Genomic DNA, 62,692 nt, shown 5'->3' on the forward strand with positions numbered 1-62,692 from the left:
CACTAATGCACGCATGAACACAGAGATTTGGAAATTACCTGAGAACTGATTTCTAGATGATTAACATGCTAAGAACAAGTTTTCAGCGTGATGTTTCCTGTAAAAACATTTATCACATATTAATACCATGGGTTGTCAACAGGTTGGGCTTGTGCCGGGTCCAGGACTTGAATCTGACTTCAAGGTGCTGGTACTAGGTCCTGTTTTATATTTTTAATAATTTAATGTGAAAAAATCAAATCTTTGAATGGATCTTGCTTCTGATTCGGGTCTACTTTATAAACTTACAATATGCCCAGCTCCAACCACTACTCAAATCTTGTGGATCTGACCTGATTAGCTAATGGGACCCACTTTAGTAGGTCCAGACCCTGATTCTGACAAGAATTAGGTTAATTCTGACAAGAATTAGGTATGATCAGGCAAGACCCGATCCATTGACGTCTTGTTTGTGTAAAATCATGCATTATCACCATTGTCTTTCAAAAAGCACTTACTGTTACTGCAAAATTTCTTCATCAAATGTGCAAACATTTAATGATTATTAACAAAAATCTAAGAATCTTGCTTCTCTTTCTTTCCCCTCGGTAGGACAGTGTACCTTCAGTTTTTAATAATAGTGAGTTTAGAAGTCATGAACTTAACACCTAACTACAGGTCTACAACTCAAAAAACACAGGGGAGCATCCTTTACTGCAAGGTCGAAGCTGGGTGTACTCTCGTGGATAGAGGAGGCCTCAAGAGCTTTACCAACCAGAGGTCTGCCAATGTGCAGCCGATGATGGTGCCCTTGTCCTAACTGAAAAAACACCCAACAGCCAGTGATGATTTCCTTGGACAAGATGGGAAAAAGCAAACAGCTGATAGATGAGGCCACCTACCAAAAGTTTTGCCTTTCACATGGCGTGATGACATTGAGTATACACATGCCACACATTTTGAAAACATTCGGAATAATGATATGTGAAGGTTGTACTATATTCGTGAAGGTCGTATGTCAGGAGTGTTTTGTTAAAGGAGGTTCACGCATTTTGAAAACATTTGCATAATGATATGCAAAAGTCGTACTATATTCGTGAAGGTCGTATGTTGAGAGTACTTAGTTAAAGGAGGTTTGTGCATTTTAAGAACATTTGCATAATATGCGAACGTCGTACCATATTCACAAAGGTCGTAAGACATGAGTCTTTAGTTAAAAGAGGTTCGTGCATTTTAAAAAAAATTGCAATAATAATATGTGAAGATCGTATCATATTTACAAATGTAACGACCTCAACTCATACCTGTGAAAAAGTGACAAATTTTGTTTTTTAAACAAGTGCAAAAATATTCTATTTATTAACCACCACCACAATAGGTCTTATACTCATCTTTCAAACCAAACCAAACTTTATTTATTAAAGTGCATAGAGTCTGAGACATAAGCAAATAAAATATAAATAAAACAAAAAAAAGAGTCACGCTATCCAAAAAAATCTGCTAAACAGTCGTGTGGTCTCCTCGTAGCCCTTTCAAAAGCAAGTCGCCTCACTAGGCTTTTGAGGCTGCAAAAAATACAAAAGTAAGGGTGTCAGAATTCAATTTTCTTTTTTATGAATCTCTCTAATGAAACAAATAAGTAAAAAGAATACAAATAAGATTTATGCAATATTTTAGAGAGATGCAATTATGACAAATTTATAACCCAATTAACCATTCATACAATAGAAAATAATTATTAAGCATAAAGGAGCAATTTAGTAAACAGTAGAGACCACAAGTTAAACAATAAAAAGATTTAACACGCATTAGAGAACAAACATCATGCATTCATTAATATATAAAAATTAAGAGAATAAGTAAATATGCATGGTCTAATGCATAACAGAAATATGCATGAATCAATTATTATCTTTTATCCGAGTTTTTTTTTTCATATGCATGTCCCTATTAAATGCACATAATTTAAGTTATTTTTATTACCGTTGCCTGCAGATACTTCAAACAGGTAGAATTTTCTGAGGTCAAGTAAGGTTTTCAAGGTAACTTAGCACACAAGTTATATTTTATTGTTTGGTTTCAAACTTAGTCATTGACCGAAACAACTTTCAAAATATTAAACTTTTACATCTAATGTCGGAACACCAAGGATCTTCACACCTATAAGTCTCACTTTCTTAGTATACAAAAACAACAACTATGTCTACACACAATCTCCAAGTAAAGTGGTGAATTCTTCTTAAAATCGTGGCAAGGAGAAGAACCTCAATATCGGGTTCAAGAGTAACAATAAAGCACATAGAGTTTTAGTATCATCACGGTTCTCTAAAACCGCAACTCTAAGAGTCTCATTCTAACGATAAGATATCTCAGAATGTATATTACATTGTTCTCTTTCTTTATCTTGTTATTAATACCCATTCATAAATTACAATTTATCATACAAAATTAGTAACACAAGTTTGCATATCCAAATGCGAGGCTTATCAAGGGACCACAACCCGTAAAAAATATAAAATAATGCAATATAGTAAAACAATATCAATGTAACTTTTGTGATGCATTAAAACAAGTAAAGAATGAGCAATCCAAGCTCAAGGCTCACACAACCTACAATGATCTAGTATTTGATCATCGATGCATCATATGCAAAAATCATGAATCATGAATCACATGCCATTATGCATTCTTTTCACATGCCTTTCAATGCACAATCACGTATGTCAATATAGATATGTGCATGAAACAACAATATTCATATGCATGTGCATGAGTTCACACAACTGTGCTAAGTGCATGCTTTCACTTAGTTCACATGTTCATGTCAAATGCATGCTTTCATTCATGAATCATCTCAATTAAAATCAATTAAAATATGTGAACACTCATGCAATTATATACATGCAAAAATATATCAATTTCATGTATGCACATGCATATGAAAGCAACTTTGCATTAATACTTTGATTCAACATAGTATATCAAGTTTAAGCATGCGAACTTTTCATTCTTTTGCATGCACAAGGTTAGGTCTAATATAAACAACAAATTCTGAAAATTAACATACATAACTAATTTTGTTCCAAATTTGCATAATCACATAGAATGAGCATAAACTATGCATACAATCATAAATACAGTTTGAATGTATTTCGCACATGTACTCAAACATTCTATTTAAAAAAAAAGTCTACAGGTACATGGCCCAGCCGACTGGGTCAGTCCCTTTGCCCAGCCGATTGGTTGGGGCTGTCTCAACCAATAACCCAGAAACACATCAAAAATAAAATAAAATTTCTTTTAATAAAAATCCCCCCCCCCTTTTTTTACTGCACCCAACCGACCCAGTCGGCTGGAGCTCGGCTCCAATCCAACCAAACTCAGTCGACTGATCTGGCAACCCCTACACATGCCCAGACCAGGCCTGTGTACAAGCTGTCAGGGCCTGGCAGCTTACATGTTCTCCATGATTGCCAAAATTAGCCCACGCATTGCTTTTTCTTTGGGTGAAGACACCAAATCCTGCAAGATGCAAAGCTATTACCAGTTTTGAAATATAACTTGAGAAAATAGGATTGTTGCAACTCCTTTTTGTGTCACCCACAACTTTATCATATTTGGGAAAAAGTTGCCTTTTAAGTATCTAAGTTGAAATTTATTTGTATGATTCTTCCAAATATCCAGGTATGAATTTGTTTGAGTGTTTGTCCAATAAAATTCATACCCCCTGTATTTATGGGCTTACGAATCTAACTGTGAATAGATGGACCTAGAAATCAGCACAGTCTAAAGTTTTTCTTTCGATGCTAATTTATTTGAAAAATTACAGAAGATGGAACATGAGAAGACATATCAACACTATTATTTACTGAAACTGTTATAGGAAAGGTTTGAAAGATTGCTTTACTATGAGATGATCTTCACATGGAGAATACAAAAGCCATGTACTTCATTAAACAATTCTCCACATCTTAATTTCACACAAATCTATAGAGAATAAATAGTCATGAACATGCATCAATACATGCTATTCAAATCATGAACAATAATTGAGACAAAAATTTTGTTTCACAAGACAATAAGCATAAACAATTTTTTTTTATGTTTGACAGTGTGCCAGCCCCAACCGACCAGTCGACTGGGACTGGTCTGCTCCAGATTCAGTTTAGTCGACTGAATCGGTTGGAGCCATCATTCTGTACACCACTAGTAACATTCGTAGTAAAAGACAATAAATTGCATTCTGGAATTCCTTTGCTCATACTCCATAAAAATACTGCAAAATCCACTACAAATTTTTGCTTCCGCTTTCTACTTAAAATGTCTATATGTTTCTCGAAACAATGGTGATCATGTGGCTGTGAGTATTCTATGCTAAGACGGTTCCAGATTATGATGCTCCATTTGTTTCATTTAAGAGGTTGCTCAATTGATGGTCATTTGTCCAAGAAGCATTTCTTTACTGTCAACGTGGCAAATATTATTTATCAATTTTACTTGTGCTTTACTATAGTGCACCTCATTGTCAATATGGCAAATATTATTTGTCAATTTCACGTGTGCGTTATTATAGTGCACCTCAAGTGCAACCAAGTTAATGGCCTTCGCTATAATCACAGAGTGACAATTTTAATTTGCTTTGAGTATTCATTATTAGATTGATTCAGTCGGCTGGGACTGGTCCAACACTAATCTGGACAGCTGCCTGGGACTGGACAACAGACTGTCCTGTCCCAACCAACTGTTCAGGTTGGGACTGGACAACTGTTCATCTTATCTCAGACCAAAAATCGTTAAAAATTTAAAATGTTCACATTAACTGAATATGCATATATTTTTATTTTCATAGATCGGGTTTGGTTTTAAGAACCACAGCCCTATGTTCACCTGTCCATAAATCTATACATGTTCAGGGGACAGATCTGTCCAAAATGGAATGAATGGATAGGAGCTCAAATCTGGCCAGATCTGCCTGCTAAAGGCATGGGACAAAACTGTCCAAAGTGTCCATACAAGGCAAAATCTCTCTCTCTCTCTCTATCTATCTATCTATCTATATATATATATATATATATATATATATATATATATATATATATATATATATATTGGAGAAAACATAAAAACATGCAGAAAATCATAGAAAAACAAATACCACATGATCTAAGCCTTCCTATATCGATTCTCATGGATTAAACCATAAAAAAACAAAAGAGAATCCATGATTCCCTATAAAAACATTGCCTAAAGCTTATTTAGGCTCTTTTTCTCATCCGAGATAAAAGAAAGACCCATACCTTAATCGTAGATCGAAAAAAAATAGAAATCAACGGTGAAAAACGTCGAATGATTGAAAAAGGAGCCATCTTCTTCTTATCTTTTCTTTTATCTCTCTCTTTTCTTTTCTTTTTTTTGAGCTATAAATAGGTGAAAAGGGGGGTGACACCCCCTCTTATCCATCCAGCCCTTCTAGAGAGAGCTGGAGGTTAATCTCCTATTTGGACTCTCTCTTTTTAAGATTTTTAAAACTCTAAAGTTGACTTTTCAAAGTTTTATTTTAAGTAGACTTTCTAAAACCTTCTTAGTTCTTCCATAACTGTTTAAGGTCTCTACTAAGAGTCCTAAACAAATATCAAAATAAAATTTTGGAATTAAATAAAATTAATTACTTAATTAATTATTAAATATTAAATAATAAATAAATTTTCAAAAGATTTCAAAAGTTGACATATTGACTTGGGAGACTTCTTAACATTAATTAACTTTAATTTAAAGGTGTCCAATGAATTTAAAGGTATAATTTTGTTGGGCATGGATTTGAATCTAGATCCGGATCTAAGATCTAAATTCATCTTAAAAAATCTAATTGGGTCTTGAGCTGGACCAAATCTAGATTAATGTGGGTCTTGAATAGAATCCAGATCCATATTATTTTGAATCAAATATATTGGATCCAGTCCGATCCAAACCTAAATCCGGACCTGGCCTGTCGAGGCGACCTTTTTTTGAAAAAATATGATTTTTGGGTCAACTGTAGCCCGAATCCGAAAAAGTAAAATACCGTTATGCTCAGAATTTTGAGACGCATCCAACGATATATAACTTAAATTTTGCTTTTGAAATTCGCTAAAAAATAATCCAAATTTGGCTCAATTTTTGCTTAAATTTAAAGGTTGAAAATAAAACTATTTCTCACATTTTAAGTGGCTCGTTTAGGCTTTGACAATGAGATCTGGGTCAAGCCCAGACTCAAAAGCATCGGCCCAAAATTGATAATCTAACGATTTTTCTTCTATACTTAGCCAAATTTTCAAAAAGTCTCAAAATAACTAAGTGTGAAAAATACACGATATTACAACAAAGGTCATACGTCAATAGTTTTTAGTTAAAGAAAATTTGCATATTTTGAAGATATTCACAACAATAATATGCAAAAATCATACTATATTCGCAAAGATCGTACATCAAGAGTGTTTAGTTAAAGGAGATTCACACATTTTGAGAATGAATGTTATTTAAGCGGTTTTATTAAGTAATAAGTTAACATATCAACAACTATCTCTAACATGATTAGTTGACTCATTCAGACAAATAAGCTACCTCTATCATGAGCAATAGATTATGCAAATGAACAATTGAGTATGCACCCATAAGTGCTTCAAATATGAACAATTAATTATGAAATCAAGTGAGCCATTAGCTATAACAAGGTAAGAGTTCATTCATCATAAGATATATACAGTTTCACGACAAGTAGGTACATTAATCATAAGATGTAAGCAGTTCATAAATCTTAAGTTGTATGCAATTATACCATAAGCAGTTCTATTAATCATAAGATGTAAGTAGCTTATAAGACAAATAGTTATATTAGTCATAAGTTGTAAACAGTTCATAGATTATGAGTTGTAAACAATTGCACAACAAGCAGTTCTATTATAAAATATTTATTGTTTCGATATTAGCTGGCTTTGCGGGTACCCACAAGGCACGACACGTAGAAACAACTGAGACTAATCCGGAGGTTTATTATGCCATGTATTTTAGATACCTCGGGTAGGTAGCTGAGTCTGCTCCTAAGGGGATGACCAGTGATCGAGAGAGAATTTTCCAAAAGCATTCGTAGACAACATATGCATCATACTTTTGTAGAAGTCTATAAGATCTACCACCTAAGATAATTTTTGGTAGCCCCATCCCCTAACTCCGATGATTGGGGACATCTAGTCATTTGCCCGAAGGGTGATTGTTAATAACCTATCTATCAGAGTTTTGTACCAATTCATCCTCTCCCTTGATGAACATAATGGGTCAAATAGGTGCGTTAGGTGTTATTTAACTGAAGACCCATTATATATGCTCTGGTCTTTCAACCCACTTGAGCATCTTGCCTGTGAAGGTGAACATCATCATTATATGATTTCAACAATGTGTCATTGCATGTTTCGAGGTTACCACAGACCTCTCATCCTTCTGATTGTAGTATAACATATCGTACTTGTCTAAAAGTATGACTATGATGAGAGGGGCATGAGTTTCTAAAAAAAGAAACCTCAACTTTATTGTGTTGTGAAAGAAACGATATAATCATTTTAATTTGCATTTGACATGCTCGGGTCTTTTAAACCAACACGAGCATCTTGCCTGTGAGGGTGAAACATCATTCTATAAATGATTTTCATAATGTGCTATTCACACATTTTGAAGTTACCACACACCTCTCATCCTACTCATCGTAGTCCAAACATATCGTATAGATCTAAAAGTACGACTATGAAGAGATGAGTATAAATTTCTCTAAAAGAAACCCAACAACAATAATTCACAAAAGAAATGATGCAACAAGATCCTGACTTTTAACTACTTGAACAACATTGCAGGATACGAGATCTCCATGGATCTTTCATCCCAAAGATAACGCAGCATCAACATGATGCGCATGTCTTGCGATACCAGTAATGGTGCAAAGTTTCTCAGTAGAAACTTTGCCCAAACCCATGTCCCTAAACGGGGTTATCCGAGTTGTATCGGAATGCAACAAAAGAAGCAAAAGCACTATTCCCAAATATGTTGATGATGAAGACTTGGCTGGTATTTCAAAATCAAGACTCTAAGACTTTACTTTGCAAAACTGTTTATTAGAAAACTGGACTCACAAAAAGAAATCATTTTCTTAAGAATTTTAGTACCCATACGCAAACCCACATCTTTTGAAAAAGAGCATACTTAGAATATGCTGAACCAAAAATCTTATTTTTGAACATGATTTATCTTTCAAACTGCGAGTACAACACTATGCAACTCGTGTGAGGCGAGATCGCCACTGATCTCTCATTCATTTATCGCAGTAACTGTATGCTGCGCATACCTCATGATATGAGTCTCGACAAACGGGTTAAGGGTTGTTCAAAGGGATCACCACAGAACACAAGTTCGTGTCCCTAATCAGGTTTATCCAAGTCATATCGGATACACGAACCAAAGTTGTAAAACACCTCTCCCAAATACACTTTTTTAGGAGATCTACCCACTATCTCGCAAAAGACTTTCAAAATCTGCTTTGTAAAACTATGCATTTAGAAAATGAGTTTGCGCCTAAAAATCTCCTTTTTGGAGAACCGAAGTGCATAAGTGTGAGTCGTGTCTTTTAAAACAAATGAACAAAACAGAATACGCTTAAAGGTGCACTTAAGTGCAAGTCAGCAAAAAGCGAGCTCGTGCACAATATAGTGTGATGGTAAGGTGCCATCGATCCTCAATGTGCCAAAACTACGTAAAGAGCATAAAAATGCATAAGCAAAACTTGAGGTACGAAAATACACAAGCAAATAAATGCATAAGCAATGTAAAAGGTACAAAACAAGTAAATAAATGCGTAAACAAGTAAATGCCTAAAGCAAATAACCTGTGCACTAAAGCACGACGACAAAAGTAAAGACATGAAAAGTAAAGATAGAAAGTAAATGCGAAAAGAAAAGTTGGAGCACATAAAGCGCGGTGGCGACAGAAAGTAATAAAGGACAAGAAAGTAAAAGGACAGGAATCACGAAACGTCATCCTTGAGTTAAATGCGTATATAGATATACATATACATATATATTGTCCTTAGTCTTTTCTTTTCCTATTTTAAGTTTTAATTGCTTAATTTAAGTTTGTCTATTATCCTTTGCACAACTTTCTCCTACCTTGGGGGTTTCGGGGGTTGCACACGTCTTGAGTGTACGAGATGAAGGTCTCAGGCCACAGGGCACGTGCAGGCTCCGTCGCGCAAGCTGTGAAGGTAAAATCATGTTAGAATACAAGTCAAGGCTCAAAAAAATATAAACAGGCAAGGGGGTCTGGCCCTGCCCGCATGCATCAGGGAGGCAGGGGTGGACTTGGCTGCCAAACCAAGCCTGACTCTGCCAGAATATGCAAAAGAGGCAGTGGCAGGGGCAAAGCCCCTGCCCGACATGCTAGAATTTAACATTCTTGTTGCAACTCATATCATTTATAGGCTTAGCAGAAACATTCAATGAGTTTCTTACATTCTTGGGTACAAGAATTTGATGTTAAATATGTAATATCATGTGTTTTTCTTCATGTTAAATTTTGTGATTTCTGAAAATTTGGCTAAGTATTTTGTAAAGTTGTTAAAAACTTCAATTTTAAGTGGTGTCAGCTAAGTTTGGGTGTGGCTCATGACCCATTGACAAGACCTAAATGAGGCAAATAAGATCTGGTAAAACTTTTTATTTTGACTTTTAAAATAAAGCAAAATTCAGGTTAAATTCAAGCAAAATTCAGAGGCAAAAATTAGATAATATATTATTAGATGCGTCTCAAAATTCTGAAAATATTGATATTTTGTTTTTCTGAATTCGGCTACGATTGGCCCAAAAATCATATTTTTTAAAAAATGACCCGCCTCGATATGACCAGTTCTGGATTGTAACATATCTGATTTGTTTGATCCAAATTGATATGAATCTGAACCCAGTCCAAGACCCATATTAATTAGAACTTGGTCGAGTTTGAAATCCATATGGATATTGGATATGAATAAATATTGGATTCGAATCCAGATTCGAAATCCAAGTCCAACCAATTTAAACTTTTAAATTCAATAAAAATGGTAAATTGAGTAAACTTCATGTTAAGAAGACTCCTAGAGGGGAGAAATACTCTCTGGAACAATCTTGAAATTTATTATTTAGTAATAATAATTAAATAATTAAATATTAATAAATTTCAATTTTTTTTTGGTATAGTAGAGTTCTATATTAGTGGAACTCTACCTATTAGCTAGGGATTCTAGAGGGGGCATCACCCTATAGAAGAGCCCAAATTGGTTAGAGATAATTAGAATAATAAAATAAAATAAAATAAAATAAAAAATTGTTAGAAAAAGGAGAAGTGGTTAGAAATAGAGTTCTACACGAGTAGAACTCTATCTCCTAACTAAATGGGGGACTCCAGAAGGGCATCACCCTCTAGAGGAGTCCACCAACTATATAATAAAAAAAAATAGAAGAGAGAGAGAGAGAGAGCGTATGATCTCCTTTCATTTTGGGCATCCGACAAAGCTTTTTCGCTCTTTTTCCATCTTTGATTGAAGTTATAGGTTTCTCTCTTAATTCGAACGGAGAAAAATAGTCTAAATCAGATTTATTTGGAGATTCTAGATGAAAAAAAATAATAAATCTGTCTTTTTTTCATGTTCACTCATATGCCTTGATATAGGATGGCATGAAACTCGATTTTTATGAAAACATGGTTTGTTTCCTATGTATTCATGTTGAGATTGACGATTTCATAGCAACCACATGCTTAATATATATATATATATGGGGATTGACCATGCATTGGTTGATCTATCGTGGCCTGATTTGGGATCATATCTGATCCAAATTAGACTTGTCGTAGTTCAAAAATAATGCTTCTAATTAACTAAATGTTATGTTTTAAAACTGTCACTCAGTCATATTTACAATTACTGAAATTAGTTGGCTGTTATTAAATTTTTTTGAAGATCTAAATTTATGATGAGATGTACAACAAAATTATCTTTTTCCAACACTATCTATGCTCATGGTAAAATATTGTTTGAAGCTGTCATGACTATGTTATATCAAAACTTTTATTGGACATCATTAGACTGTCAAATCTGGTTTAATATCAGTACCTGAATTATAAAAAGAAAATTCTGCTTTTTTTTGGTAGCATCATGTTGCCGATTTTGTCATGCACCACTAGTCGTTGTCAATAGCCTGTTGCTGTAAATTTTTGCAGTAGTAGCATCATGCTGCTGACAATGTGCAAATGACCATGCTTGTTTTCTGTTCATAGCAATGCTATTTTTTTTTCCATAGCTGTTGTTAGAATTGTGCACAACCGTGTATTTCCAGTTTTTTGCATTTAGTGGCTGGTACGACTGTGCATCAGTCGTGTACATCCAGCCTACTGTTTTCTTCAATTGACTGTTGTCACAGGATTAATCGACTGTCATTCATACTATATGCTGAAATCTTTATTGGTTGTTGTAAATTGTTTTATATCAAATCCACTTGAATGCGGTTAAGTTAAACAAACCCATTTTTAGTAATGACTCTTGAACTGTCGTAAATCCTGTATTGTGTTTTCTTTTGGATTTTTTTGGACTGCATATTAATAATCGGGTCAGTCCTGATCTTTTCGCTCTCATGGGCAGATCAACAACTGATTGTGTGTGTGTGTATATATATATCAGTGTTGTGAAAAGTGTTGAGGCGTAGCGAGGCGCTCCACCAAAATCTGAGGTGAGGCGTAAGCCTCGAGGCGCAAAGCGTAAGCCTCAATTTTTTTTAAAACTTAAAAAAAACTATAAAAATTATCTAAAATTATAAATAAATAAGAAATGCTTTATTGATGAAGCATCAACCAACACAAAATAAAAAATCTCAAATAAATACGGAAAAAATATGAGATTAACATGTAAAAGTAACATTAATGCAACAACTTGATCTATGTAAGTATCTAAGAAATTAAATATGAGCATTCATTCAATGAAAAACTAACATTAACAACAAAATGCATATTAGTACTAACAACATCATGTCATAATTAGAAAATGCATGTTAACATTAACAACCAAATGTTAATGTGTTTGTCCATAACTCTTCAAAATGAGAATGTTAACATTCACAATTACAACTGGAAGACCCAAAAAACATATAAATGGCCAATAGCTCAATGATATGAATTAGGGCCTATGCTCTTCTTATGTCCCGTTATCATCAATATTTAAGTCTTCAATATCATCTGAAGAATCCATATAAATAGGTTCTTCTTCATCTTCATTCTCTGATTCTTCATCATCTACACTTTCTCCATCCACGTCATCGATTACTTCTTTGCTTTTCTTTTTCTTTCAATAAAAATCATGTATTAAATATTTATGTTATGTAATTAAAAAAATACATTTATATTCATAGCTAGGTAAAAGGAATATAACTTTACCTCGATCTCTTAAAGACATGTTTTGCCTAAAACCACTTTGTGAAACATGAGGTGAAGTAACTTTTTCAATAGGCACATGCTCGATGGCATTTATGTCGAAGTTCGGATCCAACAATGAATCCTCCAACCAATTGGGATCACTTGACAACACTGGATCTTACTTCTCCACAATCCACTCATCGTCTGAGTCTATATGATCTAGACATATAGGGTCTTTGGTAGCCCTCCTCTTCATATTTCTCTCTCTTAATTTCATGTTGTACATTACAAAAACCAATGCATTCATCTTCTCTTGTTCAAGTCTATTCATTCATTTCGTATGCACCTATAATTTCAAATCATTGATAATCAAATATAAGATAATTAAACTTATAAAAATGTATTTCAAAAATAAAATACAAAGTCACAAACCAATGAGAAAGTACTCCATTTCCTCTCACAGCCCGATGCACTGCATGTCAAACTTAGATTTCGAATTACAAAATTCATCAACTCAAGATTTTCGTGCCCAAATGAACTCCACCAATCAGCTGCACTAAAATAAAATAATAAAAAAATGATAAAAACATTCAGAATGTCATAATTAACAAACATAAAAAAATATTGACAAATACAACATAATTACAAACTTACTAGGATTTTTTAATTTTCTTGTTGTAACAACTGTTTCTCTGCCAAACAACCCCTTTGCCTTTTTAAATGTATTGATTTGTGTTGTAATTTTCAACCGAATATTTGCATCAGAAACTAATTTTCAACACAATCATAAAAGCCACCCATAACTTCTCCATCAGGGTTGAAGTTGTCAGCATAATGAAAATATGGATTTAAATAATAGGCAGCTGCATGCAAAGGCTTATGAAGTTGCAAGTCCTATCATCTATCAATGATATCCCAAATAGGTTTATATTTTCTTTCGACATTGTCAAGGTTTGAAGCAGAGTTACCGGAAGCGCCTAGGCAAAAGGGGAAGCGCGAAACGTCGCGCTTCCGAAGTGTGAGGGGAAGCGTCCCCCTTTTTTGGGAAGCGCGTCCCCCTTTTATGGGAAACGCGCTTCCCATAAATGGGAAGCGCGCTTCCCCCACGCTTCCCCCACGTTTCCCCCACGCTTCCCCCTCGCTTCCCCATTTTTCCATTTTTTTCGCTTCCCCTCGCTTCCGGTTCGCTTCCTAGGTCATTTCCGAGACGGTTCGGAATTTTCTTCTAAGTGGTCCCACGCTTCCCCGCTTCCTAAATTTTTGAAAGTGCCTCGCTTCTCGCTCCCGCTTCCCGTATCGCTTCCCGCTCCCGCTTCCTCGACTGGTAACTTTGGTTTGAAGCAATTTCCTCATTCGCTCTATCCATTGTCTCGTACAAAAATCCCATAGCAGGTTCGCCTGCATCAACTAGTCACAACACTTTCACGAGAGGTAGTGTAGCTTTAATTGCATATGATATGGCAGCCCAAAACTTATGATCATTAAGAACAATATAAGAAATGTTCTTAACATCAGATTTCTTATAGTAATTAGATGATCTAAAATTTGAAGATAAGAACATCGACTTTAACTCTTTCTTATAACATCTAATACTATGAAGTGTAAGATATGTTGTGACAAAATAAGTAACCGTTGGACGCAGAAGTTCTTTCTTCTTTGTGAATTTTCTCATTAAATTTAATACCCATGCATGACTATAAATGTATCTTGTAATTTTTTTTGCCTTTTCCACTGTATATTTAAAAATTGATATCTTTCCAATATTTTCTAACATAAGATCCAAGCAGTGTGTTGCACATGGTGTCTAAAACATGTTTTTTCTGCTGTTAACATATTCTCAGCTGCCACATAATTTGGTGCATTATCTGTAATGAATTGCACCGCATTACTTTCACCAACTTCTTTAACAACTTCTTCAAGCAACTTACACAAATTTGCACCAATTTTTTCCATGTCGTTGATGTTAACGGACTTAAAAAATATTGTCCCAGATGAGCTGTTCACAAGAAAAGTAATTAAGTTTCTTCCTTTTCCATCCGTCTAACCATCTGCCATAATACTGCAACTAACCTTTGACCATTCTTTTTTTAACTCTTTTAAAATTTCATGAGTACAATCTACCTCGTCCTTCAAAATTCACGTTCTAATCTCGTGATAAGAAGGCGGTTTGAACCCTCACCCATAATTTGCAATAGCTTCTACCATTGCACCAAAATATAAACTGTTGCAAAGATTGAACGATAAGAAATTTGCATAAAAAATCTACCAATGGCACGCCATAAATTTTTTCTTTCATCCCTTTTGAAAGCAATGTTTATTGTGGTTTGTCGTGCTCTATTGTTTACAAAAAGGTCCATAGGACCACCTGTACTTATTTTTGCATCACTACATAATCCACTAGTTTCTTTATTCACATTATCGCATGTTGATGATCCAAAATAAACACTTCTCCCGATATCCAACTTGTTTTGTTCTAACTCTTCTTTCTTTTGCTTCTGATCCTTTAGATGATTATGAAAAAAAAAATTCACATCAGGTGAAACTGTTTCGTACATGCTTACACCATGTTTTGTGCCAGCTAAGTAATGTTTTAGCTTATAGATGCCTCCTGTAGTCACTTTATGACAATAATTGCAAATTACATGCCCTACGAGTTTGAGATTTTTAGCGGGATTTGGAACTTTAACTCCATGATCCCATCCTACATTTTTTCCCATTGTTCAACTACAAAAATACATATAACAAAATATATATTAACATCATGCATTCTGTTGACCACATTACATGAAAACAAATGCAAAAAATGTATACCACATTCAAAACTTGTCATGTTTATTCATATTTTTAAAGAAATCTAAAAATCAGCATACAATAAGACACCCGATGCAAAGAACTATTAGTAGTGATGCAAACACATATTAGCAACTAAAAGTAAAGACACAAGTAGTTAACTAATCCAAAAGGAACAATGCCAACATTTAGGCAGATTTGATATGTGAATCAACGATAAATTACTAACAATGCATATAAAAGTATATTGTACAACCCAACATCTAGTGGCATGACACCTATACCAACCTAAGCTAATCAAAAGCAGGTTCATGTTCATGGACAAACATGTCGAAGGCTTAATCCTCGAGGAGAGACAAAACAACTAAAAGTTAAAAATTATACATGAATTAGAAACATCACTCTGTTTACAAAATGACAAAACAACTAAATAAAATGATAAATGAGGTGACCATCATCAACAGTTTGATTAAATACTGGAACACATCATCAAACATAATAAACTAAGACGTTCTCCAATACATAATATTCCACTAGCATGAAAATCAACACATGCAAAAACAGGAAATAAGAAAATCTATAAAGAATCATATCAATGAAATAACACTTAACATAAATAACCAAATATGTATTAGAAGAAAAAGAATCTAAAAAAACAGTAACAGAGAGAGATATATAAGAGAGCAAACCCTGCAAATAGTCGCAGTTATCAGCTTCCTTCCTCGCTACTTGTCGACAAGGCAAATGGTAGGGGGGGGGGGGGGGGGGGTAGAGCCCCCTACCGGCAAAGCAAGGAGGACAGGGGGAGCAGAGCCCCCCTGTCAACAAGGCAAATGGCAAGGGGGTTGGAGCCCCCTGCTGGCAAAGCAAGAAAGACAGGGGGTACAACGCCCCCTGCCTGACGATAAGGTGAGCGACAGAGGGCATAGCCCCCTACCAAAAAAGAAAGAGACAGTGGGCTTCGCCCCCTGTCGATCGACCAAGAGAGAAAAGCAGAGGGGGGGGGGACCTCTTGCCCACGAGAAGCGACAACAGAGGAGGCATCACCCCTCTGTCGGCCGACTCCAAAAGAAAGGCAGGGGATAACCCCTGCCGACGAGAGGCAATGACAGAGGGCACCACCCCCCTGTCGGTCGATCCCAAAAGAAAGGCAGGGCGTAACCCCTTGTCGACGAGAGGCGATGACAGGGGGGCTTCGCCGCCCTGTCGGTCGACCAAGAGAGAAAAGCAGAGGAGGGAGTAACCCCCTGCCGACGAGAGGCGACGATAGGGGGCTCTGACTCCTATCGATCGACCCCTCACGGAGAAGAAGTAAAGAAGAGGATTTACCTGGCAGCGACGACTTCGACGTCACCGAAAAACGCAGAGAAAAGGCGGTGTCGGGGATGTCGGCTGAGGTCGCTGGAATGGACGGCAGTGGCGGTGAGTCGTTGGTTCCCTCGCAACTGAGAAAAGAAGACGGTGGTGGTCGGTGGGTCGCCGACGCCTTCTCAGCAGAGGAAAGAAGAAGGTGGAAGAGGCGATGACCGACAACGGGTGGTGGCCGGCGACAGCGGTCGCGGGGGACGAGAGGGGACAAAGTGGAGAGAGAAGGGGAGAGGGCTTTTGCACCTCGCCTGAGGCGCCTGTGTCTTTTTTAAAGACAGGTTCTCTCGAACCTTCGAGCATACGGGTCTGGGTCCGGGTCGGACTCGGGTCTGAACCCATTCGATTTTTTAATGCGTGCCTCACGGTGAGGCGCACCTTGCCTCAAGGCGCATGAACTGTACCCCTTAAGGGTTTTATACTTTTTAAGTGCGCCTCAAAGCAAAAAGGCCCTCGCCTCGAGGCGATGCATGCTTTTTGCACCTTGAGGCACATTTTTTTTGGGGGGGGGGGGGGGCAATGTCAGCCATGTGCACCTGCAGATCTGGACTGATCTACCGATGAACATAGTGAGGCCACTTTAAGTGTGCTAGTCGAGTGCTTGGGGGTTGGTCCTCAAAACCGACTACTCGAATCAACTTTTTAAATTCTTGGCCCTAAGCTGACTCGTGTAAGGTCCGTCTAGTATTATTATGCATGTGATTATTTGTTATCGATGGGATATTGTAGGGTAGAACAATGTTGCACATTTATGTGCAACATTGTCCATTGTCCATTGCCTTTGGCTACACATGCTGCCAACAACATTATAATGTTGTCCTATGCATTATGGCAGCACAGTTGTGACTTGATGGGTATGTTCTGTATCCCAATCAATGTAGTATGCTCAGATTTGTTGCATGTGAATGACAAAAGTGTTTATTGGTTATGATATGCATTAAATTATCATGCTTATGTTTCACGAATGAAAACTCATAAAATTTATTACATGCGTGAATATGATCATGTGCCTAATTGAGAGTTTATACATATGATGGATCATAAAAAAAATGCATGTCGCATGCATTTGTTCGTATGCATATGTAATTTATTTTATATGTAGATTCTTGTTGTGTTTGGATGTTCATTGTTGACATGTTTCAATAGTTGTGTGTGTGCATGTTCATTGAAAATTTTGCATAAAATGCATTGGTGGTCAGATGTGAACCACTAGGCTACGTGTTTCTCCAAGATTATGTTTATGCATTGCAAAATTCATTCTAAAATTATTGATTTTCTAATTTCATTGTATTATTAAATTATAACGGGTCAAGTCCCATGTTGGGTTTTGCATATTGATTTGCAAAACAGTTCTTATGTAAATAACTTGATTTTGTTAATAATATATAAAGAGATAAATAATGCAATTATTTTTCTTCTTAAATGTCCTTTCTACAGTGTGAAAATTCTGAATGACAATTTTGGAAAAACTGTGAGGATACTAAAACTCCATGTGTGTTTGTGCCCTTAAAACCAAAATGGTGGTTTACCTCTCGACTACGGTTTTAAAAAGTTTTCAGGCATTTTTTCTAGGGGTGGTGTTGTGACACAACTGTTGTTATTGGTATACCAAGAAAGTGATATATGTGGATGTTGATTTTCTTGGTGTCCCAACATTAGATGTTGATTTCTAATGTTTCGATGAATGATGTTGATTCTTGATATCAGTCGATGGACAAGTGTAAAACTCAGTAATAAAATATAAATTATGTTAAACTACAACTGAGAACCTATATTGAACTTCAGGAACTGTTGTGCTCGTTTTGAGTATCTACAGGTTTAATAAAAAGTGAAACTAAACTTGTGTGAATTTAATAGAGACATACATGCAAAAGAAAACTATGATAATAACTTAATAAATCGTTTATACATGTGCATTGAATCATGCATCTTTATTCTTCTGCACTAGTTAATGTATTTTTACTCGTTCTGTTTTATGTAAGGTATTGTTATTACATTATACTTGCTTTTAAATTCTTGAATGGTAAATGAATGATGAGATTGTTATTCTTATATTCCTCTTAATGTCTTGCATGCCTTTGATTTATACTCTTTTTTGCCTATTTGGATTTTTAGAGAAAATCGTAAAAAAAAATTGAGATTCTTACTCAATGTTTTCAATGTTTTTCTCAAGACCTGAAACTCAATGATGGGATGACTTCCACAGGAAGCTTGCGAGATCACGTGACTTCTGTAACAGTGGCTATGTGATTTTATACTTTAATTTAATTTTGTTCTCCGGCATTGATTTATTGATTAATAAAGTTAGTTATTTGATTGGTTGGTTCAATGTGAAGATCACTTATGGTTTGAAAGTTATTAAATCTGAGGCCCCAAATCCTTGAGTTTTGGTTTTCATAGTTGTTTAAAAAAAATCACTTTTCATGGGATGAGTTGGGGTCCTTGTATACTAGGTGAAAATTTATTGGTATACAAGATTGGGCCTCCATAGAAAGATCTAAGCCTATCTCTCAGGAGACAGCAAGGGAGAACAAATTAATTTAGTTAAATCACCAACCCCCTTCTTATCCAGTACGGCTAAAGAATTGGACACACCATTGACTATGATATCTTTCCTACTAACATCATAGTTATCCACAACTAGAAACAAGAAATCCAAAAGAGTATATGTAATTTCAATGTACCGGGGAATGGAATTTACCATCAAGAGCATAACAGGCTCGAGATTCATGAAATCATCAACTCTCTTATCCAAGAACAACCAATCATAGAACATTGCAAGATTCGTGTTGGCTTCGTAATGGTGCTTGTGGATGCAACATTTTAGCAACCAACCGATGATCGCCCACCTCTAAATCACATTGGATCCTACAATTTCAACAGAAGGATGAATCCCACAACAGATAAACCGACCAAATCAGGAACAAGTGTCTCCTTCTCCTGACTACACATCAACTAGATTTTGAACCAATGTTGGTACCTCTTTTGATTGCCCAACTTCACATTCATAAGCTAAAACCTCAATTTGGTCTCCATGTCCAGCATGATCCTCAACAAAAGATACTGACTCGATGTCCTCAACCGATAGATGTGCGAGATATCAGAGAACCCCAAAACCCCGAAAATGCTCTGATTCGAGAGCAAATCCTTCCAAAAGAGTTGAAATTCGGGAATGAACGCTACATCCTGGAGAAGCCGAATAAGGTCTCTTCCAAACTGAGATACAAACCAAAGTGTTTCGTCAACACCATGATGCAAAATTCAACCTCGTTCTGCTTAAAGGATATCCACCAATTGGCTTGCCAACCTATAGTGATCGGCCAAAAGGCGTAGAAAAGTATACAGAGAGGCACCAACCAGAAACTCATGGTCTAAGACCCAATCCCAATTACGTCTCAAAACCAGAATCAGTTCATTCGACAACCAGAGGTCCTGACTGCTGTAATCACCCCCAACAATCTGCCTCAAGAGAGAAACCAACAATTCTTTGATCCCGACGGCTTCGGCATTGATCAATCTATCACAAACCCACATCAGCTGAACCCTCGCGGGCTGTAGAAGTTTTTGGTATGATCCATTCACCAATTTCAGGAGAAAAGCAACGAAGTACACCTACCCATCTGTGACGATGGCACAGAGATGGGTGAAATTGGTCTTGGTCAAAGTGGGTTGTGTCAAAATCCCATACAGAATAGCCCTATTGAGTTGGGTGTACTCTGTCGGTGAGAGAAGGGAACTTGAGAATGGTGATTTTAGCCTTGGGTGAAGAGAAGAGAAGGCCTCCCTTAGAGTGGTTTCTGTGGTTCATAGGGGCGTGTATGGAAGATTTTGGATTGGGGGTCAGGAAGAGAAGGGATTACCATGCTTTCTCATCAAATAATCACAAAGAAAATGGATACCCAACAAAGGATAGCACTAGCAAAAGATGATGGAGAAATAATGAGAGGCAGAGGGTGAGGAACCAACCAGTGCCTTCGGAGTACGAGGAAGGAAGTCTCTCTGCAGAAAAAACACACTGCACCAGCAGCTAACCAGAGAAGAAAAGAGAAACAGGGACTCACAGGGGTGTAACCGGGTCGGGTCATGTGAGGCGCGTTTCTTAATTGGGCTTAAAAATTAGACCAAACCCAACCCAGTTTGATTCGGGTCAGGGTTTAGGTTTGACTATGGCTAAGATTGAAGACCCATATAGAAAAACGGGTTCTGGTGCAAATCGGTTCAGGTTCAAATGGTTTGGGTCTTAAGTAGACCCTTTTTTATCAGGTATTACAAATAGACCCAATTCTGACTCATTTTGATTAAGGTCTGGGTTCAGATATTATTACCAAGACTGTATACTTTTATCGGTTAATCAGTTCGACTATAAATTAGGACGAGCATAGTAATACAAATAAGTTCTATTAGGAATTTTTAACTGTTTAGAGTTATAAAAGTTGTTATATAAAAGAAACCTTAGATTAATGATATTTATGTTTAAATATCTCATAATTTATATGTATATATAGTCACTAGATAACTGAAAATATGAGAAGTAATGTGTGAACAACGATTTTCATGAATTTTTTGTCTTTTATCTTGAATCTAACCATACGGATCCGATCTACATGTTTGGTTTTATAAGAATCCGGTGCATAAACAAGAGCCTTTTAAAGCTTTAAAATCAATGGCTCATAATCTTCATAAATATTTAAGCATTCAAAATTACATTTTTCATAAAAAAACAAGATCCAATTTCCTAGCAAATTCACCATGCCAAGTGCATCCACATGGTTGGATTTGCAAAAAAGTGTTGGAAATGCCTATGTTTATAGTTCTCTAGTAGCTATATATATGTGGTTTAAAAACTGGCTCGTGTTGACTCGGCCCGGATCTCCCTGTCACAAGGTCAAAAACCAAGAGTGATCCCACTTTAAAAAAACTGGGTCAAGTCATGGCCGAGTCATGCATGCATATATACAAGATTATGCATGTATTCATATAATTTTACATTAAACATATTATAAAAATATTATATATAATATATGGGTAAAATACTATAAAATATAGATAATATATACATATATTTATATATTTTATATAAAATAAAACTTAACATGACCCAGCCAAGTCACCGAGTTGACTCGGCTGAGTCACAAATCACTCAAGGACGAGCCAAGTGACGAGACATCGGGTTTTAAAACACTGATATATATATATATATATATATATATATATATATATATATATATATATATATATATATATATATATTATGTTTGGGTCCAAGACTGGTTCAGGTTTGGGTCAGTGTAGGTATAAAAAAAGGTTGAGCATGAAACTGTTTTGAGCATATACCGGGTTCAGATTCATGTCGGATCAGCTATAAATTGCATCGAACCAGTAGGGTTGGGCATAAAACCCAGGTCGAGCCTAGTTGGTTTTAATGTCTATACTTTTCATATTCAGAACCAACCGATGTCTTAAACGATTCTAGATTTTAGACCCAACCCAAAACAGCTAAACCCACATGTCTATCAAAATTGGGTTTGGCTGTTTGGTTTGAGTATCCCGACCCAGTTACACCCTTATAATTTACAAGTTAACTGGTGACTCCTAACGGGTGAGTAAGCCAAGACAGCGACCATAATAAGTACGGCAGGCAGAGCCAGTGCTACTGGGTCTGTGATCTTGGGATAGTTTCTTCGAGTAAAAAAAATGCGTTAGCTATAACTTTTTTTTGAGATTTATAGATTTTAACCGCTGACAAACTCTTGGATTGATTATGATTTAAATTTTGTTTTATACTCAAATTAAATCTAATCTGAACCTTGTATGAATCAAGACTAAACTATATGATGAACCAACCCTAATTCGTGCCTAACTTTTGTACACCCCCAACTCATAAAGAGCCATGCTCACTTAGTTCATACCTATGATTCAACTTGCTCCCTGTGTTGTGTTCCTTTGTATACTGTTTTTAATAAAACATTGCACAAAAATGGTGTCTTATGTCTTTTTGCCGAATAAATTTTCTCAAAAAAAAAATCATAAAAAAATAGTAGGATTTGAGAGTCTAGATCAGTATGGTTTGAAAATAAAAAATAGTCAAATTCAATACACGAGTTTGGATCAGGTCTATTTCTAGACTGAGTTTTGGGCAGAAAAGGTTTTGGTGTCGGATTTAATTCTCCTCAGCAGAAAAGAATTGGGATCCGAGATTTGGTAGGTTGGATAAGGACACATAAATGTTTGAAGTTAATTTTGCAGGTCTAGACTAGAGGGGGTTTAGGAGAAACGTTATTTTTAAGTTGGGTTATTTTCTGAAAATTACAACGAAATGTTGTTTCCAGAACCGGGTTTAAGAAAGGTTTAGGTTTAGAAGGAGGTTTAGGAAATGGGTTATAAGGACTTACACGGTTTGGAGAAGGTGTCCTAAGACTTAAAAAGAGGTATGATCCATCTGGGCAAGCTCAGGAACCACGTTTAGTGCAGAGCAGTGGTGGAGCCAGAAGTTTTTCCTTGGGTGGGCAGACTTCGGGTCTCGGAGACAATGCTATGGTCTTGAAGTACGATCCATTTATTCAGACCAGTGGTGGAGCCAAAAAAAATTCGCTGGAGGAACAGTCATTCGTGGAGAGATAAAACTTAAATAAGCCTTTGAATTAAAATAACAATTGTTACAAACACAAACAACTAAATTTATGAACATAATAAGATAAAACCTTAAATTGTACTTTTAAACTAAAATAAAAATTGTTCACTTAAGAAATACAAACAACTAAATTCATGAAAATTTTACAATTGGCATCTTCTATTTTTCATATTTTGAAAGCAATTCATAATTGCATCATCACTGATGGTATCAAATGTCTCCTTTCTCTATGTAAATAACCAAAGCATCATTGATCCATTCATCTCTCATTCTATTACGTAAACGACTTTTGATATTGTTCATAGCTGAAAATGCTCTTTCAACACTTGTTGTTGCAACTGGCAAAGTTAATGCCAACTTAATCAATAGATACACATGAGAAAATACAATGTGCTTTTGAGTTACTACCATCATCTCTGCTAGCTCTGCTAAAGATTTTAAATTTGAAAAGTAATCACTGTTTCGCATGTCTGCAATACATATATCCAATTGATTTTCTAGTCTAATTATGTTTACTTTAGAAAAGTCCTTAGGGTAAAGCTCAGCAAGACGAATAAACTTATCTTTATCAAAAGCAGAAAAAGAATTCTTTGGACTCAAGCATGCCATTGAAAGGAGGAGCTCTGTATTTGCTTCAGTGAAACGATCATTCAACTCTTGAAGTTGCAAATCAATAATAACATAAAACACATCAATACGATAATGATGCAATGTGGTGATCTTTTCAACCTTACGTCTTGGTCGTCCTTGAGGTGTATATAAGTCCCCTAGATCAGGAATCAGAATATCAAATCTCTTACAAAATATGAACACTTTGTTTATGAGAGAGTCTCATCCATTGTCTCTCAGACCTTGAAGGCACTGTTTTGATATAGTGACTAAACTCATAGCATTCGCAATGTCTTGATCTTTTCGCTGAAGTACTTGTGAAAGATCATCAGTTATTCCCAAAACTTTACACATCAAATGTAAGCAAAACACAATTTCAAAATCTTGCAACTGATGATATAAAATAATTGCATCTGAACTTTTTCCTGAATATGTATCTTCTGCAATGAAATCTAACACTTGAATAACAGAAGAATACATACTGAGTAAATTAACCAAAGCATCGTAATGAGAACCCCACCGAGTATCACCAGGTTGTTTGGAACTTATTTCTTGATTTAATCATCGTCCTGTTTCAAGTTCACCCAATGCAAGTGCTTCAGCAATTCACATAAATTCTGCTTCTCGAATTAGCTCAGATCTCTTGCATGAAATGGAGAAAAAAGTTGACAACCTGCCTAATATATTGAAAAACACATCAAGCAATGAATTTTTTTTAGCAACACCAACTAATGCCAATTGAAGTTGATGTGCAAAACAATGAATATAATATGCATATGCATTTTCATGTAATATAAGACTTTTCAATCCATTAAACTCCCCTCTCATATTACTTGCTCCATCATAACCCTGTCCACGCAAACTTGATATGCTTAATTTATTCTTACAGAATGTTTTTTCAACTGCTTGTTTGAGTGACAGAGAACTTGTTTCAAGAACATGCACAAGAGTAAGAAATCACTCAACCACTCGACCTTTTTCATTAACAAACCGTAAAACAATAGTCATTTGTTCTTTAGTTGATACATCACGAGAATCATCAAGTAAAATAGAAAAAAAAGTATCTCCAAGTTCCATGATAATAGCATTTGTGGTTTGTATAGAAGCAGTCTTGACAATATCCTTTTATATATCAGGAGATATCAATTTGTTATTTTCTGGAGCACTTTTCAATACAATTTTATTTATGTCATCATTGATCTTTGCAAATATCTTCAACAACTCAATAAAATTTCCTCTATTAAGAGATTCTTCAGCTTCATCATGCCCTTGAAATGTCAATCCTTGACTTAACAAGTATCTGATTGCATTAACAGTTGCCCAAAGGCGAAGTCTATATTCATCTTTCTGTCGAACACTTTGTTGATAAAGTATAGAATCAATGTGTTATTTTTGTTGCATCAAATTTTGACACTTCATTCGTGCTGAATTGTGAAAACCGCCAAAGCTTCCAACATGTTTATCAAACCTCTTCTTGTCTTTCCAGTTATCAAATCCTTCAGATACGAATGCCTCTACACTAATCTTCTTTGTGCTTTTTGGCCTGAAAAGATAACACTGCAAACAATATGCTTTATGCTTACTTGTACTATACTCCAATCAATCCTTGTACCCATCATACCAAGCTAGAATGAACCTTCGTTTTTTATGGTTTAGTTGAAACATACAATCTCGAGGTTGACAAGAACCTCGGATCATATATGCTCTATGAACATTATCTTGGATATTAGGATGATAACTAAAAATAGAAGGACGAAGTGCAGGGTCTGCAGGTAACTCTGATTCATTATTTTCTGTTTTGCATATTTTCTGACTTGGTTCTCCTTCTCGAGTTACAGAAGATTTATCAAAGATTGACCTTTTCGTTATAAACTTATACATTCCTACGCAACAACAAAAAAATATGACAATGTTATATAAGCCAAATCTCATTGCAAAAAAGGATCGAGTAAAATGAAATGACAACAAGAACAAGAACAAAGCAGGGGGTGAAGCCCCCTGTTGGCAATCAGAGGAGGCAGTGGAAGCAAAGTCCAGTGTCAGTCTAAAAAATCAAGTTCTTGACGAATGATAATTCATTTAGCCAACTCATAACACATAAAATTGGCCATTGAAATCAAGATAAATAGGTTTAACCTTCTTTCATAACAAGCTGTCAGAATGCCTACAGCCTATGTCACATGGATACGACTGCAGATACAGGAATACAACTATTTTTATGAAGTTTCCAGTATGACTTGTATATAAAGGGATATGTAATAGCAGTCAAAATGGAGTACCCATGTGACATAGCCTACAGCAGAACTCAATCAAATTCTTAACTTTTAATAACTTCTTTTCATAAAAGTAAATAAGGCTGAGCCTAAAACTAGAGAAACAAAATAATGAAATATTAGGTACATAAGCTTGCTAGCCAATACTTGTTTACTTAATTAAAAGACTTTTCTCTGAATACTACTAGCTGTTTTCCGTGATAGATATGAGATCTCTGCAAAATATTAGATTCTTTTTAACCAGTCTTAGTTGTTTCTAGTGGTAGACCTGGTATCACCAACCAAACATGGAGGCCCTTTTTTGGAAATTATGAAAATCAAATTAGTCATAAAACACAAAGAAGAAACAAGATGTCATATGGTCCAAACCAAGGATTTATATATTTAACCCAATATTATGTTGTTAAGATCCTAGAACATCCCAAGGCCAGGCAAACTTTTGACCCTAAATCATCTACCAAAAGTTAGCTACAAAGGTTTGATGAATCATACCAACAAAAAGGAAAAACAATGAGCTTAACATGCATGTCATATTTGTCCTAATTTGACAACATAGCAAGACATAACAGTTCATTATATCTAAAAAGCATTCATGGCAGAAGTCACACAAACATACAAAAAGTAAAGCCACAAACAACAACGCCCAATCATACCAGTTCAGCAATACGCATATCCAGTCCTACTCTGGCCATAGATTGTCGTAAGCATTCTGCAATATTTTTTCCATACTGCAAAGCAGAGAAGAAATAAGAAAGCCATCATTCGCTTATGATATAAAAAATGCTTAATAACTAACATATAAAATCTCGAATCAACATGAAGTGAGAAAGTCTGCTGATCAAATGCATGCTAGTGTATCCTGAAATTTAGATGAATATGGCTCCTAAATCCAGATAACATATATTATACCAATTTAAGATCCATTTCATGAAGACGGAAAATGAACTCATACTAGAAAAAATTGTGAATCTCCAATGACTCATAAATCAAAGCAAAGCACCATGCCAATACCAAAACCATTGGAAAATAACGAAAGAGAAAATCTCAAAATACTTGAATCCAAAAATGGAGGGAATGAATTCAACTTCCCGGGGAAAACGAAAAGAAACATAAAGAAAAAGAAGTTCGAGGCAATCAAAAGCGAAATAAATCAAGGTAACCCCCAAACATTCCGAAGCTCCACGAGCACAAACCCTAAACAAAGAACCATCTCTCGACCCCGAAAAAACCCCCTAAACCCTAACAAATTTCAAAAAGTCCGCAACATGAAAACCAAACATGATTTTTCATGTTCCCCAGTTCGGATTAGAAGTAAAAAAAAAACTAGAAACCCATTCTCTCGACGAGGAACCGCCGAAGATCTCACCTCCCAGTAAGAGACGCCCTTGTTGTACCAATCCCTCTTCCTGGCGGGGTTGTTTTCTCCGATCTCCTCGCTCCACATCTCCCTCGCGCTCCTGAACTCCCGGTCGTCGAAATCCGACCCGCCGACGTCCATCGATCGTTGGGCGCAGCCACAGTGGCGAAGCCAGGGGTGGGCATGGCTGGGCATCGTGTTGGCAGTCGTCGCTGGCAGGTCTTTCGGTCGCCGACATGGGCGACATCGCCGACATGGGTCGTTTGATGCTTTGCGGTTTCTGAGAAACCGAAGGCTTCGGTTTCTCAGAAACCGCAAACAGGGTTATCGTGTTTGCCGATCGACAAGAAAAGCAAGAGAGAGGGGGTAGGGACTAGGGAGGTTACGATGGTCGTCGGAGATTGGCGAAGGTCCGACTGACTGCGACATTGGTGCCTCGCGTTGCCGGAGATTGCAGCAGAGAGGGAGAAGCTCGGAGGGGGGCACTGCCACCGCGGGTTCACCGAAGGGAGGCCGGCGGCACTGCAGAGCACAGGGGTTGCCGGCGAATGGGGTTGCCGCCTTGCCTGTGACAGAAAGGGAACGCCGGAACGGAGGGAAAACTGGCGAGGGTTTTACCCCTCGCCCCTTTTGGCAGGCTCTAGACTCATCGAGAGCCCGGGTCCCGGTCGACTCGGTTTCACGAGCCCCGATTCGACTCGGTTTCCCGAGTCATGAGTCGACTCATATTCAAATTTTAGGGTGGGTGGCCGCCCACCCATGCCCACCCCTGGCTCCGCCACTGGTGCAGAGTTGATCCACGTGCACCGAAGGGTTGATGCAGTCCACTAAGTAGAACCAGTTCTACTTAGTACTTAGATAATTTAAGACCTTGGAATGGTTGAAATCACCTTACGTAACCAGGAGATGAGACCAAGATAGGATGAACGAGTCACAAAAAGTAAAGACTCACAGGAGTAAAGAAGGAACAAAGAGGGCCTAAGAGTCAAGGGGTAGAAGAGAGAGAAAGATGAATCGCCTCTAGGGGGCGAGTTCTTAAGAGAGAGAGAGAGAGAGAGAGAGAGAGATTTTATTCTATTTCATGATATCTAAATGCTCTTTAAGGCACCCTTTTATAGGCTTAAGAGAGAGTCATAAAGCTTACATCAAATAAAAATACATAAATGCAAATGAAAAATCCTAAAAGACTAAACCTAAACTTAGATAACACCTAACTCAAAATAGGTAATACCTTTCTTAGAATCAAGGTATTACTTAGGGACCTTCTTTACTCCCTTATACACGCCCATCTAGGCACCCCCAAGAGGAGAGTTTGACCTCCCTAGTGGGCCCCACTTGGCTGGCTGGCCCTTAGTTGCTTCATGGATATGGGTCCATTCAAATCCAGTCTGGTTCCTTATCCTTCACTCCGTCCAATTCTGAATTGCATCCAGGTCCCAAATGCGAAATGAAGTGACACCTCAAGCTAAATATCATACTTGGCTAAGGATGCTGCAAATGTTTACGTGGCACTTTAGAGGTGGGTCCCACCGTAAGATGAAACTTGGATATTAATCTGCAGAAAATAGGTCCTCAACAATTTCTTAGACCACGAAGCTTGGATTCGGGTATTTCACAACAAGAATTAAGTCTTCAACAATTGGCTCCATAGTAGCGCTTGGATCCACCCAAATCCCTTGGTATAATGGATTTGGATCTGAGTAACCCATAGTTAGATCCATTTGGGTCACTGGATGTGGGTCAGGGTCTTCAACACCGGGATCCATTTTGCTTTCCCGGGGCAATTGATATGGAGCAAGGTCCTCTAGAATTTGGACAGTATCAGTCACAAGGTCACTATAGTGACCAATTTTCACAAGCTTCAAGGCAAAGACAATCACCACAGATTATCATAATCACAACTCGTACTTTTTTCATGTTTCAGTAAACTTGAGAAAGTGTTGTGATTGTGATTTACAATCACATGATCTTGAGAAAAACCAAGAATCACAGGGCATTGCAAACATGCTCAATGTTTCACCTTTTTTGTGTGCGTGCATGGACGTGCAGGTCCATGCATCCATTTGTGTGTGTGTACGTACATCAAATACGTCAGACATGAACTCCTTATGTGTCTAAAGCTTGACAAGTTCTTGATAGGTGCACACAGTTTTATTCAGAAATTAACTGGATATCATCATTATCTTCACAACACTCAGTTTGATAAACTCTTCCTATAGGAAAACAAGAAGATTCAAACAATGTCTGAAGTATGGAGGCACGGTACATAAGGCTATAACACCGTCAACATCAAACTGTGATCAACATATCCTCTATCCCACATCAAACCTTGTTTGCATATATCTGACAGCAACAAATGAACCAACAGCCAACTCCAGTCAAAACTTAACTAATCCATCACATGGATCTTCTTTACTAGATCTCTGTCCCTCATATATAACATTTTAGGGTACTAGGCAATTTTATCAAGACAATGAATACAGCCATCATTTTTAAGGTTGTTCACTCTTTGATTTCAATTCATGAAACTTACATATCTAATTCTACTTTCACATCAGATGTTACTGGTTGTATAAATAAAAGAAATTCTTTAATGCTCCACTTTTCCACTTGCAGTTTAATGTCTATATTCCCTCTGAATTTTCTGAAGGCCCTGGTTCTGCTGAAATAATAGTACCTGAGGCAGAAAACATGCCCCCAAAATCAACACTGCTCATTCACATTCTAACAATTTGGATTAATAAGTTGCCCCAATACCTGTCTCCCCCACGATTGTTGGTTATCAAGGTTATTCTTCTGGCACTTCTTACTACTAGTACCTAAATGGCAACATAGAACTGTAACTTGTCACAGTTTGAACAACAAAAGACAGTTTTTTCCCTCCTGATTACAGTAGTTTGGGATCTCAGGGAACCAACAAAAGCACCATAATAAAACTTTATTATGATCAAGCAAACAGTATAAGCAAAAAAAAGGCATCACTGACTTCATAACACATCAAGCTTCTAGTTATTTGTAACTTGATTACTGAATTTCCATACCCTCATCTTTGTATCTTATCATAGACTTTTAAGCATTACAATCCATATGGTGAAGAAGGCATGAAACTTAGATGTGTAGCATAGAGCCCAATATCTCAACCAGAACCATGTAATCTTGATGTTTGACTTCAATCTCATTTCTCTAAAGAGGAACAAAATGAAAGAAAGCAAAGGAGAAGATTCAGTGCTTGATGCATGTAGGACCGGAATATGTAGTAATCAAACAGAATTTAGTTTGGATTTTTATTTTCAAAGTCCAAAAACTGTCTAGAATGCAACATGGCAAAAGGGAGGGGAAAAAATGGAGCCATAACATATTTCAGAGCATGAACTTGCCACAATTAAAGGAATTACCCAGTATTCCTTAACACACCTAGAAGCATAGGCCCCAAACCAAATGGAGCTTATAAAGAACAATATTTATTTGAGTACCTACAATTGTCGCAAATTTTACTGGGTCAGCTCCCAATGTCTAATTGCTATAGCTTTCTTTGCACTGTCTACACAAAGATATGTTTGACTCAAGAATCAGAGAGCCTATGAACTTTCAGCAATGACAAGCTAGTTGGACAAGTCGACTGGTCACTTGTTTAGTTTAATTGATAGAATTCAAGTTGCCAACCAGAAACGAAGTCCTTTATTCTAATAGGAGGTAACCTAGACAGTAACCATGAACAATACTAAATAAAAATACAAAATGCTCAGCAAGAAAAAACTTTATAATTGACTGCTTGATTCACAAGAAAATCAACTGCTGAAGAGTATATATGAATGGATAAACTGCTCCTGTTTAATTATTCAAATTATATCCTAGAACAGGCAATACATCAATAACATGAAGCTATTTTACCTGCCTGCTTATAAGCAGATCCCCTTTTCCCCATGATGAATTGAAGTGCCTTGGTTTAAACTTCAACCTAAAATATCAAATGTCATCTTCTTCACTGTCATCATCATATTCTGAGGATGATTCATCTTCCCTTGGCCGTGAAAATGATTCCATATCAAATGAAGGTTCAGTCTCCATTTCCTCAATGTCGATAAAGTCATAGCTCATGCGGTCATCAAACTTCTGATCACTGCAATTGAGAAGCCAACCCAATGAGCATTTCAGACCTTTCTTAGCAATCCGTTTGTGTCTAGGCTTGATGGTTGATTCTAAGCCATAAGTAAAGAAAGCTGGAAATGCAACCAGATCCTCCAACTCCCTCCCCATTTCACGTTGAAAATATTGGAAATTTAGTTTCATAATATCAATGTTTAATGCAAGCACTTGAGGGCAACCAAGGACCATCTTCTTCACATCTTCAGGCGAGAACCCACAACCCTTCAAGAAATCAATGTGTTTCATTATCGGAACTTGGTTAAGGCTGACAACCTGTGGCATCTTTTCCGCAATTTTACCAAACTCATCAGGATGCACATCAAGATTGTATTTGAACAAATTCTGCTGAGACAGAAGCCTTGACCTAAGATCAAGTCCTGCAATCTCAGGATAACGAACTACAACAGAAGATAGACTTTGTTTTCTTACACCAAATTCAAGCAGGGCATCTATATTAGGCTTCACCTGATCCTCCAAACTAAAACCAAGTATGTGCGGCTTGATCTCAATCAATCTAGCAACAGCTTGTCTTGGAACCCCTATGCTCTCAAGGAACTCCACAAACGGCTTGATCACCCTCCCCACTCTCATCCCCAATATCTCCGGATACAGAGTAAGAACCGGTCCGATTTCTCTTCTTGCTACACCAATGCCAACTAAATATGCAACAGAAGTACTCATGGTACCCTCCAGCTTGAATCCTAGAACCTCTGGATACCTCTCCAGAACCCTTGGAATATCGTGTTCCTTAATATCCAGACCCTGAAGGTACTTCACAACAGGCTGAAGATCTACCACGACACTGGAATGAAGAACTTGTGGATATCGCCTCAAGAAATCTGTAAAGGTCGATTTCCGAACACCCAATTTGCCCAGATAATCGAGCACCGGAATCATGTTTTTCTTCACACTGCAACCCAGAACAAGGGGATAATTGTTGATGTCTGAGATCGTAAGGCCTAGTTTGTGCAGAAAATCTACCCTTTCCCCCATCATTTCGACACTAACAGGGAGCTCCAGACCGTTCAGCTCATCAGGAACAATGCCAAGACCTCGAAGGAACTCGTAAACCAGTTCGCGCGCTTTCGCCCGATCATGCTGCATTTCGAGCAAACTGGGTCTGAGGTAAAGAGATGAAGCACTGCCAGGCTTTCGATTCGAGCGGTCGCTTGCTGATTTTGTTGAAGCTGAGTCTGCAGAGACCGACGAAGCCATTCTTTGAGAAACAGATGACCTAATTCTGACTCTCGAGACATTTCTCCTCTCAGTTGTGAAGAGGATTTTGTTCAATGGATTGAGATGTGTAAAATTGAAGCTAAAGATGGATGACTCAGAGCGTGAAAACCAAAACCCAGATTTCGTTACGCCAGCACAGTTGATAACCATCATGAATCGAAATTTCTTCACAGAAACAAGAAGATCAAAAACACAAGTTTACTTGCGATCCGGAGCCGAATTGATCAAGAACGAGTTTAATTTCAAGCGTGAATGCAAAGACCTTAATTCAATGCGAAATTTGGTTCTAGAACTCCAGGCTTTTCCATTTTGCCTTCTCTAAATTAAAACCACCACGATAAATATTTGCAGAAATCATCGCCCAATAACCCAATTTCCGAAAAAAGTGAATCTGGGTGTTTATGATTTCTCAGTCAAAGAACGTCACCTACAAACGGAAGAGCTAAAACACTAGTTCAATGCAGCAGAATAACAAAATTAGCAAACTCTAACATCATAAAAACACCATTTTCATCAATATGAACCCCACAAAACCTCAAAGTAGGGTTTTTAAGAATTTAAAATAACTTACAGGCCAATACAGGAAAATCCACAACAGAAAAAGAAGAATCTTAATCAGCACAACAACGCTAGCGCTTCAACTGTCTGTTCCATAAAAATTGCAGAGAAAGACACCCAAAAAATCCAAAATTCTAAAAATTAAGCCTTCTTATAGAGTCGTCCAAAATCCCAAAATTTTCCAAGATGGTATATTTGGATTTTGGGGTTTTCAATCAGTTTGAGTTCTGCGAATGAAAATTGAGGAAAAAAGAAAACAAGAAAGAATCGGTGAAAAAAGACGTTTAGGGTTTAACTGATGCAATGAGAAGACGAGGAAACGCCAGAGATTTTGGTAAGATGAGTGGTGTAGGGTTTTAGAGAGAGAGAGAGAGATGACCTTAGATTGGTGATGGGATAACAGGGTGGACTTCAGGGTTTGTGGGGTTTTTGCTATCTTTAGTTCCAGAACGCACAAAGATGGTATGGGTCCGGCCCAAATCCAAAAGCGCAGTTATGGACCTGCCCTTCCAGCTCCAATTTCGGTGGTGTCGTTTGTGAAATGGATCTGATCACCCCATAAATGAGTTTGAGAAATAAGTTAGAAAGCTCTTTCACTGCCAACGGTTCAGATGTAATCCCGCATCCAATCCTAATCAAAATCTGATTAGTCAGAGCCAAGAGCCAGATTCAGATCCATTTAATAATTGGTTTTGGACTTGGCATTGAGTTTTGATCGATTAAGATCTGAATCCGACTAAAATCCAAGTTATGTGTAAATATCATATTTTAAGCTAGTTGGATCTGGATTTAATTTTATTTGATCTCATTCAACTATATCAGATCAGATTAGGTTGGACTCAGCGATGCCTAGGTCTGACTAGGGGTGGCAATCAGGTCGGGTTGGCGGGTTGGCGGGTCAGCATACCTCAACCCGAACCCGACCCGTTTATTAAATGGGTCGGCTGTGGCAAACACGAACCCGACCCGTTTAATAAACGGGTAACCCGACACGACCCGCCAACCCATTTAATAAATGGGTTGGATCGGGTAAACGGGTTTTCAGGTTCGCGGGTCAGGTTGGCGGGTTGACGGATCGAGTTGGCAGGTTGACGGGTCGGGTTGGCGGGTTGACGGGTCGGGCAGACGGGTTTGCAGGTTGGCGGGTTGACCCACCCGCCTAACCCGTTTATTAAACGAGTCAGCCGGGTTGGCATACCCCCAACCCGAACCCGACCTGTTTAATAAATGGGTTACGCGGTTCGACCCGTTTATTAAACGGGTTGGCTTAAGCCCAATCCAAACCCGCCTAAGAGGTGGGTTGGCGGGTTGGTGGGTCGTGTCAGACATTGCCACCCCTAGGTCTGACCCATATACATCCTAGTTGTACTTATGACACTGTCACAGTCATAGTTATCACAAACACCTCCCTAAGGGCACGTTTGGAAGAAAAAAAACTTTCATAGGCAAAAACAAAGTTTTGCCTACCAAAGTTTTTGAGAGTTTTGTAACATGAGAAAAATAGGGTAAAAAGTATAAAAAAATGACAGAGGGGGGTGGTGGTGGTGAGATAGGCGGTGGGAAATGTAAAAATAAATTTTCTCTTTGTATAAAACATTCCTCCACCACCCTCCATGGAGGAATGTTTTTTTATCAAAAAGTTAACTTTTTAAGAAAACTCTCTAAACTAAAAAGTATCTCTCTTTTTTAAAAGGTCAGAAAATCTATAGGGATTTTTTCATTTTGCATCACTTTTCCTAAATATTTCTCTCTTCCAAACGTTCCCTAAAAGGCAAAGCGCTACACTTGGGAAAAACTTGTTTTTTATTTAGAAGTTTTTTTTATTTAGAAGTCTGATTACTACTTTTTAACACTTGCTTCTCCGCTTCTCCACCACACATCGCTTCCTGTTAACTCTTACAACCTTCAGCTAGACATGGTTTAGTTGACCGAGGTTAAGATCGGCCTTACCTAAGGTCGCCTTCCTTGGGTCTATACCTAGTCAAACCGATGTACTATTCTGAAGGGATGTCCCTGGACACCTTCGGACACATGGACATAGACACTGACATGTATGAACACTTTTCAATATTATTTTATTATTTTTCAATATTTTAAAGTTTTATTTCAATAAAAATGTATTTTTAACATTAAAATATCAAAAAATAGTTTTTATTGATAAAAAAATTAAAAATTTATCCTCAGGTCTTATTTTTCAAAAAAACAAAACTTGAGAGCCAAACCTGCATCATTCCGCCTCGTGTCCACCTATCTTTGTGACATAGGTCCACACATAGTGGTAGTAGACTGGTTTTCTAATTACCAGCAGGGACTCAGCTTGTCTGGTAGGAGCAGCTAGTGCAAACTGGTAGGGGTCTGCCTATCCCCAGCTTGCCTTTCAAAATAAAAAAAAAAAGATTGGTTTTTTAATTGAGATCACGATTAGCCTTTCCAAAAAGCCAAAAAAAGAAAAATATCTTCTTATCTTTTGAATATCTATGCAGTTAGAATATTAATGTTATCGCAATAGTTCTTAAAGAATCTTATGAATTTTGAAAATCCTAAAACTTTTCAAATTTATTTATTGTAAGAAATTCGAGATTCTTTTGGGATAAACCACGGAAGAGATCGCTGATTCCGAGAAGGCAGTGTAGTATTCGAATGTTTGGAGCTGCACTAGCAACAGTCATCGAATTGCTTTGCCGTTGGCTAGTGTCAAAATGGATACACCAACATCACCATTAACCTGCTTTCACAAAAAAAAAACATCACCATTATTTGTCAATGCAGGATGGAGCTTCAGGTATCTGGTACAACCATAGTGACAAATCTTGCAAAAATATTGCAAGAAACTATTCAAAAGTCAAAAAATGGTAATTTTCTGTGAGTTTTTATCGGTTGTTTATCATGAAAAAATGAGTGAGAATCTAAAGAAAAATGAGTAATTTTTTTAATGTCATTGCGGTTGAAGGGAAAGTTTTATCAGCTGTCGGATGGAGGTTCAGGTATTTGGTAATTTTTTTATTGGAAGCAAGAGGTTTTAAGTCGAGTAAGAGTAGGACAATATATGAAATGTCGGTTTAGTAAGCAACGAAGTAATGATGGGAGTCTAATGAAGCTTGGTGAGCAAGAAATACCGGTGGATGATTGTTTCAAATATTTGTGATCTATCATTCAAAAGTATGGAGAAATTGATGGAAATGTAAATCATAGGATAAAGGTTGAGTGGATGAAATGGAAAAATATAATTTGAGTGTTGTGCGATCGTAAAATGCCATTGCGGTTGAAGGAAAAGTTTTATAGGACGACTATTAGGCCCGCTTTACTATATGATACGAAATGTTGGGCTGCCAAGAGACATCATATTCAAAAAATGAGTGTAGCTAAGATGCATATGCTTAGATGGATGTGTGAAAATACAATAAAAGATAAGATTCAGAACAAAAAGATACGTAAAAAGGTAGGCGTTGCACCCATTGAAAATAAGATGAGAGAGAATCGTTTACGGTGGTTTAGACATATTCAGCGAAGGCCTAATGATACTCCAGTTAGAAGGATGGAGAAATGAGAAAATATATTAGTTAAAAGAGTTCGGGGTAGGCCTAGGAAGACTTGGATAGAGATGATAGGAAAGGATATGAATGCTTTGAACCTCACCGAGGACATGGCATTGGATAGAAATGATTGGAGGAGAAGGATTCATGTGGAAGACCCAAAATGATTTTCTTTTTTGGTTCATATCGCCGACCCCAATTATTTTGAGATAAAGGCGTAGTTGTTGTTGTTGTATCATGAAAAAAACTGTAATTTTTATTTTTAATATTTTTTTTATATTTTCTTGTAAAAATGTATTTTTTATATTTTTAATCTGTCTTTCATTACTGAGATTTTGCCAGCGAGTTTTTGGATGCCGATATTTTGCAGTTTTTAACTGTTGTCACTATCGGTACAACTTTGGTTGAGGCAGTGGAATGATTGAACTCAAATAACCAGAAAGGTAACACAAGACAGCTGTGCAGGTGAGGTCTGTAAGGAAGGGATTGGATGTCGGTGACCCCACCGGGGGCTTACCTCGCAGGCTGGCAGGCCCATTAAGTAACCCGGTTCTTGGTGAGGTTTCCTCGTCAATAAAAAAAAAGGTCAAGTTTGCTACAATGGACATCAAGGTGCCTGTTGGAGTTATTCACTGATTGCAACGCATTTTACACACACACACACAATGTACATAACTGCATATGGACGGGGCACTTCAGGGTTTTTTTTTTGCAAATTTAACCCTGCAGATGTGTTCAATTTGCTGAAAAAAAAATATGAATGACTTTTTGTCTTGAATATTTATAAAAGTTCTGCATTGTTGATTTTTAAGCCCTAAAAGAACCCTATTCATGTGTCGGAATTGAAAATTTCGAAAGTTGATTCCTATAGAATCAAGCATGTAGCTCACACCTATATGGTTAGATTAAAAAGAAGGCCCAAAAATGCTCATTCATACATAGTTCCACCTCTCTCTCTCTCTCTCTCTCTCTCTCTCTCTCTCTCTCTCTCCACGCAGACATACTGCACTGAAAAATACACAACTGTTATGGAGTCAAAAAAGTTTTACTGTTTTATGAAAAATCATGAGTGGTAGTGAGCAATTTGAAAGTATAACAACAATTTCTTCCCAATCTCATTTCCAAGTAAACAATTAGTTAATTTTGAATTTCTTACAAAACAATAGTCATGACATGCAAACTTATCCCCAATTAGACAGAAGTAAATCCAGAAAAGCTTCATAATAAACTGTTAAACAAAAGATGAAAGGAAAGCTTCTTACATCAAATTAGTTATGTTGGCCCACATCCAAGAGATTAAACAGCAAAGACCAGCAACAACGCTTTGCATCAAAGCTAAAAACTGTATCATTTATCATTGTGACAGAAAAATGAAATTAATTCATTTGTACATGGCTAAAACTTGATTGTGAACTTTACATGTTGTTCGATTGTGACCAGGTCTTTTGCATCTGCTGCAAATCAGTGTCCTACCTGTGTTCTCTGATTCCACTCGCCTTTTCATGGGCCGGCCATGTGGCCGACTAGTGCAAGAAGGGTCTACTAAGCTATATGCATCAATAATCGCATTAAGATCAGAGATTGCGTCAATGGAATCAACATCAGGAATTGGATTGATACATTCCGAATATGTTGACTTGTAGCACTCAGTCGTGAAGTATCTTTCACAGTACTTGTAAGAACTATCTCCAATGCGGTTAAGCGACGCAATGGCATGTCGGCATGGAATACCTGAAAGCTTCCAGTTCCAGCATGTACACGTTGCCATCTCAAGGTCAATGCAGTAAGCACGATTGTCAAGAACTTCAAACTTGGTGCTAGAAGCAACTACAACAGAAAGTGAACTAGCAAAATCCTTTTCAGTCTGCAAAGTTTCCTCTGCTTTAGGAGTGAGCCTTGTCACCCATTGGGAAGATTCCTCCAAACACGAATGGATTAACTCCATTATTTTGCGCCTTATGGTGTCTACCAACGTGAGAATTGACATATCATTTGCCTTTGAAATCCATTGATAAAAGGAATCTGCAATATTCAAATTCAAGTGGTTGTACCGTGATCCTTTGAAAAATGCATTTGCCCAATGTGCAGGATCAGCATCCATGAGCCATGCAGCAGCCTCAGGCAATATAGATCTTATTCTTTCAATATAATCAACAAAGTCTTCATGCCTACACTGTTTAGCGGCCTTATAGACCAAATCAACCAATGTATCTTTTGTTGCTTGTGAACCCTTCATTTCCCTTTTCAAGTTCTCTGTCAAACAGTGCAAACAGAATGCATGATAACTGCCTTCAAAAACCTCCGACGCTGCCTCTTTTAAACCCTTTTGCTTGTCTGACACAAATGTTAGCTCACGAGAGGATGACAATGCAATTTTCAGTTGTGCTAAGAACCAACTCCAATGATCATCTGTTTCATGTTCTACTATGGCAAAGGCAACTGGAAACATCCTATCATTCCCATCTACTGAAGTTGCAGTTAATAGAACACCCTCGTATTTTGACCTTAAAAGAGTAGTGTCAAGAAAAAGCAATGGTCTGCAGCCATGTTCGAACCCATTAATACATGCATGAAAGGATATAAACAGCTGATCAAGAAACCCTGAAGTTGTTGCAGTTAATATAGTGACGCTACCTGGATTTGCTTCCTTCACCTTTTCGCAGTACTGCAGCAACTTGTTATAACAGTTCACATCCTTACCAAGAAGCTTCTCCCTTGCAACCTCCTTACCACGCCATGCTTGCTTATAACTCAACTTTACTCCATAATCACGATGGACATCATGTACAATATCAGTTGCACTATAATCAGGGCTTTCATGAATCTTCTCTTTTATCAAACTTGCGACCCAATATTTTGATAAACGGGGACGACCATCTGTTAGAATACTGCCACCGCATGTATGTACATTGGACAAAGTTCTGATCATAAACTTTCCTGAAGCCGACACCTTAGATGCATGTATCCTCCAAGGACATGCCTCTTCTTTACATTTTGCAGTAACACGAACCCGGTCATTTTTAATATAATCATATAAAAAGCACTTAGCAATGGAATAATCACGTAGAACATCACGAAACGCATTTACATTCTCAAATTGTTGACCTACGCCTGTGATAATATTCTTCCGGAACACAGCCTCTTTCCTTGGTGATTTATCATCAACAAGTGTGATGTTTGCCGGTGGCTCTATGATAGATGTCTTACCTACCCTGCAAAAAGAAGCAATACATGTTATGTTGTGTTCTCGATATAATGAAGTAATTTACAAGATGCAGTAGGTGCAGAGACATGCCTGTCGTTTGCATCATTAAGCACTTTGCCAACACTTTCTTGATGCAAAACATAAATTTCTGGTGTTGAATTTTGGTGGACATCAACCATGCGTTTCAAGTCAGTGTCACTTGAAACTGTGATAAGTGTCCTCTTGTTGGCAGGGAGCAAGTACTTAAAGGTAAACTTAGACATGTTACAGCTTGACATATCTGCAACTTCAGATTTAAACTGTTCAAATGACGTATTATGGTGAACATACAATAGATGCCCTTCTCCACCAATATATGACATTGACCCATCATTGTTGCTTGCCAAAGTACCACCAAATTGGATTACACAAACCAATGGTTTCTCACTGGCCATCAAGTATGAAAATGAAGTTCACAGAACACATGATACAAACGCGTGCATCTGGCAAAAATTGTAAAGCCACGAATTTATAGAAATAGAAGATCAAATGTGGACAAAAATGACAACAAAAAAATCTGCAATCCTACAGATTACTTAAATAATTAAGGGGGTGTTAGCACATTTGGGGAGAAAAGTGTATTCGATTGAATATACTAGGATAAAATTAGATAAAACCTAATTCTATCTCACCCATGTTGCAACCGCACACACCTAAGCTGGCAGTATTTGCAACACAACAGCCTCAAAGCTCCAATAAAACTCCCTCTGTATGTTGCCAGAGAAGGCATCATAGATACTTCAGTTATTTTCTTTCTGTACATGGTAGTTTTGTATTTTACCACAACATTGTACAGTTCTATTATTTCTTATATTTTACAGGGACATTTTTCTCTACATGTAAAATTATTTTTGTTTAAAACAGAAGGCTCAATGAATGAAGAAGAGTAATTTCTGTCATGCCCTAGCCATCCTATCCTTCTCTTCCTAACTGGCCCATCTTCTTCTCTTAATCCACCTGTTTTCTTCATATTTTCTCTTCGAATACATTAAAAATGCAGTGTTTTAGATTTAAGATGGTATCTGGTCCTGATTATGACCCCCAGGACATGAATATGCCAAATGAGAACAATTTTAGAGAAATTCTAAAACAAAAATCTCACAATTTGGATAAGATATGAAAGAGTTGAGAATTTTTTTCATAATTTTCTGCTACCAGGCTTGGTTCTGAATTTCTTGAGTCTTAGAGGTTGTGGTGCCTCCAAGGTTGGGTTTCTTGCTTGGAATAGCATTAAGTTGAGGCCTAGAGTGAACCTAAAACTAGAATTGTATTTATGTTCAAAAAGAGAGAATATATGTTAATTTTTGTGGATGCTAAGCTCGGCAGCAATCTGAAATAGGTAGGACATCTGCTACAAATAACGGTGTCTGATGTTTTAAAGCTAGCATTGGAGTCTTAAAAATGATGTACCAGAGATCTAAGGATAAGAACTAGCCTCATACATTAGGAGTTCAAAAAATCCCAGAGATATAGATGATCGAATGATGAAATGCAATGTGTTAGAGAGAGAGAGAGAGATCTTTATATATAAAATACAATGTGTTAGGCAACTAAGGGCATCATTACAATCATAAAAACTTGATGGTGGTAATCAAAATATTCGATCCATTTCATCATTTTGTACTACTATGGACATGGATATCCAAAGTGTACTTGGGTGATGCATTCAGGCCCTAAATATGTTAGAATTTCTCATGTCTATAACGTAAATATGTTGCTTCCACAATGTTACGGCAATCACTTAGGTAATTTAAGTAGTTATGCCATAGAAATCCTCATGACTATGATGTAAATATGTTGCTTCCACAACGTTAAAGTAATTGCTCAAGCAGTGCAAGCAGATCTACAATAGAGTTTCTCAATGCAAGAAATCCATCCATCCCATCTTTTTCAAGGGAGAATATAAATCTCTATCCAAAATCTTGATGTTCATAGAAACCATGCATTGCTCTTACTTGGAAAGAGAGGAAACACACACACACATTCCTTAAGAATGATCATCTAGTAAGCATCCAACTGAACCCCAATCTATTCAACACAGGAAAAAGCTATAATAGCAAGAAGCCAGATTATCTTATGACGCATCATGTCGAACACTTGCAGTTAGGGCTTGGAAAACGAGATGGGCTGTTTGTGGCTCAGCTCATGTTCGGCTCGTAAAGTGCTTGTTCGAGCTCAGAAAATAGGCTCGACAAGCTCAAGCATGAACAACCAATGTTCGTTTCGTCTCGGCTCGTTTATTAATAATAAATATATTTTACATATATTTTATATTATGGAATGGAGATGGTTGAAATGTTTGGCCAGAAAGCAATAAGTTTAGAGTTCAAATCTTATTGCTTACAAGCTTGAAACAGTTATTTATTTTGTAAATGAGCTGGTTTGAGCTTGGCTTGGTAGGTTAGGGCTCAAATTCTGTTGTTTTTTAACTTTAAATTTTTTTTTTTTGTAAATAAGCCTGCTTGTGCTCTGCTCGTTTGGCTCGGGCTTTTAATGAGCGAAAGCTCGGCTTAGCTGGGCTTGACACAAGAAACGAGCCAAGCTTGAACACGCTCTGTTAGATTCGTTCGGCACCTGTACCAGCCCTACTTGCAGTCCACTGTATAATTACTCATAATTGCCAAATAGGTCCATACTATCATGTAAATCACGAAAAACATATTTTTTCAACTCATGGGATAAGTGAAGAACACCAATGCATGTCAACAATACAAAACCTCCTTGAGCCATTTTATCTAACACAAAGGTTCTTGTTTCAGGCACTCAGAGCTTTGCATTTCTACGCAATTATCTACTTACCACTTTCACAATTACCTTTAGTCCATATTATGCCAGAATAAGAAACCAGCAAGCTCTTTGAGGCAAATTATCAAACATTTGGCTGCATGATTCAGTTCCTCACGTCTAGCGCCAGAAACCACACAGAATCCGCAGCCATATAAACAACTGAAACAAACCCATGTCTTATAAGAAGATGACATACCTTTGCTCATGAAGAGAGCCAAGAACATAACTTTGAAGAGACAAAGGCACTGGCTTAGTTGCCGAGTCCGGGCACTTCTACCGTGAACCCATTATGAATTTAGCCCAGAGATGACAGAAGAATTCCATAGCTCGTGCAAAAACGAGTGAATTTCTAGCCTCTAATGGATGGAAGGCACCATCAACCAAAACCCCAAATAAAGCAAGAATCTTGCTCTAGACCATATTTGGCGATCTGGGTATGGTTTTTTTTCAGGATTTGAATGAATTCTTGTGAATTGGGAGAGAGAGGGACTGGGGAATCGAGGTTGGGAGCTTGGGGACCTCGTTGGACATGGGAGGATTCGTTAGGTCTCGTAGCCCTAAAAGGAAGGACCTCTAGGTCATTATCATTAAAAAGCTAAAAACTTTGTCCACTACGTTGCTGGGTCCAGTACGTTAACCAGCCCGTTTCAACTAAGGGACCGTTTAAATGACACGTGGATAAAACCTGGTTTTGCCTCAAAATCTGGCCAATTCCACCTGTTTGGGTGACCAAATATTTTCAGGTTTTTAGTCACCAAAAACAAAAAAAAAATCATGAAAAAACCCCATCGGTCATTTCACGGCCTGTGGTTGGCCAACCTAAAATTTAAAAAAAGTTTGGTCATTTTTTGGCCGGTCGGTGGCCGAAAAATGGCCTGACATTCATGAAATAAAAAGAAGAAGAATGTTTTTCGGCCATTTTCGAAAAATGGTTAGGGTGGATGAGGGTAAAAAAACCCTCCCTTATAAAACCAAGTTGAAAACTTTGTGGGGAGGGGCTTTTCAGTTAGTTGGGTTTACACCAAAGCCTCGTTTAAAACTGGGTTTTGGTGTCATCCAAACGGCACCTCAAGGGGTTCTTTAACCTTGAGGGCAGCTAATGCTATATATATATATATATATATATATATATATATATATATATATATATATATATATATATATATATATATATATATATATATAACAAAAATGTACTGCCTCTTTTTTTTTTCCTTAAGTCACATTAGAACCTTCTTAAAATCATAGTTTTAAGTATTTTATGTTATATCTGAACTGTTCGATATGTTTATCATTGTTTACTTAATATAAAATAAGTTTTAAATTAAGCATATTTATAAATAATTAAAAGGCCAATAATTGATATTATACTAAAATTTAATAATAAAATATTATATTTTTACATCAAATCAATTTGAAGCACAACTTGCTTCTTAATAAATAAGCAATGATAAACACCACTAACAACTCAAATATATTATAAAACACTTAAAACTTAAAACAAAAGGTGATATGACTGTATTCTTGGGAAAATGAAATTTATTTCATTTGGTTCTAGAACTTTTATCTTTTAAAAACCCTTTGAACTTGTCATTCGGATGTACGAGGATCATATCGAAAGGAGAACTTTCTTATTATCTTGTATATATTAATGATTATACAAGACATACTTGGATTTATTTTTTTAGGCAAAATTTTGAAGTTTTTTCATGTTTTAAAGAATTTCACAAATTTGTGCAAAACCAATTTCAAATGAATATTGCTCAAGAGGAAAATATTTATCAAATAAATTAAAAAATTATTTAAAAGAAAATGAGATTTTTCTTCAACGATCTTGTCCAAATGCTTCTCAACAAAATGGTTTGGCCGAACGAAAATATCATCATATCATTGAAACAACTCGAACTATATGTATTTCTAAAAATATTTTGGGCCAAAGGTGCACATAGATTCGTATATATTATCAACCGAATGCCCTCATCCTCTATGCAAAATATATCCTCCATTAAAGAACTTTATCAAATTGCTCCTGATTTGAGTAGGTTAAGAGTGTTTGGATGCAAATATTTTGTATTTATTGAAAAAAAAAGATAAATTATCTCCTAAAGTTATTTGAATTTATTTTTTCTTGGTTATGCACAAAACCAAAAAAGTATAGGTATTATAATATAAAAAAAATGATAAATTATATATTGCTAGAAATATAAATTCTCTTGAAAAAGAAAATGGTTTTAGTATGGATAAGCCTAGTATTCTTTCCTATTTGACTTGTTTCCAAAGAAAGTCATTGTTAATAAAGAATTATAAAATGGGCATAAAGAACTTTATGAATCCATCAAATTACCTTTTTCACCTCAAAAAGTAACATACATTTTAAAAAATGCTACTCTTTTAAGTGTATTTTAGACATTTTAATATGATTGATTCATCTAATGTTAAATACAACTAATTTAATATTAGATTAACCCTTTCTTATAATTCAATATCAATGATAGTAATCAAATGCATACTTTTCTATAGGTCAACTCCTTTTTATACCTAATCTTAGTACCATGAACTCATGTTAATGTGCTTTTTTCTATCTGCTACATATGTAATCTTATTATTCTTTTTGTGCGCAGATGGATGCACCAATCTCAAGTCCATTGAGCCCATCCCAATCAGTCAATATGGTGTCACCTCCTCCTCCATTGATGAATGCACCAATGGGGCCTTGAATGGATGCAACAAATCCAATCCTTTAGAGCATATTTCCTTGGGCTAAGACTGTTATCAGCTTGCATGGGCAAAGTTAGCTCCAAATTCTCAACCCCCAATTTGTTTCTAAATGAACAAGACCAAATCCAAATTCAAATTTTCTGAGTGTTGCCTTAGGTTGAGACTGCATGAATTATATCTAGACAAGGCACTTTTTTTCTCTTTGCTCATGTGATTTTGATCTTTGTTCTAGTTCTCCTGCTAATTGCTAACCTTTTGACTGATACAAATTTAATTTAGGGTTTAAAATTGTATGTATTTAATGTACTATTTTGAAATTTAAACATGATTGGTGGTAGCCTAATGGTTGTATAAACTTTCAATGAATGTTTGAGATTGGGTAAATCTATCTCAATTGTGTTGTTTATTTTTGTATTTCTCTTCTTGGTATTGATGCATCTTTGTAATGAAATGCATAAACCCATTTTTTTGTATCTTTTTATAAAATTTTGGATTTTTTCAAAACACTTCCTCAACAATTATTCATGATGATTATTCCTTGACCTTTCTGGAGCTAGTATTAATGCATCTTTGCTATGAATTCTGCGTGAAACCATTTTTTGTATCTCTTTGTAAAATTTTGGCTTTTTTCAAAACACTTCCCCAACAATTATTCATAATGATTATTGCAAAATGTGGATGGTTGCCTTGACCTTTATGTAGCTAGCATAATTTTTTCACTATATTTATGTTAGTATGGATAGATATTGATTGCTTGGCTTTAATGGTAATGACTTTTAGGTTGATCTTCTGCCAATTGAAATGAATTCATTTTCTTACTTCTTAAAAAGATTTTGGTAGATTAAACTAGCCACTTGGTTGACAACAATTTTAGTTCCTTTTATTAGTCAGTCCATAACTGTATCATTTATGAATATACTTGGCCACTAAAAATTTATGAACAATATGCAAATTTTATGATTAACGATCCAAGGAAGTATTTGACCAATAACACTATCTACTATGGATAAAGATGGTCCTATATCACAATCAAACCATAAAGAAATTGAAAATCTTGAAGGATATCATATATGATATATTTCTCATGTTCTTATGTTAGCCTTGTCCTATTTGTTTATTTGAGATGAATTTACTCTTATAAAAGACTTATTAAGCTTGTGAAGTGATCATGCATAAATTATGCATTTTATACATATATTTCTATGCATGATCCATCAAAAAATTGCATTAAAAACTCATTCTTATCAACATTTTTGAGAAACTGTGTTGAAACTCAAAGTAAAGGAAAATCACATTTATAACCTTCTCTGTATTTTTTTTAGTGTTTAGTTAATGTAGAAATTTTCAACTGTAGTTTAATTAGTTTAGGAGATGCAACTAATATTTTATTTGTTTAGAAATGTTCTTTTTCTAAAATATTTTTTTTAGGAGTGTGTTTTAGAATTTTTGAAAATTAATTGAGTTTTTTTAGAAAACACATTTTTGACCTAATTTTATAGTATAAAACTACTTTTTCAGAATGAGGGGGCATCTTTCTCTAGGGATTCACGCTTCCCCTTCCTCTCTCTCTCTCTTTTCTCGCTTCTTCCTTTTTTTGGTTCAGTCGGTTCTCCGTCTTTTCTTCTTCTTTCTTCCTTTTGCTCTTCTTGTCTTCTAATCCCATCTATCACTGGCTTCTTCTTGTCTCCATTGTCGGAGGTACGTGCAACCTGGAGAAAAGATCACTTCTTCTCAACCCCTCCATCGGAGGTGAACTACAAGGTTTGCTTCTTCTCCCTTCGTCTCTTTATTTGTTTTGCATTTAAATTAGATTTAAGTTATTTTATTGCATGCATAAAAAAATATTTTAGCATTATATACAACATATTTTATTGTCAGTAATCTTGCTTCATCTAGAGTATTTGATTCATGATTCATGATTTCTGCATATTAGATTAGGTATTCATTGCATCCATATAAGCATGTTTTAGATTTGCATATAGCATAGATTAACTTTTACAACATTGTTATAAGTAGGATAGCGTAGAAGTCATCGAATATTTTGTTTTTCTTGTTGCGTAAGATAGGTTGTTTTATAAATTTTTTATATATCCTATTGTAGTCCCATCTGTGTGAAACCAACAATCAGATTTGTCATCGTTGACAGATCTGACTGTTCATTGGATTGACGCATAACAAATCTGATTGGGTTTTTATCACATTTGAATTGATCCAATAGCCCTTCAAGTGCAGATTGTGTGAGTTCTGCAGATCACACACTTTTCCGTGATTAGCAGAATCTACGTGGACAAAGATCATGTTTGATCTTTATTTAACCACGAACGTGTCTTTTAAAGAGATTAATTTTTTGACATATTTAGAGTTGCAATTGAATTGATCATATTCACTTAAGAATGTTGATCTGTGTGAATCTCAAATCACGCATACTAACGTGAGTAGTGAGTACAAGTTTGAATCTGTCCCGCCATTTTCATAATCAAGAAATTCAGATCGGACGAATTTGAAGAAGGCATCACAAGCACATTTCATAAATTTTATGTTGGACATATATTTTCCTTTGCAAATCTTGAGCTGATCACACAGATTTCGTATTGCACATAGTTGTTGCATAACCGTGTGTGACCAGTCCATATTACTTAACGCAAATCATGCACCAGCGTGATTGACGTTAGGTAATACCTTATTGGACTACAACATGCATATGTTAGTTACTTTAGCTTTCAATTCTTTTTAATAGTTTTATTAAGTTCATTATGCATTGTCGTTAGAGCAAAAATTATTTTATTGCCCCAAGCTATTCATACCTTAGTTAAATTGTTTAACATTTCTTGGTTAAGTTGTTAAGTTAGTATTTCATCATTAGATTTGATTTGACTTGTTAGTAGTTAGATTAGAATCTTTGGTTTAGTTAAACATTTTTCTTGTTTCTCAGACAAGTTAGTTTTAAATTTGTTTCAAGTTAGTCAGTCTGTTTAATAGTTTGTTAGTATAGTTGTTATTAGTTTGTTACATGTTAATTTAGTTTGTTACAAGTTTGTTAAAGGTTGTTAGATTCTTGTTTCTTGTGTTGAGTTGACTAACATTAGTTTTTGGTATAGTTGTCTTTGTTTGTTTTTGTTTTTATCTTTTTGTCTTGCAGAAAAGCGGTTGTGCATGTGATAGACCCTCAAAAGTGCTCCTAAAGAGCCCTCTGAGGTCTCTAAAAGATCCCTTAAAAAGGTCCTTCAAGTTCCTCAGAAAGCCCTTAAGTACTGATCATATTAAGATGTGTGAGAAACATAAGCAGTGAAGATCAAGGGACTAGAGCTTAAGCAACTGAAGATCCTTTTTTTTCTTTTAGCTTAGGCTTATTCATTTTTTTATTGGGTTTATAATAAGGTCATTTATTATTTTTGAGCACTCTGCAAGAGGGTAACTCATTGTAATTAGTTAGTTACTTTTATTTATTTTTACTTTTAAAGGTAATAAAGCTTGCAATTTCTGTGAAATACAAAGTTTATTCTCCCATTCTCTGAGTTCGACCCTGATCTCACCCTTCTGTGAGCCGGTTTTTTATTATTTGGTGTTTGGCTTTCACAAAATGTTTTTGTAAAAAATATCTTTTTAAAATATCATTTTATAAAACTTACACCATGAAGCAGTTAACTGATTTGTAATCAAAGGTCAACTACATGATGCTCTTGTGACCAGACTTCTTACACACTCAGACTTTCATTTTAGCTCAATACAGCCCAGACCAAGTTGACTCCAGCTGGTTGAGCTAGTGTTTTAGCGCCAAATTTAGTTCATCTGAATATAACTGGCTTCAGATTCAGTTCATTCCAATCCTATCCAGTTCAAATTAGTTTAGACCTGACTAATACCGTGTTTCTGCCCCTACAGGGCGAAGGCCCAAAAAAATAAAATTATCTCAGAGAATGTTTTCAACAATTTTTGAACTGGGACAGACCCCAAATTCGGACTTGGATTAATTCCTTCATCAAATATTTTATCAATATCTGAGATCTGCTCCATTTCAATTCGGATATTGGATCCAATGTTGGATCTGGTGTCTAATTTCTTCCCAGACATGAATTTTTCATCTGATTTATTCAGAAATTCATATCTAGAGTCCAATTTGTTCTTTGAACCTGGAATATCTCATCAGATATCCAAGATCCAATTAAATCATTTCAGATCCATTTCAGTCTGGATCCACCTTCTGATCCATTCAGAAGTTCAGTTCAATCAAATTCTAAACTCAGATTAATCCAACATCTAAGATCCAATTTCATATCTAAGATTCTGATTCAAATCTAGATCCAAGTTCATTCTTTGAACTGGATCCAGATCCAAAATCCCAATTTTATTATGAATTCAGGACTTTTTCCATTTGCAATTCTTCAGAAATCCATAATTTAGGGTTCGCTTCTCATTTGAAACCAAATTTCTTTCAGATCGAGATCCAGATCTAATCTTTTTCAAAACTTCAGATCCAGATCCTTTTCAAAACTCATTTTTTTATTCTAATTTCAAAATCGATCTCTGAATTTTCAAATTCAAATCCACCATTTTGTAAAAATCTTTTGAAAAATACCCTGGATCCAGTTCAAAATTCAGTTTAGATTTTGAAATACCAAAATGGATCTAGATCCAGTTTCAAAATTCATTTTTTATTCAAAATCAATTTGGGGATTTCATATTTAAAATCAAAATCTAATTTTTATCCCCGAATCCAAAAACAAACCTTTGAATTTCAAAGTTCTTTTGAAAAAAACATTGGATCTAGTTCAAAACTCAGTTTGGAGTTCGAAATGTCAAAATGAATCCATATCCAATTTCAAAATCTAATTTTTATTCAAAATCAATTTGGGGATTTCAAATTCAAATTCAAAATCCAATTTTTATCCCAAATTTCAAAATAATCTTTGAAATTTTAGAATCCAAAATCGGTATTTTTGCAAAATTTCTCAAAATTCAATTTGGATCCTATTTTTGCCCAATTTGAATTTCGTATGAGATCAAAACATGAGCGGGTTGAACTTCTAAATTCAACTTTGTGCTTAATGCCATGTTTTTACAATAAGACCTTCGGGTCAACCAATTTTATCAATTCTAATTATTTTCCCAACCCTCGGGTTGCAATTCTATCAATTTTAATCATTTCTCAACCTTCGGGTTGCAATTCAATCATTTTCCAACCTTCGAGCTGCAATTTTATCAATTTCAATCATTTTCCAACTTTTGGATTACAATTTTATCAATTTCAAATCATTTTCAATCTTCGGGTTGCAATTTTATCAATCTCAATCATTTTCCAACCTTCGGGTTGCAATTTTCGCCAATCAAGAGTTCGAGGTTCAACCCTCATATCAAACTCGTTTTCAATTGGCCAAACATTTCAAAAACCAAATCAATTTTCTCTTGCAAAGGACCCTTTTTGTAGGGAGAGTTCGAGGGAGCTCGTTCCTTTCGCATGCAATAATTTTATTGTTGCAAGAACCCTTTTTCCAGAGCGAGTTTGAAGGGACTCGTTTCTTCGCAGACTGTTTGCAAAACAACCAATTTTTACACAAGGAAACCCTTTTTTTAGGGAGAGTTTCGACGGAAGTTCATTTTTCTTCGTGGCCCCTAATTTCTCATTTTGGCCTCCCCGTCATAGAGGACTTTTTTTCAGGGAGAGTATGATGGACTCGCTCCTCTGTGATATTCATCGACCTTACCCACCGGCCACCTTTCCATAAGAGAAGCTTAAGATTAGAGAGTTTTGATGAAAACTTAATTTCTCTTCAAAAGTTCTGTTTTGCAAACACTTCCTCTTTAGGGAAGAGCAAAGTATTCATTACCCGTTTAGGTCATGGGTCAAGCTTGAGCTTCTCTTTTGGGGAAAAAGAGAGAAAAATTTAGTCATGGATATGTCAATTCGATATCAAGCAATCTCTTTCACCAAGGATTTCAAGAATATTTTGCCAATTTGTTATCAAAACCAGTGTTGATCTAAAAATTGTTTACTACACAAAATTTCACCTCAAGCTACCTTCAATATTCCCTCTAAAAAGGTGAAACTTTTATGAAGAAAAGAGCTGAATTCAAAAACTCTTTCTGTTGGTCAATCATAAGGATGAAGGAAATCCTCGATATGACCAATAAAGGAAAAATTAATGATGTTGAAAAGCCATATGTGAATTGATATTGATTATATCTATGGCACATCTTTAAAGATGATCCTTCTGGCAATAAGGCAACAAAATTATCCTGGGTGATAAAAAGAATCCACTTAATCTCAATATATCTTCAGTCATTCAAATCTACAATTAACTATTTGCAAAAAAGATCTCTCAATCATCATCAAGTTTAAGACTGATGGATGAGTTAGACCCCAGGGTCAAAGGAGACTCAGATCATCTCCAAGTTGAAGGAGTATGTGACGTGCCCTTCCAGAGAAAGTTTAAATCATCGCCAAGTTGAAGGTTCATGTGATAAACCTCCTGACAATCCCTAAAAGATATTTGATTTACATTATCATAAAGAGACAACATCCTTAATATAATTGTTGGGACCAAAGAAGACACATATCATCTTTAAGTTGAAGAAGTGTGTGGCGTGCCCTTTCAGGGAAAATCAAAACATAGCCAAGATGAAGGCTGATGTGATGAAATTCTCGCCAAACCCCAAGAAAGCTCATTCTCTGTCTCAAAAGAGCGCAAAAGGATCATCAAGGGTAAACCTCATATATCAAGCTATCGAAACTGCTAGGAATCATATTTATCTATGTGAAATCCTTTTATCAATATCATTTCATCCACTTGCTTTTATGAAACTAAAGATATTTCCTCTCTTTTTATATCAAGGAAACAAACAACCTCCTTGAAGAAATTCAATAGCAACAGATTTGAATTTGATTCTCGTTTCCATGAAGTTAGCCTAATTGGAGTTAATACTCTAGGTAGAAAAGAGAATATTTTTACACAAATGTGCACGTTTCAAATCATTTTGAATCAACTATAATTTTTATCTCATTGGCAATATTTGTTGGTTATCCTGATATAAAGCAAGAACTTGATGTCCATTTTGATATATCATGGCATTGTTTTATCCCTCATTAGGACATGATAACATGAGTTTTTAAGGTCCTTTCCTTCAGTTTGGTCTGAGCGCCCAGGCTCTCAGATCTGCATATTTCTCTGTTGTCCCCACTGTCCCACCATAGACAGTTACTTTTCAGGCCAAAGGTTGAGCCTATTTTTCTCGCAAAAGGTTATTTTCAAAAGCCATTCAATCTCAATCATGAGATGCCTCAATCAACTCCTTTTCAAAACTTTAGGGACCCCCATTTTTCTTGCCTTTTGCAAACCCCTTTCGGATTTTTTGTGTGAAATCCAAAAGTCCCGTCATGGTCTCGTCATTCGAGGATTCCATATTTCTTATATCCCCGTTCAGGTAAGGGTCAAACCTGAAACTCATTCCATGAGGTATTTTTCGTCCCATCCTGGTCAAGGGCTAAAAACCTGAATCTTTTCAAAAAACTTATCTTGTCTCAGCCATGAGACTTTCTTTTCACAATCTTGGGACCTTCATCCAAAAGTCTCATCACGATTTCCTCATTCTTTTTATGAAAATTCATTTATCCTCGAGGATTTCATCTTATTCAAAAACCATTTAGGATAAGGGATTAAGCCTGAACCTCATTTTATGAGGGCCATTCAAAATTAATTCTTTCATGCCCAATCAGATTTTTCCTAACTGGGGCATTTTATTTTTCAAATTTGGTGTGCCTTCTTTACTACTAAGCTCGGCTTTCAACCGGCTTAGCAGTAAAGAGGGGCATCTGTAAACACCTCAAAATTTCCATGTCCATTTCAGACACCCTCATTTCACAGATGTTAGTCCTCTGTAGGGCGATATAGAGTCCTCCTTAGGTCTACCTCAGTCTAGAGGTCAGTTTTACCTCATTCAGCCAATAAAATTACCATTTTACCCTTAGGTCACCCACTCATATATGCATTCTAAGGTTGTCAAAAAAATTTCATAGTGATTCAATCATGGATATATGTGTTCTAAGGTTGTCATAAAATTTTTATAGTAATTCGATCATGCATATATGTGTTCTAATGCTATCAAAATTTTTTATAGTGATGCAATCATGCATATGTATGTTCTAAGGCTTTGAAAAAAAAAATATAGTGACTCAATCATGCATATATGTGTTCTAACATTCTAAAAAAAATACATAGTGATTCAATCATGCATATATGTGTTCTAAGGCTGTAAAAAAAAAATCATAGTGATTCAATCATGCATATATGTGTTCTAAGGCGGTAAAAAAAAAATCATAGTGATTCAATCATCCATATATTTGCTCTAAAACTCTTAAAAAATTTCATAGTGATTCAATCATTTATATATGCGTTCTAAGGTTATCAGACCTTTCGTCAGCTAGGTCCAACCAAACTCATCTCAAGTTCAGAGAAGTTAGAATGTCTATTATTTCTAGCTCTCTTGAGCTCGTGAGGAGCGAACCCTCACCATTTTTGGCTAATTTGACCCATTTCAAGCGAAATAAGCTCATTTTTAGCTCAAATTTTAGCCAGACTATCCTTGAGTCAGCCAAATCGAGTAGATCCTATCCCCAAGAGTCTAACATGAGTGCATCAAGAGTTTGAACCATCTAGTTCTAGTTTAAAGTTCGTTTTAACTCATTTTAGCTCTTTTGAGCTCAATACAGCCTAGACCAAGCTGACTCCAACTGGTTGAACTAGTGTTTTAGTACCAAATTTAGTTCGTCTGAGTATAACTGGCTTCAGATTTAGTTCATTCCAATCCAATCCAGTTCAAATTAGTTCAGACCAGACTAGTATCGTGTTTCTGCCCTTGTAGGGCGAAGACCCAAAAAAATAAAATTATCTGGGACACTGTTTCCAACAATTTTTGAACTCCGACAGACCCCAAATTCAGACTCGAATCAATTCCTTCATCCAATATTTTATTAATATCCGGGATCTGCTCCATTTTAATTCGGATATTGGATCTAATACTGGATCTGGTGTCTAATTTCTTCCGAGGCCTGGATTTTTCATTTGATTCATTCAGAAATCCGTATCCAGAGTCCAATTCATTCTTTGAACCTGAAATATCTCATCAAATATCCAGGATCCAATTAAATCATTTCAGATCTATTTTAGTCTGGATCTACCTTTTGATCCATTCAGAAGTTTAGTTAAATCAAATTCTAAACGCAGATTAATCCAACATCTGAGATCCAATTTTACTTCTGAAGTTCTAATTCAAATTTATATCCAACTTCATTATTTGAACTGGATACAAATCCAAAATCTTAATTTTATTTTGAATTCAGGCCTTTTCCATTTGCAATTCTTCAAAAATCCATAATTTAGGGTTTGATTCCTATTTCAAACCAAATTTCCTTCAGATCGAGATCCAGATCCAATCTTTTTCAAAACTTCGTATCCGGATTCTTTTCAAAACTCAATGTTTTATTCTAATTTCAAAATAAATCATTGGATTTTCAAATTCAAATCCACCATTTTGTAAAAATCTTTTGAAAAATACCCTAGATCCAATTCAAAATTCAGTTTAGATTTTAAAATGCCAAAATGGATGCAGATCCAGTTTCAAAAATCATTTTTTATTCAAAAACAATTTTGGGATTTCATATTTAAAATCAAAATCCAATTTTTATCCCCAAATCTAAAAACAAACCTTTGAATTTCAAAATTCCTTTGAAAAATACCCTAGTTCCAGTTCAAAACTCAGCCTGGACTTCGAAATGTCAAAATAGATTCAGATCCAATTTTAAAATCCAATTTTTATTCAAAATCAATTTGGGGATTTCAAAATCAAAATCAAAATCCAATTTTTATCCCCAATTTTAAAATAATCTTTAAAATTTCAGAAACCAAAATCAGTATTTTTGCAAAATCTCTCAAAATTCAATCTGGATCCAGTTTTTTCCCAATTTGAATTTCGTAAATCAAAATTGAATTTTTGAAATTCAATTATTTCCAAATTCTCTATTTTTTCTCATGTTTTGTTTCCCTTTTTACCTTAATTTCAAAAATATTATTTTCAAAGAGGGGCGCCACTTGGCATTTTCAATATTTAAAATCAAAATCGTTTTTTATTAAACCTTTAAACCCCCCCTTAACTTTTAAAACCCCACATGAACATCACCCCCTAAGGTGATGCCATGTGTCAAAATTGCAGCCAAGTACCCATTCTACCCATTTATAAAAGATGAAAAAGACCCACATGGGCACCCACTTGCAAAAGGGGTGCCATGTGTCAAATTTTTTATAAAGTGACATTTTTTCCCATTTGAAAAAAATAGAAATGCCCACATGAGCTTGGCACCACTCTTGTTGGAGATTTTTTAGTCCCATATCTAGAGTTTTGCAAAAGCCAACCCTATTCTCAAACTATAAATAGACTCATCGAGGGTCTCTCTTCTCAACAAGTTGAAGTTTGAGAAATTGAGAGAATCAAAGAAATTCTCTTTTTCTCTTCTATTCTCATCTCTCTTTCCTTCCTCCTCCCCTCTTGGTGGCTGGAGCAAAGAAGAATAAGCTTAAAGTAGGCCCTCTTTCTCCCTTTCTTTTGATTTTTTTTCTATTTTTTTCAATTTCTCAAAAATTGCAGCCCTTTCTTCCCTTATTTCTTGCATTTTCTTCCAATTTCGTGTAATAGCAATGTAGATCTAGTTTAATTTCATGTAAATTTCCATTTTCTATGTTTTGATCTATTTAAATTGCTATTTGCATTGTGTATTTTTATTTTAGCCATCTAGAATTAGGATTTGATCTTCAATAGATCAAATTCTACATTCTATGGGCCAAATTAATTTCAATTTATGCCTTAATGCTTTTGATCTCATTTTATATGCTTTCATTTATGTTTTTATATCATTTTAATTATCATCAATGATCTAGAATGATAGATATCATGTTTTGATCATTGGATCAATTCAATTTTGAGATTCTATTCCATTCAATTGTGTTGAGAAGATATTTTTAATTCTGAACTATTTTTGTCTTCATCATTTCGCATATAATTAGGTCTTATTTTGATCTAATTGTTTTACCACGTCTTTATTAGTATGTTTTCGGAATCCACGCCAAAATTTCAATATGAGTTGGTTTGATCCTCCAAAAAAATAGGGATTCAGACCCTACTGTTTAGCCTCATCTCGATTTTCCCTAAAATTAGAGTCAGAGTAATTTCTCCCTAACCAGAGATGATCTTACAAATCTGTAAAAATGGAAATCTTCATCATTGAGTCTAGTTTCTTCATGTAAATGTTTATAAATTTTTATGGTGTTTTGATATCTGATTTTGGCCAAAAACTGCAACCCTGTTATACTGTGGCACTTTTATGGTTCTGATTTTTGTCCATTTTATCAGAGTCATTTCTTCCTAATGGAAGATCATTTTCAAGATCTGTAAAAAGAATCATTTTAATATGCATGTATAGTTTCCTCTTGTAAAGTTTCATTTATTTCTATGGAATATTTATATTTATTTTTCATTTTAAATCATAACCTTGTCTGTTTACAATTTCAGGCATTGTTCAGACTTAAAACCAAATTGTTGCATTCATATTTCCGTAATGAGAGATCATTTCTTAGATCTGTAAAAAGAAGTTTTCTCCTTAAAATGTCTAGTTTATGCATGCCAATTTTCAGAAATTTTCATTAAGTTTTCATTTGTCATTTGAATAAAAAATAAAAAACCTATTGAATTTTGTTTCACGAGATTTTACAGATTTTTGATCAACTTGATCAGATGGAATCTCCCTAATGAAAGATCATTTTTTAGATATGTAAATTGAAAATGTTTCATGGTTGAACTAAGCAACATCTCCTACAAATTTGGAAGAAATTGAATCAGTTTAGTTACTGAAACTTGAAAATTACAGAAACCTATAAGTGAAAGCTTAATTTCCTGATTTCAAAATTTATTTCTCAATGTTTTAATCATATCTCAAGTTTTGAAAATGATTTTTGAGTTATGTAAAAAGGAGACACTTTCTTAAAGAGTTAGGAATCTATGGAATCAATTTTTAACTCAATCGAAGTTATTTTAGACTATCATTCATTCAAAATACTCTGATAGGGTCGATTTACATATCTCAATTTTGAAATATCTTATTTTACTTGGATAAAAAAAACCAAATTTGGGTTTTCCTCCTAACATTTTCTGCATTTTTCGACTCTAAGATACTTTTAAGGTTATTAGGAACCTTAAATCAAATTTTATTAATTTCTAATATGTTTATGGATTTTTCTTTTATTTTTTCAGGGCATAAAAGGCTAAAACTTGGATTTTCTTCAATTTTTCAATAATTGACGGAAATCCATAAAAGTCTATATTTATTTCTAACATGTTTGCTCATTTTACAAGATTTTCTCTTTATTTCTTTTTTTTTCGATTATTGTAATTCAATTTAAGGGTTGTAATAATTCAATTAATGAGAAATTTACTTTATGCTTAGTTTAGAATGAATGAGTATATAGATTAGTTTTAATTTCTCTTAATTAATTGTTTTATTTATCATTATTTTTTTTAATTTACTATAGGAAAACATGAATGTCACGTGCATAATTTAATAAAGGGTAAATAAAACTAAGTAAAGTTCGTATTTACGGCCATAGTCGGAATATGAATAATACTTAGAATTATTATTCTTTATTAAAATACAATTCATTTAAAAAAATCATCATATTTCAAATACATTTTCTTTCCTGATTAGAATCTAAAATAAAGATTAAATCAAAGTATATTCATGGCCATAGTCATAAATATATGAAAATTTAATATTATTTTAATTCTATAAAGGTAAAAAAATTTATTTCATTCTTTATTGGAATTTAAATAAAGATTAAATTAGAATATGTTTGTGACCATAGTCATGAATATATTAAAATTTTAATCTTGTTTTAATTCTCTTAAAGAATGAAATTTGATTTTAATTCCAATTTCAAATAAATTCTTTTCTAAATACATTCACCATTTAAGATATAATTGCATCATTATTTTTTATTTTTCAAAATTATTCAAAACATTTTCAATTTTAAAGTATTTTCTAAGTGATTTTTGAAATAATTTCCATTTCTAAATTCAAAGTTATTTCCCAATTTTCAAATTTCGATTCTTATTTTCAATTCTAACTTTCCATTTTTGAATTTCTAAATTTATCTTTGAAATTTATTTTCGATTCTAAGTTTTAAATTCAATTTCTAAATTTCAAATGTTGGTTTATTTCAATTTTAAATATTAATTTTATTTTCTATTTTTGAATTTTCAAATTTTACTTTGAATTTTACTTCAAAATCAATTTCAAATTTTCCATTCTAAAACTTCAATTCTTAATTTGGAATTTCATTTCAATTCTCAATTTTATTCCAAATCCAATTTCGAATTTCCTTTTTGATCTTCTAAATCCTAAATTTCCAAATGCAATTCTAAGTTTGATTTCTGAATTCAATTCTCAATTTAGAAATCAAACTCTAATTTCGATTTTCTATCATAATTCAAATCCAGGTTTCAGATTTCAAAATTTAACTTTGAATTCAATTTCAAAAACTTCAAATTCAAACTTTCAATTCAAATTACAAATTCTCGATTTCGATTTCTGAAACTTTAAAATCATATCTTAAAAGATATTTTCAAATCCATTTCAAAATCACTTGAAAAAATTCAAACTTCTGAAACATTTCCAAAAGGGATACACATTTCTAAGCTCAAAATCATAGAACAAGCGTGATTTAATATGCATTTAGGACTTGGAATAATTTCTTAGGCAAATTTAGGCAAGTCAAAGACATAAATTCGATTACCCTTGGTAAAGACGTTAGGAACAGTTGAACCTCGTACCGATGAGCAAATCTCGTCTCTCCATTTTCTCGTAAATTTCAAAACGGAGGCGAGTTATTTCAAAATCTATTTTCAAAAGGTCAAGTGAGACCTTGCGAGAGTTTTTTTTTCTCTAAAAAAGATTTTTTTTTTTTGCAATGATCACACCAGGATATCGTGGTATAAAACTCACGAGTCATACTATGAAACTTTGGGAGAGGGTGATTGAGTCTAGGTTGAGGAAGGTTGTCATGATATCGGAGAATCAATTTGGTTTTATGCCTGGAAGATCAACTATGGAAGCTATACATCTTCTTAGACAATTTATTGAAAGATATAGAGAGAGGAACAAAGATTTGCATATGGTTTTTATTGATTTAGAGAAGGCATACGATATAGTACCTAGGGACGTTCTCTGGTGGACAATGATGAAGAAAGGTGTTTCTCTCAAGTACATTAGTATAATTAAAGATATGTATGAAGGAGTAGTAACCAATGTCCGCACTTGTGGAGGGGTGACAACCAATTTTTCGATAACGGTTGGGTTTCATCAAGGATCAGATTTAAGCCCTTTCCTATTTGCGATAGTGATGGATGAGCTTACGAGATCAATTCAAGAAAATGTACCGTGGTGTATGTTGTTTGCTGATGATATTGTTTTGATTGATGAGTCTAGAGATGGGGTTAATGCTAAGTTAGAATTATGAAGACAGACATTGGAAGCTAGAGGTTTTAAGTTGAGTAAGAGTAAGACTGAATATATGGAATGTCGGTTTAGTAAGCAACGAAGTAGTGATGAGAGTGTAGTGAAGCTTGGTGAGCAAGAAATACCGGTGAATGATTATTTCAAATATTTGGGATCCATCATTCAAAAGTATGGAGAAATTGATGGAGATGTAAATCATAGGATAAAAGTTGGGTGGATGAAATGAAAAAGTGCAACTGGAGTGCTGTGCGATCGTAGAATGCCATTGCGGTTGAAGGGAAAGTTTTATAGGACGACTATTAGACCCGCTTTACTATATGGTACAGAATGTTGGGCTGCCAAAAGACATCATATTCAAAAAATGAGTGTAGTTGAGATGCGGATGCTTAGATGGATGTGTGGAAATACAATAAAAGATAAGATTCGGAACGAGGAGATACGTAAGAAGGTAGGTGTTGCACCCATTGAAAATAAGATGCGAGAGAATCATTTACGGTGGTTTGGACATATTCGGCGAAGGCCTAATGATGCTCCAGTTAGAAGGTTGGAGAGATGGGAAAATATATTAGTTAAAAGAGGTCGGGGTAGGCCTAGGAAGACTTGGATGGAGATGATAGGAAAGGATATGAATGCTTTGAACCTCACCGAGGACATGGCATTGGATAAAAATGATTGGAGGAAAATGATTCATGTGGAAGACCCAAAATGATTTTCTTTTTTGGTTCATATCGCTGACCCGAATTGTTTTGGGATGAAGGCGTAGTTGTTGTTGTTGTATCACACCAGGATACATCGAATTGGTGTGTCTTAAGCTCAAAAAAAATGTTGCAACCATTGAAAAGACATCACCCAAAATAGGTGATACAATTATCATTAAAAAGGAAGATCTTAAAGATTTTATTCACCATCTAACGAAAGCATTACAATAATTCTTTAAAACTTTTTTCACATCTATTTCTGGTGCCGCCTATCTACTTCTTCTCCTCCAGGTATGCTTTCTTGGATTCTTGACTTTAGTGCCTCCTTTCACATGACTATTTAGAGTTCCTCTTATCTGAATGCACATTTTTTTTATGATTCACGTGTTTCTATGACCGATGAAAACAATTTAGAAATAAACAATATTGAAACATCTCAAAAAAATTTCAAGTTCTTAAAGTTAGAATTGTTTTTAAACTCTATCTAAACTAAATTTCATATTTTCAAATTTCATATTATGAGCATGAGGTCTCGTTCTCATGAAAAAAATATTGGGAAAGATATAAGAGGAGAAATCTAGACTTTTTGAATTGCTAGAATATGACATGTTATGTCAGTATCATCTGGGAATGATAACCGGATATAACCTAACATGCTAACACGAGTAGTTCGGTAATGACATGTGTGAAATTATTTAAACATTTGTAATAATATTTTAATAAAATATGTATGTTTAATTATTCAAATATCAAAAATATACTTTTTATGAATTAAAATAAAAAACTGTGTTCTTGTGTTCTATTTTCCAAAAAAAAATTTGAACCCGTATTGTTGTGACAGAGACTATGTCTACAAGTTTTTATAATGATCCAACAATTAAGGGCACCAAAATTGTTACGACTCAAAATTCATGTCTAATGGTCTACTCTCATTTAAACAACCATCTTAAAACACATTTGTTGGGTTAGATTGAGTCAAAACAACTTAGCTCGGGAGTTTTCTATTCATTGTAGTTACACCTTGTATGGTAAATATATACTCATTTAAAAGACCTTGTAGATTCGAAAAAATGAAAATGAGATAGAGAGAAAGGTAGGTGTATAATTTACAAAATATTTACAGAATCACACGTCGCTTACCATCTATGATACTAACCAAAGTATACTCACTTTTCATTTTGATGAATCAAATTTACTTACTATCATACCCAAGCCCAAATATGCATGGCCACGTGCCAATAAATACATGTGTGATCTTGGAAGCGGGAAGCAATGCGTGAAGTGAATGCGGTGAAGCGAAAAAGAAGACGTGAAGGAAGGAGAGGGTTGTGTATGTTCGCCCCCGATGATTCACTGAATCCCACGTCTGTGTTCGGGGCTTTGAATGAGCACCACGTATACAAGCACATGGGGCTCGTATTCCCGTGTATGTTGACATAACTTTGCATCGGACTCTGGTGTTGTTGCAAAGACTTAAGTACCCTTTCTTGATATTCTTCTCATAAAGTGATGGTTTGAGAAAATGACAAAATGCCCTTCATTCAAAAAAGAAAAAACAAACAGTTCAAAAAAAGGACAAACATGTCCTCCATCCAAAAAGTCGATGATGATGTTGACTCTTCAAAGTCTTCTTCTTTTTCTGTTCAAAAAAAGGACAAACATGTCTTCTTCTTTCTCCGTAAAACACTGTAAAACCCTCTCTCTCTCTAGAGAAGAAATCAAGGGAAACAAAGAGTTCTTCCTGGAGAAGGCCATGAA

General features: G+C 35.5%; 2 protein-coding genes and 1 pseudogene across 3 annotated transcripts; all 3 read right to left on the reverse strand.

Moving 5' to 3' along the window:
• Positions 1–3,432: 3,432 nt before the first annotated feature.
• Positions 3,433–27,601, reverse strand: LOC149833891 (uncharacterized; annotated as a pseudogene).
• A 2,456-nt stretch (positions 27,602–30,057) lies between these two features.
• Positions 30,058–33,788, reverse strand: LOC149833892 (transcription termination factor MTERF4, chloroplastic-like). 2 transcript variants are annotated; one of them, XR_016432486.1, is made up of 3 exons: positions 31,352–33,788; positions 30,218–30,279; positions 30,058–30,137 (listed from the first exon to the last, which is right to left on the reverse strand). XR_016432486.1 is itself a non-coding variant. In XM_090009887.1 (2 exons), the coding sequence occupies exon 2, from the start codon at positions 32,993–32,995 to the stop codon at positions 31,427–31,429; it is 1,569 nt and encodes a 522-aa protein (XP_089866013.1). In that variant the 5' UTR covers positions 32,996–33,269; positions 33,414–33,788; the 3' UTR covers positions 31,273–31,426. The 2 variants fall into 2 exon arrangements, 1 of the variants encoding a protein (XP_089866013.1); XM_090009887.1 differs by lacking the exons at positions 30,058–30,137; positions 30,218–30,279 and having other exon boundaries at positions 31,273–33,269; positions 33,414–33,788.
• A 4,376-nt stretch (positions 33,789–38,164) lies between these two features.
• Positions 38,165–40,620, reverse strand: LOC149833893 (uncharacterized). Its single transcript, XM_090009888.1, has 2 exons — positions 40,229–40,620; positions 38,165–40,145 (listed from the first exon to the last, which is right to left on the reverse strand). Exons 1-2 carry the CDS (start codon positions 40,570–40,572, stop codon positions 38,315–38,317), a joined length of 2,175 nt encoding a protein of 724 aa, XP_089866014.1. The 5' UTR covers positions 40,573–40,620; the 3' UTR covers positions 38,165–38,314.
• Between the last annotated feature and the right edge of the window lie 22,072 nt (positions 40,621–62,692).

Source organism: Nuphar pumila, chromosome 6 (assembly GCF_984573655.1).
Source record: "Nuphar pumila chromosome 6, dmNupPumi1.hap1.1, whole genome shotgun sequence".
In the NCBI taxonomy this organism is placed as follows: Eukaryota; Viridiplantae; Streptophyta; class Magnoliopsida; order Nymphaeales; family Nymphaeaceae; genus Nuphar; species Nuphar pumila.

Excerpts from the sequence above, each read along its gene's own strand:
- LOC149833892 (XM_090009887.1), bottom strand. The coding sequence starts at position 32,995 with ATGATGGTTATCAACTGTGCTGGCGTAACGAAATCTGGGTTTTGGTTT.
- LOC149833893 (XM_090009888.1), bottom strand. The coding sequence starts at position 40,572 with ATGGCCAGTGAGAAACCATTGGTTTGTGTAATCCAATTTGGTGGTACT. Across the intron at positions 40,146-40,228 it reads CTTAATGATGCAAACGACAG|GGTAGGTAAGACATCTATCA; the intron begins GCATGTCTCTGC and ends TTCTTTTTGCAG.